The following is a 72089-nucleotide window of genomic DNA, read 5'->3' as shown; positions in this document are numbered from 1 at the left end:
TAGGTGAAGAAGTACTTCCTATTTTCTGTCCTAAATCTCCCACCAATGAGTTTCTCCGAATGGCCAGTTCGGGATTCTATTATTTGCATATGTAAATGGAATTAGACTAAGCAGTTCAATAGGGTTCTATTTTTAAAGCTCTTTAGGTCCACTGCCTTCCCCCTTCTCCAACCAAAATTTCAGGGATTCCTCTGTCTCCCTTCTGCTTACTCTTTTGTCTACCTTTTATTTGTTCTCTTTTGACATGACTGTGTTGGTGACTGTAGCATTGTGATTCCATTTCCTGCAGTCACTCTAGCTTGAAGCCACATTGAATATCTAGCATGGAACCATGTTTAACCCTTCCTTTGGTCAGCTTGTGCTTTGGGCTTTGGTCAGCCCAGTGCCAATGTGCTGTGCTAGTCCAAGATATTTTGCCACCTGAGGCACAAAGGACAGGAAAGTGTCCTTGCCCAGGTTACAAGTACAGAAGCTAATCAGACTGATGATGGAACAGTCTACTCTGGTATACCTGAAGGTAGCAGTCTAGTTTACAGGGTGCAGGGCAGGCCACACAGGCCACACAGTTTGTCCTCTAACACATTGCCACCATTCTTATTCCTTACCATCTCCTGCCTAAGATGGCTATCTCATGCTATGTCTTGGTAAGGCTTCTTTAACCTTTATGTAACTATCAAGAAAAAAGCTGGCATTGGAGGGATTCCTAAAGGCTGTGGTGGTGAACCTCAACTCTGGATGTCAAACGTGGCCACCAGGCCCCTTGGGTCTCTCCTCGGGCTGCACCGTCTCTCCCTGGGCCATGCTCCTCACTGCCCTTGCTTCACACCCTTATTTAGCGTTTTGCCTTGCTGGAATGCGTCCTTGAACTCTGATAATGACACTTGCTTCCCTGGATAGAGGATGTGTGTGTGTGTATGTTGAAACTAGCCTAATACAAAAAGCAACATTCATTTTAAAATCAGATGCGCCACCTATTTTGGCCACCACTTGCATGTGGCCCCCATAGGGCAATGTAGCCTTCAGGCAGAAAGAAGTCTTCCTGTCTGGCCTGAATTTGCACCAGAGCAAAGTCAAAAACAACGGCATTGTAAATACCCTCATTGTCTTTCTGGATATGGAGCTCTCTAGCTCTGTTCCTGAAGGGTTTTTTTTTTTTTTTTTTTGGTACTGCTCTCCTGTGCAAGAAGCCAAAGCAATCATCCCTGCGATGAATAAGAGGACTGAAGCTGCAAGGGGAAACCAAAGGTCTGGGTGGAGTGTCAAATTGCACTGCTGCTGTGGTGGTGAACATAGCAATACAGGCTCCAATAAACAAGAGGAATGCTGTGCTGGTAAATGAGAGAGGGAAGTAGGTTATAATTACTTTAAGCACAAAAGGAAGTGAAAGTATTGGTTTTGAAAGCAATTTATGTATGTGTGTGTGTGAAAGAGAGAGAGACAGAGAGAGAGAGAATGCAGTTGTGTCATGATCACAGCAAGGAAAAGAGGGTGAAAGAGGCAGACAGAAGTAGCATGCAGGGGACGGAAGGCCATCAAGTCATGTAAGCCACACTCAGGACCTGCAAAGTGGCTTGAATGGAAACTGGCATTAGAGACAGTAGGGGTTTCATTTATCGAAATAGGAAAGGCAGAAGGTGCCAGCAAAAGAATTTTTGTTGTTTGTTTGTAGAAGGGGAGGAGGAGAGCAGTCAGCAGGGAAAAGAAAGCATATATTGGAATAGTAACTCAAGTATAACCAGCAATAATCATAGTACTGCTGGACACTCACTCAATGCATAGAAGCCTACATCACTGCAGAAAGTAGATGAGTATGTTTAAGCTTATTTCACTGATTGTGTAGAGGGAATAAAACACACCCAGAAGTCAAGCAAATTCCTTATGGAGGATATGGCTTTCAGTGCTTAATGGCTATGCTCTACCTCCACTGTCTGAGGCAGAATGCCTCTGAATATCAGTTGCTGGGAATCACAGATGGGCAGTGGCGTAGCGTGGGTTGTCAGCACCCGGGGCAAGGCAAGTAATTTGTGCCCCCTAACCCGTGGATTTGCGCCCCCTAACCCGTGAATTTGCGCCCCCTAACCCTAACCCCCAGATGTTGCGCCCGGTGTGGCTGGCCCCCCCTGCACCCCCCACGCTACGCCACTGCAGATGGGGAGAGTGTTGTGGTGCCAAGGACCTGCTTGCAGGTTTCCCATAGGCATATGGTTGGCCAGTGTGAGGAACAGGATGCAAGACTAGGTGAGCCTTTGGCCTGATCTAACAGGGCTCTCCTTCAATTCTTTTCCCCTCCCTTTTTTGGGTGGCGGCTTAGTTTTAAAGCAGGTTTATGGAACCTTTAGCCCTCCAGATGCCCCAGAACTACAACTCCCACCATCCCTGGCCATTGAACATGCTTCCTGTTTTTAAATGAGCAAGGTTGCTGAGCTCTTGATTTAGGCGTTTCACTTGCAGCCACAAGACACTTTGCAGCCTCCCAGACATCTTTCTTGGACTGGAATGCAGAGGTGACTTTTGAAAGAGGTAGAAACTGCAACAGGTGGCGCCTGTATGAATTCTGAAATCTGAAACTTAGAAATCCTTCCATCATTGTTTATAACTTTATTTAGAGCTGTGATTAATATCCATTTAACAAGTTGTTTCAGTATTGGCTTTATACAAGTTGCATTTATTTATAAAAGTTGCAGCATTGTGTATAACTATCAGAAAGTTCTCAAATGAGAACTTGGAGCTCGGAAAAGGGGGGAGATTTCAGGGGAGAGGTTTTGAGGAGTTCTTGGGGATGAAAGTGGGCTTGTGTGCTATGAGGTAAGAATGAGGAGAAATCCTGGTTTTTTTGGGGGAAGGAGGCCTTGTTAGTGGTGGCCAGTGCTGCATGTAGTGCTTAAATATGTCTGTCTTGCCAAAACTCTTTAAGGCTATTCTCCCCACCCCCAATGCCCCAGTTGTAATTAGAATACAGTGTTTTTAAGGGGTGGGTTGGTAGCCCACCTGTAGCATCCACCACACCCCTGATTGCCCTGTGATGTTGCTAAGTTCTGCGGCATGCTGGGTAAAAATAAAGGGGGGTGTCAACTAGCAGCCATTAAAAAAGAGGCCACAGAGTAAAACAGTGTTAAAAAGTAATGTGGTTTTTCTTTTCTTTTAAAAAAGACCCCTACTGCCAACACAGTGACATGCCCAGTGTCTTAAAAACAACAATCTTTAAAGAACTCCCTCCCCAAAAATCTCTCACCAAAATGTCCTTCAGTTCAGCACCTACAAATGAGTATTCTTTGTTCAGTACTAAATGGGTATTTTCATCCAGTGCTAAAAGTAAAGCTATTGAATGCATAATAGCAATTTTAGTTAACAATAAATGTTATGTAAATAACCTAAAACTAACAGTCCTATGAAAATTGCAAAACAAATTATGTCAATATTTCAAGACAATAAAATATTCAACAGTTTGGGGACAAAATCGGTATTTTGGGAATGCAAGATAATGTTCCTCTAAACTTTTTTTCCAATTGAAGAACTTTCATTTTTTTCACACTCATTCACAGCTTTTGTTCCTTTTATATGTTACTGCTTTGATACATTCCCTCCACTTGGATGTAACTTCTTTCTCTTGCTGCATGACCCTCATCCAGTCAGGGAGCATGAAGCCACTTGTAGTGTAAATAATAATCACAGTGTTATGTAGGAAAGGATGTTTTGTGTGTGTGACTATATCACTGAAGGCAAACAAAAGTGACTGTGGATGAGTATCACATCTCCTGGATTCCTCTCGAGGCCAGCCAAGGGGGATTCCTGATTGCTGAATGGGAGAACACTTTTGTCACAGTCCCTGAAAAGTTTCTGAAAGGGAACTTCTTGCACCTACAGAAAATGCTCATAAAAAGCAACACACACCCTTTTAGCTCATTCCTGACTTGATGGTGTGTGAAACCTCAGAGATGAATGATCTCCATAGGACCGCTCTTGGAAAGAAGGCAAATTGTAATGTGAGCTGAATGGATTCAGTTTTATGATCCTCTTTGCCATTTTGTGTGACATTTTTTAAACTTAAATTGATAATGGAATCTTGCAGCAGGCATAAAATATGAATTAGCAGAGGTCTGGAGAGAATGCAAACAGAAAGGCAGGCACGGAAAGCCCCTCCGAGAAATTCAAATGAGGTGTGTACTGACACAGTTTGTTGCTGATGTACCATACAATTATCGTCAAGGTAATAAAGCACGACAGAATATTTTCGGGGTACTTTAAAGTCAATGGAACTAATATTGTTGACAGTGGTAGTTCACAGGGCAATAGAAAAGAAGTCACAGTTCCGTCAGCAGGGAATATTTGCTGAGTTGTTTCTTTCAGCTCTTTCTTCTTGTGGGGTTTCTCTTCTAGTCTGTTTTGTTTTTGTTTAGTAATGAGCAGAGTATCTAGTTCTCAAGTTTTTCAAGGTATATTTGAAAGCGTGTGGTAAAATCTCAGAGGCTGAGTTTCTAGTCACTGTCGCAAAGCTTCAGTGGCTACATTATGGGATTCCACTCTAGGCATCCACAGTTAAAGGATATCAGGGGATGGGATAGGAAAAGAATTCTACCCGAGGAGAATTCTGTGGCCTAATTCTGTCCCATTTCTGTTTTGCCTGCACATTTTCAGTGGTTTACAATACATTTATCCTTAAAATATACATTTTCTACACTTTGCACATACTTTTGAGCATATGTTTTGTGCACCAAAATGGCATTGTAAAATCTGGAGAAAGTTTGGGAGGGTTGGCTTGGGTCAGTCCATTGTGAATATTGGCCCAAATGAAGTCTTTCCCCATCCATAAGACCATAAAAGTGTTAAGCTAAATTAGTGGTGGGGAACTGGATCCAGCCAGCAAGCCCCCACTCCTTGCAGGCCAATTTTGATAGGTAAGTGGGACCATTCACCTGCCGATCAAAGGAGGTCACAGCTGATCCATGGTTACAGAAAAATCCTTTGAAGGTGTGCTTTCAGTATCAGTTGATTGGTACTGAGAGGAAACCTTTGATCAGCCTTTATAAGGAGTCCCTTCAGAGTTTGTTTCAAGGGAATGGTTTGAATTAGATACATTCCTTCCAAACGCACCATTTTCCATTCTGCAGATAAATTAGTCCTATGTTTATTTTATAAAATTTATATACTGCTTGATTGTAAAAACAAACATCCAAGTGGTTTAGGAAGGTGTCTTGCGCTACTTCCTTCAGATGGAACATTCTCCCCATCCCTACAGACATCTGCAGGGGAAGAAATGCTCTAGTTGGAGGAAGAGGTTTGAATCCAATACACATACACACAGATATTCTAACACTGTATTCCTGGGTGGCAGACATGAACACCCACACACAAATTAGAGGTCCCATTTCAAGGTGAACATCCCCTTTGAGTTTGATTTGATTTGGTTTCCACACCCCACCTCCACAAACATTTGCAGACAGAAATTGAGGATTTCCCAGTGAAATGATCCTCAGCTGTCCAGGAGAGGCTTCATGGAGTCCCAAATAATTCACACTATGTAACAGCCCAAACACTAACAGCTGCAGCTGACCTCCCCACACTTTGGTGTGTAGCTTGTGTCAGTTCAGAGCAGCCTAGGAGCAGTTGCAATGACCCATGATCTCTGCTTGCAGTCCACAAAGATTGCAGTGGAGATTATGGGGCCATGTGATCTTTGCCTGTGAGAGATACCACACAGTGGTCTCAAGTATTTATAGCTGAATTGTGGAGCTTGCTAGCCCCTTCATCCTTGGCTGCAAAATGACAGCTCCATGCAGCCCAGGTGAGGTGTTCTGGGATTCTCAAAGATTGTAGCTGGAGATTGCATAGCTGGCACACCCCATGATTCCCATCTGCAATCAGTGACCCCAGGATCTCAGCAGCACTTTTGTCAATTGTGGTCAGGGAATGTACGGCAGATGGTGTCTCCTGGAGTAGATGGAGCTGCCTGTTCCATTTGTGTGGTCTCCAGTTGCTCTCTCCTTTCTTGAGGTAAGGATGTGAACTGGAAGGGTGGTAGACGCAGGGAGGAGTCAGCTGCTTCAGTGTTCAAGTGGAATGCTAAAAAATAATAATAATCCCCCTTCATTTTTTAAAGTGTTTGACTTGAACCTTCCACTAATTGACTTCTAGAGTATGTGTGTACATGTATGTGTGTTAAACAGACCTGAAGGGGTTTATTAGGATGCTTTGAATGAATCAAATAAAGCGACATTCAAACAAAAATACATATTAGTAGTGGCCTTACTCTGAGTCAAACCCTTGGTCCATCTACTTCCCTATTGTCTACAATGACTGGAAGTGGTTCTCCAGGATCTTGGCAAAGGTATCTTTCCCATTTCTACCTGGAAATGATAGGGAATGAACTTGGGAACTTCTGTATGCCAAGCAGATGCTCTACCACTGACTTACAAAAGTAAACAACATGGATGAGATGTTTTGACCATATGAATTGGAAAGAAAAACAAACTACCCTGCCGACTGCAATGTCAAAGTCTCAAGAAAAGCTGAGCTAATGTTCACATATTTTTCTTCTTTGCACTTTTGTCAATATACTGCCAGTTCAGATAAGGACAGGGAGTGCAAATTGCTAATCCCTTGTTTTACGAAAGGCCAATGACTTCTTCATCCAAGTGCTGGAACATCATGTATTTTGTTGTCCATAATGCACACACGACTCATTTGTTCATGATCTGGTCATAAACCCTAAACATGAGGGTCAGAAGTGGGCTAAAATATGTGTATCTTTGAAATGTACTGAGGTTTCCAGAACCACCTTCTTCTTCTTCCTCTTCCTCCTTCTTCTTCTTCATTTCACCTGAACAAAAGCTTACAACTGGGCAGCTCCACTTCATACGACTAAGAGACCAATTTCTGGATCTACCCTGCCTAGATGTCAGTAGATCAGGGTTGGAGAACCTCAGAAATGAAGGCCAAATCTAATCTTCCAGGCCTTTCATCTAGCCTTCGGACAGTGACCTGGCATTGGGGGAAGGGGGGGGGCTGGTGCAGCCACAGCGGGCTGCCTCTGTGCCTAGCCCCCCACATGCCCTGAGTGCCATGTGTCCACCCCAGATGGCAGTAGTATACGCTCCACCGCTGCCTTTGGAACCCTCCCCTGTCTGCAGTCCCCACTGCCCCTGCTTCACACTGTCAGGTCTTCCTCCTCCCTAAAATGAAGTCAAGGGTCACAGATCCATGGGGTCTATGGGGCTGCAGATTGCTCACCCCTCCTTCAGATACCAGGCGAAACCAGCCACATTATCCAGCACCTTTGGCATGGATTTAATTATGTGACTCTTTGTGATATTGTGCTTATAACACACTGCTTTTATGCTTGGTTCTAGCTTGATTTATTTTGTATTTTGTTCTTGTATTCTTGAAATTGTGTATGTAAGCTACCCTGGAGACTTGCTGATGGAAAGATGGGGGTCTATTTTTAACAATTTATTACAACTCACCCTTGTGACAGCAGCATCATAGCTGATGGAAATGTGAGAAAAATGAATCCCTGAGCAAGCAGAGATTCATTGCAATCCATTGTCCAGATAAAAATGTCCTATGTGCAGACAATTCATGGGGGACAGGATGGTTTCATACAATGGAAGACAAGTACAACCAAGGGACGGAGAGGCACCAGGTTGATCTTGACCTTTCTGAACATTAATGGGCAACTCAAAATGTCAAATTAAATCACAGGAGTCTTTTCAGTTGACTTCAGCAGTCATTAATAGAGGACCTACCATCAGTGGCCATTATCCATGATGCCAAGGGACAGGATGGCTGCAACTCGACTCATTTCATAAGTGAGCATCATAATATATTCAGTTTGACCCATATGTTCCCCATATTTAGTTGTTATTTCAGTAGTTCTTTGCATGCATGACTATGATCTCCAACAGAGGCGAATGGCCCTGGTATTTAGGGAGAACAGCTAGGAGTCTGTTTTCACTCTTTCCCAGCATCTGCTATCTGAGGTGGTTGCTTCACTTTGCCTAATGGTAGGGTGGCCCTGACCTGATGCGGTTGGAGCAACAGGAGAGCAGTCAACCAATGGCTTCAACTTAGTCCCTTTGGCAAATGCGTCGAAAAAGAACTGAGTGACATGTAGGGTCAACACAAGGTGCACCTCAGTTGTGCCGAAAGTAAACAAAGCAAATATATGGCTCAGAAAGAGCAATGCAGCCAATAGAATATTCACTTCTACATTCCTAAGGCTGTCATATAAAAGGAGATATGGAGAGGTAACTTAAAGGTAGAAGAGGGATCACATAGCTTGAAGGGAACATCAGGGAATTGAAAGGTAGCATGAAGTCTTGGGACTTGGGAGCCAAAGTGCCATTTGAGATTTGGGGGAGAGCTGGAAGGATTGCTTTTCACACATACCCCAAGAGAGGTAGGGCTTGTTGGGCTGGAAGAGATAGAACAGGGGAATTCATCCTCTGAGGTAAGTTCTCTTGGAATATACTTCAGAAGGGTGAAATAAGGAAATGCTTCATGCAACCCTCCCTCTGGGACATCTTTTGTTTTTTAGAATATGTACCTGAAACCAACCAACTAGACAAAGAAAGTAGAAATTTCCAGATAGCTTGATTGGTGAGGCAAAGACTGGGTTTTATGAGCACATCTCTTCATGTTCACAGAATCACAGTATTGTTGAATTGGAAGGGACCCCAAGGATAAGGTATCCTGGTATGTATTATGAAAGTCCCTAACAATATGTAAGCTAAGGAAAACTGTAATGAGTTTAGGTTCTCTGGGCTATCAAGCAGCAGCTTGGTAATCTTGCTGCATTGCAGTAATGGGTTTAATGTTCAATCTCTGATCAAATTAAAAGGAACAAAGATTTCATACCATAAATGAAAAACCAAGTATACTTTTGTTCAGCTTTAAAATAATAAATGTATCCAACTGGGAAAAGGTAAGTCACTTCCATTCCTCTACCTACTTTTTGGCCATACAGCTCCCATAAAGTTCCCAGCGAAGGAATGCAACCCTTGGAATGCAAAGGTTTCCCACCCCTGTTGTAAAGGCAGCTTGGCACGAAATGCAAAAAAGTGACTACAGTGGTACCTCGGGTTACAAACACTTCAGGTTACAAATGCTTCGGGTTACAAACTCTGCTAACCTGGAAGTAGTTGCTATGGGTTGTGAACTTTGAACCAGGATGAGAACGGAAATCACGTTCCGGCGGCGCGGCAGCAGCAGGAGGCCCCATTAGTGAAAGCGTGCCTCAGGTTAAGAACGGTTTCGGGTTAAGAAAGGGCCTCTGGAACGAATTAAATTTGTAACCCGAGGTACCACTGTATTTTAAAATGTATGTCGTGTAGAAAAACAGTGCAAAACTAAAAGGATGCATGGATTTCACACCTCTCAGTTGTTTAACTCAGAGGTCTTGCTAACCATAACTTGAGAGATTTTTGGAAGCTTATTCCCTTATAACTTCAGGACTTATATTTCAAGACTTGGATAGGAAATCACTTGCATCAAGTTCAAGTAATACGATAGTTGCAATGCTGGCACTTTCAACCCTGACATGTTATGTTCTCCTTAGGAGGGAAAAGGCCCATTAAAACATTTCTCCAATTATTAGCATTTTCTGCACTGTCTAGACATTTAGGATGCAGGAACACACTGTTTATATGTCTGCCTTGTCTTGCTAAATGTACACATTTTAAGTAAAAACAGCTCAAGATTTTTCCCTTCTACTACAATATAACCTTTATTCACATTTTCCTCCCAGTAAAGAACCAGACAAATCCCAACAGGCTTAAGACTTAGGTTTGGCTCCAGTTCGATCAGATAGTCCAACTTCTCTGTCTCTTTTCCTGAATTTCGTATGTCCAAAGTTGAATTGTGTCAAGTCCAAGGTTAAACATGATATGCAAATTCATTCCAAATAAGGGCCAAAATAGATCTGACATGAAGATGTGTTGTTGTTGGTGATGGTTGCTGTTGTGGCAGTGTTTTATGCTGGCCGTTGTGGCTGGTTGTTGTGGCTGGTTGCTCTTGTTGCTGCTGCTGTGCCTAATTAACAGCATTTTGGGCGTGTTGCTTGGCTCTTATTTTTAAAGAAAAATTATCATTTCCCTCGTGTAAAGTCATTTTCTTTGTTTGTTTAAAACCATTTCTAGTTCTGAATTAGTTAAAGGTAAAGGACCCCTGGACAGTTAAGTCCAGTAACGGGGTTGCGGCGTCCATCTTGTTCCAGGACAAGAGAGCCACCATTTGTCCACAGACAGCTTTCTGGGTCATGTGGCCAGCATGACTAAACCGCTTCTGGCACAACAGAACACTGTGATGGAAACCAAAGCGCACAGAAACGCCATTTACTTTTCTGCCGCAGCAGTATCTATCTATCTACTTGAACTGGTGTGCTTCCGAACTGCTAGGTTGACAGGAGCAGGGACCGAGCAACGGGAGCTCACCCTGTCATGGGGATTTGAACCGCTGACCTTCTGATAGGCAGGTCCTAGGCTCTGTGGTTTAACCCACAGCGCCACCCGCATCCCAAATGTGTGTAAGAACCATAATTAATAAATAATGCATCCATTCCAATTTGAAAACAAGACTAGGTAATTTGGAGCCTCAAAATCTGGGGGGAAATTTTGGAGAAGAAATTTGAAAACATCCCTCTAGCAACCAGAAAATATTCCCAACTCATTTCGCAACACTGAAGAGAGCGGGGAAGCCTCTGCTTGCATGGATCACTGCACTTGCCTCGACAGCCAGCATACTGCATAACTTTGTGGTCCAAATCACTTTGATCAAACCTTCAAAATGAGACTCCTAAAGAGCTAATTCATATGTCAGTTCAACCTGCAAGGTGCTTTTCTTCTCTCATTACGTTTTGAAATCAAACCTCTCTTACGATCCTTACACAACTTTCATTTCCTTAAGCATCAGCAAGGTTCCACATTTCAAAAGCTCTTCACTCAACTACAAAAGGCAGCACATCATATTTATTTCTTAATCAAATGTGGGGGAAAAATAAAAGCGGCAGGACTCTCACTGAAACCTGTGGATAAAGGAAAGGAAGTTTAAAAAGAAAGAAAGAAAATTATTCATATACTAAATCCCTAGCTTTCCTTTATCTTTGACACAAAGGAAAAACATAACATGGTCAAAAAGATAAAACAATGTTTTTCATGAAACAATCAAGGTGAGAGCTCTGTTGTTGGCATCCGTCTGGCTTAAAAGACAATGGAGTGCATCTTTGGAGGTGAAGTCAAACCGTTGTGTTTGCAGTGACCTCTCTTGGGCACAAGGCTGGGCAGTGTGTATGGAGGTTTTAGGCTGCCCAGATGACAAGACCCCTCCCTCGGGCTGGCTGATTTGTGCTGCAAATGAAAGCAGAGCAATACGTTTGGCACCAGCTTAGCTGCAGGAGTTGTCAGAAGGAGGCACGCAGGGTGGCGCTGTGGTTTAAACCACTGAGCCCCTTGAGCTTGTCAGTCAGAAGGTCGGCAATTCAAATTGCCATGACGGGGTGAGCTCCCGTTGCTCTGTCCCAGCTTGTGACAACCTAGCAGTTCAAAAGCACACTAGTGCAAGTAGATAAATAGATACCGCTGCGGCAGGAAGGTAAAAGGCGTTTCCATGTGCTCTGGCTCCATTGCACTAGAAGCGGTTTAGTCATGCTAGCCACATGACCCGGAAAGCTGTCTGTGGACAAATGCTGGCTCCCTTGGCATGAAAAGCAAGATGAGCACCACAAAACCATTCCACTATCTTGGGGACTCAACTCTGCATTTGTGTAGGGTTTACTTCTTGGCTTTTTCTTCTCCCCAAAATGTCTTGCAAGGCGGGATATTTTTTCTCCCTGGGTTGATGAGCCCCATCTGCCCATCACTTCTTCCTATAACACATGCAGAAACCACCTTCTTGAGCACTGGATCCACTGTTGGTCTGTCTGCTCAATCCACTGGAGCCTGTCTTCTCTGAGGGATTGCGATTCATCTGTGTGGAGTTCATATGGAGCCCCCGGTCGTCTCACGGACTATTGACCTGTACACCACTAATCCGCTGCCACCAACCAGGTGCTCCCCAGTTAGTCTCAGTCAGGTTCTTAAGTTAACAATGAAGACTGTAGTTTACTGCAGACACAAATAAACTTTAATGCATTCGAAATGCTTTTACCCTTTACCCTCTTAGTCCTATTTTATTCTGTCTCTAACTCTTCTATCTCCCCTCACACAAGAACCAACTGCACTAACTGTCTCTCTATTTCCATCTGTCTGCCAACTGCTTTCCCAACTCCCTTTTCCAAACCAACCAACCAACCTCCGGGCTAAGCCCTTTTATAAACAGGTAGGCTCTGCCTCTGGCTTTTCTATTGGTCTGCCTATTAACTCTTTCTTTCCCCCTGTACAGACATTTTCAAAAGAATGGGCAAACGCCACAATCTGCTACCCTCACCTGGTGTAGTCAGAACCATTCCCAGGGTGTGGTCGCTGTCGCATGCTGACAGCCTCTAAAAGCCACAGGTGAGAGCTGAATGCAGGGTGGGGAAAAAGTTGGATGAACTAGATGAAGATATCTGAGGCAGCCCTGTTTAGGGAAGCTTTTAATGTTTGATGCATTACTGTATTTTAATATTTTGTTGGAAGCCGCCCAGTGTGGCTGGGGAAGCCCAGCCAGATGGGCAGGGTATAAATAATAAATTATTATTATTATTATTATTATTACTACTCCAGAAGGGGCCTGACATGTCCCCCGTCAGAGGTACTACCCCTCCCCTAGCTCCCCATACACCCCAATGAGAGCCTCTGAGCTTATAAAATTCATTGTTCTACTCTTCGAATCCAAAAAGGTGTTTGAGAAGGAAGTGCCCCCTCCTAAAAAAATAAATAAAATGGAGGTAGGGGGATTCCTTAACAGTTTTCTGGGAGATCTAAATCATATTCTCAGTTTTGCATACATAACATGTAGAGAATATTTTTATCTGCTTAGATGTGAAATACTAACAGATGGGGAAAGTGACATGCAAAGAGAGCAAATAATTAGGAAAGATGGATGGTGGTATTTCAAAAACCCCAGCTTCAGCATTGTTGGAGATTTTCTAATGGCTCTGAAAGAAAATTCTAGGTTCTCCCTCACATTCTTAATAACACGTTTGTGACAATACGTCTTGTTTTGATGGTTCTGCCCACCAACCATGATATATCAAAACAATTTACAATTATTATCTCATGCATTTTCCCAACATTTATGACTCACTCTCTTCCAATACTTCAGGTCTAAAATAGATCTTGACTTCGCTTTCTGATGTTTTTTGGCTTGAATCATCTAGTTCCAAAAAGTATATTTCAGGCAATGGACCTGTGGCTAATTTCAGAAGAGCCATACTCTCCTGTAACCTAAATGGCTGTACCTGGAAGACTTTGGCCCCAATTCTTAAATGTGTTAGAAGGCAGGGGAAATCCTGCCTATGATCATGACCTGACATTCTGAGGAGGTGACTATATCAGTTTTTGTTTCTCTCATTTTTTTCAGTCTTCAGTTCCCCACATTTCTACATCAGTTTGGAAGTTATTTTCCCCCTTCCTTCCTTTACAAAAAAAAATACTACATAAAAATGCATTCAATTTTTCTAACATTTTTGCAAAGCAAGTTCCCTAATACAATGCATTTTACGTGTTATTTTTGCTAATTCATGCATTTGTATTCACCCTTCACCTTTGCATGTGCATCTTTCTACACATCCCTTGGCAGGCAAACTGCATTTCAAAATTCAGAGAAGTAAAAATGTTGAAAGGTGGCTGTGTGTTGATTCATATATTGCTTTGGAAAGTGGGAATTAAGTGGTGCGGCAATAAAACTGCTAGCACAATTGCAAAGCTAAGCAGGGTCCACTGTGGTTTCAAATTGGATGGGTAACGGTGTTTTGAGATCCTTGCATTGCAGGGGGTTGGACTAGATGACCCTCAGAGTCCCTTCCAACCCTATGATTCTATGAACTGTGAACAGAATTGAAATTGTCCTCCAAATGGGGCTTAAACTGGAAACCCAGGGGTCTGGGGCAGTAAGATTTTTTTAAAAAATATTTTTTATTAACTGACCAATCAAATCAAATTAAATCACATCACATAAGTTCTGAATTACAAAGCCGAATTTTAAATTTTGTTGGGGGGACCCATATTTCAAGATCCGAATTGCTACTGCATTAATGTCCAAATCAGACCAAATCAGTCCAAACAGAGTTCATAATTCTATCCAGTCTTATCTTGCTGTTTCCACATCACATCTTGTTCATATATTTTCTCTTTTTTCTTTATGATCTCTTCTGATAGTCTCCTTAAGCCGATAAACACTAATATTAATCTTGTGTGAATTTTTCCGTTCTTCCAATCCTCAAATTGAGATGGTTTTCATATATCATCACCTTCATAGATAACATCGCTCTTTCCATCATTATCTCACAAAACTGTTGCTCTTGAGTCCCTCTGAGGAGTTTCACCCACAGTATAAAAGCAGCTCTATTTCTCTATTTCTCCTCCCAGACTCAAAACCTCCGACAGAACTTCCCAATATGGCGACGGCAATTTTAACTGCGTCATTCCAGAGCTCTTGTACATTCCGCGCTCTTCTTAAAACATGCTTTAGTTCGAAAGTTTTTCTCCACACAGTCTTAAATCCACAGCTTACCGTATTTTTCACCCCATAAGACGCACCGGCCCATAAGACGCACCTAGTTTTTTTGGGGGGAAATAAAGGGAAAAAAATTTATTTCCCCCCCAGGTGCGCTGCGCTACACCAGGAGCTTGGGGCGTGCGGAGCTCAGCGCGCCCCAAGCTTCTGCGTGCCGGTAAGGTATCCGCTAGCGTGGGAGAGCCGGGCGCCTCTCCCAGGGCTAGCGGACCCCTGCGCTAATCCAGAAGCTTGGGGCGAGCTGAGGTCAGTGCGCCCCAAGCTTCTGCGTGCCAGCAAGCAGTCCGCTAGCCCTGGGAGAGCCGCGGGGCTCTCCCAGGGCTAGCGGATCGCTGCGCTACACCAGGAGCTTGGAGCGTGCTGAGCTCAACGCGCCCCAAGCTTCTAGGTGCGCGCAAGCAGTCCGCTGCCGCCCCAAGCCTTGCACACCCGGCGGGACCTCCTGCCGGGTGCGTGAGGCTTGCAGACACTCGCCCGAAGCAGGGGGAGCCCTCCCGAGGGCTCCCGTGTTTCGGGCGACAGACTGCCGCCCCAAGCCTCGCGCACCCGGCGGGACCTCCTGCCAGGTGCGCGAGGCTTGCAGACACTCGCCCGAAGCAGGGGGAGCCCTCCCGAGCGTTCCCGCTGCTTGGGGAGAGATCCGCGAAGCCTGGACGTGCTGAGGTCAGCACGTGCAGGCTTCGGGATGCCGGCAACTCTCCCCAAGCAGCGGGAACCTTCCCGCTGCTTGGGGAGAGATCCGCGAAGCCTGGAGAGCGAGAGGGGTCGGTGCGCACGGACCCTCTTGCTCTCCAGGCTTCAGCGAAAGCCTGCATTCGCCCCATAAGACGCACCCACATTTCCCCTTCATTTTTGGAGGGGAAAAAGTGCGTCTTATAGGGCGAAAAATACGGTAAGTCCTTAAAACGACATTTATGACTCGTGAGGGGAGGGGATTCTTGTTTGATCACACAAGGAAAGAAAGGAAAGTCCCCCCCCATCAGTCATTTGCCATACCGTATCTTGGCGTATCTTCTCATGATTTATTCTTGTCTTGTTTTATCAGAGATCTCTTCTGTCAGCAGTCTTTACTCCCCCTTCTTCGTTGAAATATGTGCAATTAGCTTCATCCAAATTGTTTCTTTTGAAGTTCTTGCAGCTAGTGGCGCGGATCAGGGACGGCGTCCAGGTGCTGGACGGTGCTGGAATCCCACAGGAGGGCTTTGTGCCTAGTGCCCCCACCCCCACAAATTTGGGGGTGGTGTAGGGCACAGCAGGCAAGGGCAGTCCCCCCCCATCCTGGGGTGGGTAAGGAGGCTAATTACCCCCATCATAGCCTCCAAATTACCTCGTGTGGGTTGGAGAGATGTTATTGTCAGCCATCTTCCAATGCACCCCCTAGTGGCCCCCCGGGGCAATAAGATTTTAGAGCTGCTCTGCCCACCCACAGATTGGCCATTGGATAGCTTTGATCAAGAGGGACTATAAAGTAGGGTTGGGAAATCTGTGGCCCTCCAGCTGTTGTTGGAATATAACTCCCATCATCTTTAACCATTGACCAGACCTTGTGAAACTGTCTCTAGATGTGAGGGTTCATCCACATTTCCACTTGTCTGAGCAATTTTCTGCTTGTCTTGTGCTTTCTAGGCACAGGTCTGATCTGAGCAGTTTTGCCTTCCCCCAGAAAACCCACTCTTTAGTGCTAAATCATGCAGGCACTCCACCACGATCTTGTCAAGCATCTTGCCCCAAAGTGGAATAAATTCAACTGGGCAGTACTTGTTAAATTCTGTTGGGTCCAGGGTGCCCCCCCCCCAGAGTGGCTGCAATATCAAGGGGGCAGGCACCGCCCCGTTCACCACACTTTGAACACACAGAGTCATATCCCCAGCTAGCCTTTATCGGGCATGAAGGGCAAGGGTCAACAGAGCATGCTGTTGGGCATATACTTGCAAGCACCTTGTCCATGCCACCAGGCTGCAAAAATGGAATCTGATCCCACAAAGCAGAAAGCTCACTCGGAGCTGCTTGAACTAGTTCACAATGGAGACAAACAGTTTTGTCTCAAAAGTGCCCAGTAAGCAATTCAGAGAGGTTTTCTGAGTTGTCCCAGACCCTATCCAACCAATATAGGTGCCAACAGCTTATTGATCACTTTGAAGAGCTCTGCTGGGTGGTTACTCAAGGGTGCCCCCCCTCGCTGCTTTCATGACAATTCAGTAGGCACGGTTATGTGCTGTAACATGCGTCAAATCATCTTTGTTGGGGTTTTTACTCAGTGGGCTAGTTTCCACACACAGAAAGACATACCCCCCCGTCCCCCTTCCAAGTGAGAAAGAGGCATTATCAGAGTTCAATGACACATTACAGCTGTGCAAAAAGCCACAAGAAAAGCAGGAAGGGTGAGGGATGTTACTTGGGCAGGTGCATGGCCTTGGGAGAATCCGGAAGGCCATGTAAGAGAAGCCAGGGGTGCTACATTTGGCCTTCAGCCCTGAAGTTCCCCGCTCCTGTTTTAGACTAAGATGAAACAGCAACAGATTTGAAATCTGCCAAAAGAAGACGACAAAAATATGTGTGGTGGGGAGAGGAGATGGGAGTCGTGTCAGCTGTGCACTGTGCCAGGTGTTGACTTCATTAGCATTGCAAATCCCACAGTCGGATACACAGGAGATATTCTTTTCAGGAGAAGTTTAGATGGAAATGTAATTAGAACCTGTAAAGTAAGTGCTAGGAAGTGCCGTCTTGTAAGGTTGCATATTAATATGAGGCTGAGTCAAAACTGTTCTTACCATTTCGTGCTCTTTCATATATATATATATATATATAAATGTCATCAGTGTTTTTATCTCCCTCCCCTTGCCTTGAAATTATGGTAATTTCTGTTTGACTGTTTTAAACACTGCAGGTCTGAGAACCTGCAGTGAAATTTCACTAGAAAATGCAGCACTTGGTGGGTACTGCGTCTTTTTGTGTGTGTCAAGAACAGCAAGTACAGCAAACTTTTTAAAGTCCTGAAATCTTCTGGAAAATAGTAATGAGATGACATGGCAAAGCATTCTGGGAATTATACATTTGTGGTGAGCACCATTCAGAATGAAGCTTAGCGCCAAGATCGCACCACGAATCTTTCCCCTAACATATGCATTTTTGTAAACAGTGTTTGGTTTCCGAAATTCTTTGTCAAATTTGGATAAGTGCCAATTTTGTTTTGCGTATTATTTTGGAAATTGTGCATTTGAGAGATTTGGGTTTAAATGAGACCTGTATCAAATTTCTCCTCCAGCCCTAGTCTGGACAAACTGGTTGAAGTGCTCCACTTCAGAATTGTGGCTCTTGAGATTCTTCCTCATGCCTTGGTTGTGGCTCACATGCAAAACACACAATTCACAAGCAGAAGGTTCCAAGATCAAGCTCTAGCTCAAAGGATCGGGCAGCACTCCTGGGAAAGACCAGTGTCACAAATCCAGGAGATTTTCTGCCAGTCAGGATAGACAGTATTGGACTGGATGTTTCAGTGATCTCATTCATACTTTGGGGTAAAATTTCATCACCTACTTAAATTTCTAAATGAAATCAGTAGAACTTAAACATGCTTAGCACTGGCTGGATTTTATCCATCATCTACCCATCTATTTATCTACCCTCTAGGCCAAAAAAAAAAAAAAAAAAAAGCACAGTAAAGAAAGGCTGAGTCATAATAATAAGCTGCATCTCCATTAGAGACTTTTTTGTGATCAAATTAGAGGGAAAGTGTTAAGTGCAAGGGAAGCAGGGAGGTGTTCACTTGGGAATAGCTTGGTTAATATACGGGGCTGCTTTAAACCCACTGCAAGTGTAATTTACGCTTTGACCTTTCTTCCCGCCTTTGCCAGCCAGGTTGCCTAAGCATTCCAGTAAGACCTGACAGATTAATCATCTGCTTCGGACCACAGCCCACTAGAGACATAATATGCTGAGCCTGCTGTGTTTGACAGACCACAGCTCCAGTGCTATGCTTGAGGGCAGCTTGGCAGCCACTTCCTGCTAGGAATGGAGATGGTGTGCAAAGGGATGTTGCTTAAACACCATACATTATTGCCTTCCCTGTTTAACCAACTTCCTTTCAAGGGAATAGGATCCAGCTGAAAACACAAGACCCTTGGGTCTGACCTGTTCACAAGAAAATTCTATGGGGCGGGGGCTTTGTGCATCTTCAAGCAGATATGATATTCAAATTAAAAAACATGGTTGTTGGTTTTAAAATCTACTTCTGCAATATAATTAAAATGATGTATCACACCCCAACAGTGCCCACCACCAATTCCCCTTTTTATTTTTTTTATAACACTTGGCACTGAGTGACTAGGCAGCAGCCATCTTGATTTCCTACTATGATCCCTAAGGGCTGCCTTTTGAAGCCCTGGGCTGTCCTCTGTTGAAAAGAACTCTTGAGCAATAGGCAGCCTTATATAGGAATATCAGGTCTGTCTCAATTGTAAGCTCCGCTTTTATTAAAAGGTGCCTCTTCAAGTAAAGGGCCCTGATCCACTCCAGCAATCTTTTGCTCCAATGGAATGGGGGTGATTCTGGATGCCCTGGGAATTCTGCTATAGAGTCTGCTGAACTGTTCAGCAGTGGAATGGGCTGCTTTGGAAGGTGGTGGACTATCCTTGGTGGGAGGTTTTTAAGCAGAGGTTGGATCTGACAGGGATTCTTTAGCTGTGAATCCTGCATTGCAGGGGATTAGATGAGGTACCTTTGGGGGTACCTTCCAGTTCTACAATGCTACATTCTATGAGTCAGAATGTGGCAGTGCAATAGTATTGAGTAAGAGTAGGCTGGCCCTATGTACAATCCCCCTTTTGCAGGGGCTGGGAATATCACACTCAGGGGCCAAATGCAGTTCTCCAGACATCCCTATCTGACCCTTAGGACTTGGCCACTTTCCAAAGTTAGAGATACAGATCGGATTGTTGTGACCAGTGTACATGCCTATCAGGTACTCCTTTTGAAAACTGAGAAATTCACTCGAGTCCACAGAGGAGATGTCTGGAAACGGTTTAGCCATTTTTGCTCCTGCTGTCGGAAACTCATCTCTTACTCTGGTGTCCCTTGAGACTTCTCCGTTAGGACAGTTCTACAAATAAATCCACTTCCCTGCTTATGGCTCTTTCTATTCTCCTTCACAACTGTCCAGAATATCAGGTGCTGAATAAACAGAGGTTGACTAAAAGATCAATGAAGCTTCATCTGGCAAAACTCCAGACTGTACAACCGTGTCACTCTGAAGAACTTTATTTAAAAACACAACGTGAAGGGCATACATATGAGTCCAAGTTCCTGGAACACCCGACTTTCATGCAAAAAAATAAAAGCTTCTACAAAGGGAGAACATTTTTGTATAAAGATTTCTGGCGTTTTGTCAATAGATTACAGCTAACAGTAGGCTGATGCCCACTATCTGATTTGGAATGGGGGTACTTATTCCAGTTACCTTGGAGAGCATCTTACATTGGATGCCCTAAATTAATTCAGGTTAAAACTGAACCCATTTTGAATCAGTTCTATTGAATTCACAGTGACATATTTGGGAATGTGATGGGGCCTGGAAGCATGGCTGAAGCATGTGCCTCTAACACTTTGCATTCCTTATCAGAGGTGGGGCATCAGGGTCCTATCTGGCCAGGATGAGTGCAAGGTGAAGTTTAATGAAGGCCTAAGATGTGGCTGCTATGTGTGAACAATGTATCTGATGAGGAATGATATGCTGTGTCTGAACCCTGGGAAGGCAAGATTCCTTGTGGGTGGGTGGCTTTTGTACTGAGAAGCTAAGGATGGGGTTGCACTCATACTGAAGGAGCAGGTACATTGTTTGGAGGTACTCTTTGTGCCAACCTTGTCACTTGAGGCTCAGGTGACCTCTGTAGCTATGGATGCCTATTTTCAGCTTTGTCATTGGCCTCATCCAGCAGGGCTGTTCTAATGTTCTTATGCAAGTCCTTAGGTTTCTCAATTGTTTTGGATATTGCTAAGCATGTGCAGTATATCAGAAGCATCCAAGGGTCAAGGGAATTACAGCCCCCATAATCCCCAAGGTATAGCAACATATAAGACCATTGTGAGTGAAACATGATGAGTTCCTGGCCTCTGCAATTGCCTCCTGATGACATTTCAGGTTCTATAGTTTTGTCATAGAAGCAGAAATAGGTCTGAATAAGCTGCCCTCCCCCCAAAAAAACCCTCAGTGGGTGAATCTATAGGGCCCCTGATTTGAGCCTAGGGTTCCTACCTGTCAAGATAAGCCAGTCACTCAGGGCTGAGCCTTGGCCATAGGTGCATGAAAAGGCAGAGTACGAGGAGGATGTCCAGTTTTGAAGCAGAGGTTGCTCACACATCTCTCATTGACTTCTGAATTGGGAAGGTGGATTAAGGAGTACAAGATGTTAACCAGGAGATTCATGTCTTAATTGTCAGAAGTAGCCAAAGCCACTATGTCTCCCATTCTATGACTACAACAATGCAGTGTTTCATCCAGGAGATTATCTTGGCAAAGGAGGGTTCACAGAAGGTAGGAAAGAAGGTTTGGGAAGGAACTGGTGAGACAGCCATAATAAATATGTCAAATTCTTCCAAGGTACAGGCAGGATCTCCAGGGCCAGCTGGCAAGTCTAAAGGAGCAGAGGCAGATGCAGGGGAATGCAACCGGTTTGGCAGCACTGGGCATGGAGCCTTAGGAGCGCTGCAGGGGGAAACCACGATTATTATTTAGAATGTGGCATGAGATGTGGGGGCACTGAATTTTGGCATCACACGGGAAACTGCTGAAATTTGAGACTCCAAGATCCACCACTGAAAAGAGGCAGAATGTCAGCACATTGTATTGCAAGCACTCTTTCAGGGAGTAGGTGTTTTCCTAACGAAGATCTATCATTTAATGCTAAGGTATTATACCACTCTGATATTATACCACTGTACAGGAGAGATTAAAATGCTGAGGCTATTTCTCTTGCCCTGTATTGCAGTTTTCTCATTTTACTAGTTTTTCTTCACCACACACACACACACACCGACCATATTCTTTTGGGACATTTGATTGGCATGGTTCCTTTAAGTAGAACAAATCAATATGAGCTCAGCCCTGGGATGTACAGAATGCTGATAAGGAATTAGTAGGAAAGGCCAGGTAAGGTTTGGTTTAAACTGTAAAAAAAAAAAAAAAACTTTCCTAGAATCCTGCTAATTAGCAGTGGTGGAGTAATGGTCCTTTATAGTGACTTTAAGGATTTAGAATAACATGCTTAATCTGGAAAGGCACATTAAATGAAATGAAATGAAACGAAATGATGAAACTCAAAAAGCTGAACTGCAATTATGTTTTCCAGTTTCAAATTGCAAGTTAAAAACAACAACACAGTTTTGGTGTTATGAAACAAAGACCTTCTTTATTTTGATTCTGTTTGACTTGTCCTGGCTGCTATTACGCAACATGTTTTCCTTTGGGTTTGTTCTTTTCCCTTTCTGGATTAGCTCATAGTTGACTGCAGTCAAGCAGGGATCATAGATGGTAAGACAATTAAGTAGCCAATTAAATGTGTGTGTGTGTGTATGGTGATGTCATTGAAGGCACATGAAAGCAGTTGTAAGTGAGGACAATGCTTCCTGAATCAGTCCCATGGGAGATACAGCCAATGGGATGGGAGTGACACATGACCAATTAGATTACCAAGAATGGATTGTGTCAATTGAGAACATGAGTTTGTAAATTGATGTCGACATTCCTCAAGAAAGGATAGTGTTTGTTTGGTCCCCCCAAAAGGGGGCACTACACTGTCAAAATCACTCACTTGACAAGTTAGGGATGCTTTCTTTGGTACTGCTCATGATCCTTTGGCTTAGATCATAATAACAGTATTGATTTACTAAAAACAACAACAACAACAACAACCCATGAACATGACATGGTTTGGGGCCAGCTTTATGAAAATCTAAGATTTGATTCACAACATCAGGAGGTTATACCCCAAAATGGGTGGAGGCAGAGCCAAAGGATGTTGGCACCACCCCTTTTTACTTTTTTATCCCATCCCATCCCATCCTCTCTCTCCCTCTCCCTTTCCCCCATTTCCTCTCTTTCTGCCATCCATTTCCCCCCATGTTACCATCTGCAGAAAAGTAAGCTAAAGGCTACATATGGACTATAGCATTGAGTCCTTTCAATTAAATTTCATAGGTCTCCGCTTCTCATTTCCAATTTGCAAAATACAGCTAATTGAAAATATGAATGTGAATGTTTTGCAGAAACACCTTATCTCATTTAGTAATACTGTGTCTCAGTTACAGATAGGTAGCCGTGTTGGTCTGCCATAGTCAAAATAAAAAAATTCCTTCCAGTAGCACCTTAAAGACCAACTAAGTTAGTTCTTGGTATGAGCTTTCGTGTGCATGCACACTTCTTCAGATACACTGAAACAGAAGTATATACACTGTGTCTCAGTGTATACGTGAGCTTCCTTGCACACTAGCAAGCTTTGTTCATTGTACAGTCAAACTGCAAATAATGTTGAGCTGAGATACACGACAAAAGCTCCATAGAACTACAATCATGGTTCTCCCTTTTTTTAAATCAAGACTTTGCTAGCAGTCCACATGATTTATAAAGCTCTGTAAGTCTTCCTTGCTGTTGACATACATGCATACATTGCATTGCCCATTCTGTTTTAATACCTAAGCCTCTGGGACAAAGGCTGAATGAAAAAAGCTTGTCAAATACCAAAGGAAAAGGCAGTATTTCAACAGAAATTGAATATGGCAATCTTGAAGTGCAGCATGGATCAACAGACTGGTATATTTGTGCTCTAGAAAAGATGTTTAGTTAAAGGGGTATAACATATTTCAAAAAGTAAAAACAAGGACACCCCCAAAATTATTGAGTCCCCCCAAAACACACACACCAAAAAACACAATTTTTCAATTGACTTGCCTAAGATCCAGTCTTTTGGAAATCCCCCCTGGACGTCAATTCCGCCTTTGAAAACCGGTAAAGTCCAGGAAAATCCAGATGTACGGCAGCCCCAGGTATGACCCAGTCAATGCATATGGAGAGTTGCTTTAGAAGAAAATTTCCACGTGATGTGTCTCTCGGACATTTTTCAGGAATTCCATGTTTTAAATATATACATAGATTTATTGATTACTACTGTATTAGTGGTACTCAGGTACTTAAAGCCGACTGCCACATTCCACAAGTCTGGTCTAAGACATTTTGCTCCCTGAGGTGGAATTGCCCCATCAGTTCAAGCCTCACAACTCAAGGTACATAAACAGCTGTGTCTGGTGCAGAAAATCACACAACTGCCTCTCCATTTCCCTAGCAGTAAAAATCTAACAGTAATAAATAAAGGAAGAGACCATTTGCTACCCTTTCAGGAAACCCAAAACTCCTTTTTGGGGGGCAGCTGTCTTACTCTGCCTAATGAAAAAGCTGGCCCTGCCATGTCAATCACATTCATACATGGATCTTTATATTCTTTCCTGTGAGAATGGTCCATTCAGTCTACAGATTCAGAAAGCAAAAACAAAACCCTGATCTGCCAGGCCTGGAACCACCATCATTTCAGGGTGAAGGTGGATGCCTGAACAATTCCGTCCTCTCCTTCACCATATCAAAGTTCATGGCACATTAAAAGCTAATAACCCGGGGAAAAGCTTTGGTTAGAAAATTTATCAGTGCAAAACTGTGTGCAAATGGCCTCTCTGGTATGGGGTGTGGTTGTGAGATTGCTTGTTATTGTTACTGCACAGCTGATAGACGGAGTAAGAAATATATATATATATTTAAACAATACAACAGAAGCAGCTTAAAACTCTTCTGTGGAACAGGTCTGCTTGCTTATGAACCACAAATCAAAGGGAAGCTTGGATGTACTGGGGCTGCAGGAGGCTCAAAAAGCTGCTTAGTTTGCTGTGGCTTCAAAAATGGTGGTCTTGTCAAGTATCTGATAGGCCACAACAGATGACTGATGGATAAGGTCTGGTTTGGTGCACTGCAAGTTTGTAGACCTGGCCCATGGCTGGAGATATGCTACAGAAAGGAAGATATCAGCTAACATTTGGATTTATTGTACATCTGAATAATACAGATTCGCATATTTCTTTTGGGGAAATAACTTAATCCTTCAGTGGCTCCACACCTCTGACTCTGAAATGCACAGTACAATCCAAGCAGGTTTTCTCAGCAGCAAGTACCACTGAGCTCTATGAAGTTTACTCCTTAGAAACTGCACTTCCTCTGCTCAATGGGTTGACAGTGGTCTTATTCTTTAGAAGGAGTTATATATTTTTCTACTTGGGTCAGATGACTTGGCCTCGGAGGACAGCTGCTTATGGTTGCTAAATCCCAGATGGATTTTTAATCATCGTTATGGTGCAGTGTTGTATGGATAGTGAGAGCCCATTATGAAATAGCTTTAGGAGTCAATAGGCTGTTTCCATTCTGGAGAATTTCATTAAATGTAGTTTGTAGCTATTTGGATTATATTATACTAAACATTTAAAGTAGCCTCACTCTCACTGGCTTCAGAGTAGTCTAGAGAGCCACTTATCCGTATCATAATTGAATGTTTTCAAATCAATATAAATTTTCAGAGTCTTTCCTGATCAGCCTACAACTTCATAATAATTTTATTTATAATAATATATTTATGGTAAAATTATAGTGAGCTAATAATAACTTTTTTAAAAAATGCTAGTAAGAAGCTAAATTTATTTCTGGTGGAAGCTAATTTCAATTCCCGAAAAATAAGTGAGGTCAATTTGGAAATGATTAAAACTTGTGCTTTCAGAAGCCTTTTCTTAGTCTGATGAATGGCTTGCCAAGGCTAAAAAAAATCTATCTCATGCAGTTTCATAAAAATATAGAAGAACAGTGGTCTTTCCTGAAGTGACATAGGACAGGAGTAACCCAAAGCATAGGAGTAACAGTGTTCTCTATACATTATTGACTACAACTTTCATAATTCCTGATCATTTCCCATGCTGGCAGGGGCTGCTGAGAGCTGTTGTCCAACCACACAGAGAGCACCATGTTGACTACTCCTGACTTAGGAAGAATCCAGTACCAGGTGCAGAGTCAAGCCCAGTTCTACCGTTGTCACTCCTGCTATGGACATAGTGAACATCCATCAGACCAGAGGGAGACTAGCTCTCCATTTCCTATCATTGCAAGGTACTTGTCCTCATCATAACAGCCAATGCAGCATAGAACTAAGACTGTCAGACCAAGACCAGAGTTCAAATCTCTCCTCAACCATGAAGTTCACTTCATCAGTTTGCCTGCTCCAGAAAAAAAAAGGGCTTAGAAAAAGCTTGCTCATTTCATCTAGAAATAGAGGGTTGTATCCAACTAAGTTTTATTCTACATAGACCTGCTGGAATTAATGTATCTAAATTAGCCATAGCCATTAATTTGAATGGGTCCACTCTGAGTAGAACTTAGTTAGCTACCACCCACAGTTTTCATTGGCTGTGTTGCCAGCCCCAATGCATTTTTTGGTGCAGCAAATGAGAAATGCACAACACAGTAGCCCTCTTTCAGTGTTCAACAGCATCCTGGAGAGCTCATATTGTGTCATGGCATGGGTGCATCATGTGCCGCCCGCAAGCCCATCTCTCCTCTCCTGTCCTTGGTGCGTTCAAAGCAAAGACCTGACTGCATTGCAGCTGAACCCTTCCCACAATCAGCTGCACAGTGCAATCAGTGTTCCCAATCAGTGCTCTGCCTTGAGCAGAATATGGTTAGAATATTCCTGCTGGCTTTTTCATGGAATGCATGAAGGTTGAGAGAGGAGAAAATGAGGCCAGTGTATGCAAGGATGTTGAGAGTGGGGGCTTATGAATATATACCCCTTTCCTAGTTTGACCCCCTCTCCCCATCTTCTGAAGGACTGAAAAGGGTTAGTGGTATCCTTACATACGTTTATGTTAATGCCACCGAGGATGAGAGGATGGAGACTTGATAGCAGCTCCACTTCTTTGGAACTGCCTTCCTAGAGAATCCCAGTTCCAATCCCTAAATTGGAAAGTTTCTGGAAACTCTGCCATATGTTCTGGTTTAGAAAGACCCTTTGAAATATTCTGGACATTTTAGAATTTGCACGAATGTAGCCATTTATATGTTCTGTCCCACGGGGCATTAGAATAAGCAGGATTCATTGGATACTTAGGGGGTAGTCGCTTTAAGATTCTGTTTAAGGCTTATTCTACCTTTGCTTTCTGGTTTTGACATCCTGGTGCAATTCCATTAAGCCTTGGAGTTTGTTTGTTAAGAATGCAACAGTAAAGCTGGGAAAAAACACACAAAACTTTCCAAGTCTCTCAGTGTAAAGAGCCTCGAGAGAACCAAACACATAGTCCCAGAATCCTACATGGAGACAAAGCGAATTTCACATAAAAACATGCTATTCAAAAATGTTGATTGCAAGCTCAGTGTAATTAGTGTGGCTTGAGTATCCATTGCTAATTGTTCTCAGCCATCATGAAGTCTGGGCATTCATGAACAGCCACTGCATTCAGTTTTAATTACTGAGTGAGTTGTTATCATAAACATCCCTCGGTGATTACTAAACCCCAGCAACGGAAGCCTGTTTTAAGAAGATTTAGGCACACACATACACACACATTGTTGAACATTCTGGGTTAAATGCCATTAAAAAACCCAGAGTAGGCCTCTTGCTGAAAGCTGCTCATTAGGAAATATATCATCCCGTCTATAGGAGAAATAACTTTGCAATTTTCCTCCCACACGTGTTAAGAGTCTATCCTGAGCAGCGCAAAAATATTGTCATGCAAGGGAAAATCGTAGCATTACTTTAAACAACAAAAAAATACAAATACAAAAAAACCTACCTAGGCTTTGATTTTTAATCTGGCTGTTTGTGAATGTGTAGGCTGGCCTAGCATGGGGGTCGCAGAGCCATTTAAATTTCATGAGGAAGAAACTGAAAGCCATTTGGCTGGAGGGGCATTATCCTGCCTGAATTGAGTATACATGAATATCTCATTTCAGGCAAAGCAAGGCCTGGGATTTTATTTGTTAGTAAGACAGGGCTAGGGCTTCTGACAACACAGGGGGTGGCAGCTTGCCATTTTTAAAAATACATGAAATGGTGCCTTTGTTCTGTGGTACGCAGTACTAAAATAGAGACAACAGTCAAATCCCTAACCCACCACCCACCTCAGTTGCCGTATAAATATAGCATGAATTCTGGTTAGTTGGATGTTGTTATCTGAGACTGCAATCTGTTTGAACTCCGAACAGGGTTGTAAGTCCAATGGACCTGATTGATGAGTGACAGGCATGTCCCTTAAAAAACAGCCATGTGAAGTGGAGATAGTGGAACTAAGAAATGAATTGTGGTGATCCAGGGAAGGCTGTCAGGTCTCCATGCCAGATCACATCCTTCGCAAGTCAGATCAGGGACTCCCCAAGCTTCTGAGTCGCTAGTGATATAAGAGAATGCTGACAGAAACAGGAGTGTAAATTACCAATCTTCACTTACTCACCCCATATTTGGAACGGAAAATCCATCTATTGAATACAATTAATATTTGTGGTGCTTGTTTTTTTTAGTCTGCAGATGATTCATAATCATGACTCCCCCTCCATTTGGATTGTGCTTTCTTTGCATTGGAATAAATGGTGTGAAACAATTGTGTAATTGTGTAAAATTATGCAGACAGTGAAGCAAATAATGCAGGGGTTTTTTTGCCAGAAGCTGAACTGCAATGTTGCGAAAACAGGACTGCACGGGACGAAAACAGGACTGAATGAAGATCAATGCCTTCTTACATCCCTGCAGGTTGCACTGTGGCCTTGGCTGTCCAACGAAGTGAAGGGTAAATGGGAAGGGGCTTGATAGAGGAATACAAAATTTTACACAGCATGGAGAGAGTGTATAAAGAGAAGTTTCCCTACTTAATGAAGGGTCCTGAAATGAAGCTGAAAGGTGGGAGATAAAGGACAGGAAACAAGGAACCACATAGAAAAGTATGGAATTTGCTACCAGAAGATGTAGTGATGCCCATCAGTCAGATGACTTTTCAAAGGGTCTAGACAATTTCATGGAGAACAAGGCTATCAGTGGTTCCTAGTTATAAAGGCTAAATGCTTTCTTCAGGATCAGGGGAAGCATGGTTCTAAATACAAGTTGCTGGGGAACATATATGGGAGAATGCTCATGGGCAGCTAGTGGGTCTACCATCTGGTTCGCTTCTGTGGAAACTATTAATGCTCTTCATAAGTTCTTCCTTGGACTTGGGGTAGTGGCTTACACTGGTGAAGAAAAAAATGCATAAGAAAACAAAAACTTTCAACATGCTGAAGTTTCTTTCAATAGCAATGAGATGTGTTATTTTTTTCCCTTGAGCAGAGCAGCCAGCTTGGTTTCTGTGGAACAGCTCTGTTAGTCTCCACCGAGTAGAATTGTGATTGACAGAATTAAAAGAGAAAAGGCTGTTTCATATTTTCCCTACAGGCGCATATAAAACATGCTAAAACCTCCCTCAGCTGGCACCACACCAAACATTAATCTCAATTTACTGTGAGTTTAGCTCCCGTCTCATCCGTGGCATCTGTGCCAGGCATGGCTGGGAATTGGAGTAACACCTGATTTACCATGTTCAGAACTGTCCTGGACTTGGAAGGGATTAAATTGTGCCACTGAAGCGCATCATAGCACGATAAACAAAATGTGTATGGATAAATATAGTGAATTAAACTGGAATCTCAGTCACCATGCCTGCCCATTGCTGGTAGAATCCTTGTGTCCCCTTTTCACCATCCTCTTCATCCTTAATTCAATGCCCTCCTGCTGTTTATATTGGCCAAAGCAGACTGTCTCTATGAAAGAGACCAATACTTTAACAGCTATGAAACGGAGACAGCTCACCAAGCCCATGGCAGTTGCCATCTTGCCTTGCCGAAAGCCCAACCTTCGTAATGTATGTTTTAAAAACTGCTGATTTTATTTATCATTTGGGGGGAGGGAATAGGCTTGTTTGTTTATTTTACTAGTAAAGTTAATTTACATTTTGCATAAACTGCTTAGAAGTGGTGTAAAAAGCCTGTTAAATAAAGAGAAATCCTGACATCAGTTTTGTCTCCTCTTTGACACCCAGGGCCTGAAACTTTTAAACTTTGGGTGAAAAGGGTGAGATGTTTCAAAAGTAGTAGTCATCTCCACTTTTGAGATGTTAGGTATTATGCGGATCCAGTTTAGAAATGCTCAAGATCATCTTGCGGAAGCCAAGCCAGTCAGACTCGAAATGCAGCCTCTTTTTCTAATGCAGATGCCTCTTTTGTCTGAGCAAGCCTTCCTCTGATGCATGAATGAGCCACCTGAACTTTCACCTCCTCCAGGTAATGTATTGCTTTTCAAACTCAATCACATTTGATTACCCTTCAAGGGTTTGGCTTCTGGCTCTGCCTGCTCTTCCGCAAGACCTGGAGCCACACAGCGAAACGGGATGCGCTCTCTCTCTCTCTCTTTCTTTTTTTTCTTTTTTTGAATGGCATCTGCTTTTATAGCTGAGTAGTAATCATAAATGAATATCAGCCAAGCAGTCTTTTCTTATCTATATTTATTGCTGAATTGGTTGGTAAATAATAGGCTTTTGCCTTAGTTCATTGCTTTTTGAAATGAAGCCTCTTTAGTAAAGATTGTTAAGTAATTGCTGCTGCAGCTATTCAAAGTGTGTTGGGGGGAATAAAAGGAAAATGAAATTTCCAATAGCTAGAATTCATATATTAGTGCAAGTGTAAATATGCTGTAAATTGAGGTTTGTTTGAACTTTTTCACACAATATTGGGGGGAGGAGAAGATGGATGTATTTACACAAGAAATATTGATATTGTGATTATTAATGGGTTATTTAAGCAGGGCAACTGTGCTCCAAGAATAGCATACACCAGCTTTAATCTCAAATAAATTTCCCTCCAATTTTTGCAAATTTTGATGTCATGTATTGTCTAGTTAGAAAGCATTCAAGCAAGCAGAGACTGACTATTCTCTGTGTAATTTATATCTAACTTTGATGTCTTATATTCTATAAGCAGCCTACAGAACTACTTGTTTGTAGCCAGGATGGAAATATTTCAAGTAAATAGGTCGACATCTATCAGATAATGGAAGTACTTATAACTTTATGCCAGTGAGCACCATGCTCACAAGTACCCAACTGATAATATGCAGTTCAACTAAAGGGCGAATATCAACAGCTCCCAAATTATTCTCTGGTTCAGATTTCTATCCAAACTGGAGAAAAATTCTCCTCCAATCTGTGCTCTTTGCCATCTCTTTAAGCCATGTTTTCTTCAGGAACTATTTGCTGCCTTGTGGTGCTGGAGAGGAAAGAGGAGAACTTCTGCACTTCCCTTCAACCACAGCTAGGACAACTAGAGGCAGCACTCAGGCAGTTGTGACAAGCCGTAGTGATGGGAAGGACTGATGAGTAGAGAGAAATTAGAATCAAACCTGAAGCCAACTTGAAAAAGTTGGGTTTACACTTAGCTACCGAGCTGCTTTTAGAATATTCCTGAAATGTGTCTGTTGTGGTGGTGGAATAGTCTCTTGCCTAAGTGTTATTTTCACATACAAGACACCAGTGGGACAATTCAAGATTCAGGATGAAATGTCATTGTTTAATACTATGGGAATTATGCAAATATTTACTTTAATAGCTATGAAACTTTGGTGCCATTGCTAATGAAGGACAGTTTTCCAGCCACTCCTAGTCAAATAGAGCCGAGTGGAGAATTTATTGAAAACATTTCCAACTTTGCTTATCTTAAGTAATGAGAACAGAAAGGGACTCCACATTCTTGTGCACAAAGAGAAATCACAGATGCTTGGTAAAGAATGTCATATAAACACAGCACTTAAGGTCCATTTCCCCGTGATGTCCTCTGTATATTTTTTATCCACCCCATAGTTTCTATTCAGTGTCTATTCTGTTGCACTAATTTCCTGATGTGTACCAACACATTCCCCACTATCTTGCAGCCAGTTGCAAATGGCATGAAAATCCCCGTTTTTTTCATTCAAATCTTAAATTTTGAAATTTCCAGTTGGGTATAGATGTAGAATGTTTGAAGTAAGGAGCAAACTTGTTTCCTCCTGCTCTGGAGGGTAGGGCTTGAACCAATGACTTTCTTGTTACAAGAAAGGAGATTCTAACAAAACATCAGGAAGAACTTTCTGACAGTAAGAGCTGTTTGACAGTGGAATGGACTCCCTTGGGAGGTTGTAGACTCTTCTTCATTGGAGGTTTCTAAACAGAGGTTGGATGGCCTGTCATGGATGCTTTAGCTGAGATTCCTGTGTTGCAGGGGGTTTGTCTAGGTGATCCTTGGGGTCCGTTCCAATTCTATGATTCATTAATTCTAACAGGTGCCCACAGTCAAAGCAAACAGGCGCCACTGTATTCAGCTCTGGTCAGACCTCACCTGGAGTACTGTGTCCAGTTCTGGGCACCACAGTTCAAGAAGGACACTGACAAACTGGAACGTGTCCAGAGGAGGGCAACCAAAATGGTGAAAGGCCTGGAAACGATGCCTTATGAGGAACGGCTAAGGGAGCTGGGCATGTTTAGCCTGGAGAAGAGGAGGTTAAGGGGTGATATGATAGCCATGTTCAAATATATAAAAGGATGTCACATAGAGGAGGGAGAAAGGTTGTTTTCTGCTGCTCCAGAGAAGCGGACACAGAGCAATGGATCCAAACTACAAGAAAGAAGATTCCACCTAAACATTAGGAAGAACTTCCTGACAGTAATAGCTGTTCGACAGTGGAATTTGCTGCCAAGGAGTGTGGTGGAGTCTCCTTCTTCGGAGGACTTTAAGCAGAGGCTTGACAACCATATGTCAGGAGTGCTCTGATGGTGTTTCCTGCTTGGCAGGGGGTTGGACTCGATGGCCCTTGTGGTCTATTCCAACTCTATGATTCTATGATTCTAGGGTTTACCCCTTGTTTGACAGCCAACAACCTGCCCATGAATCTTAGGGTGAAGGGTGGATAATAATAACAATTGTAACAACAATTACAATCACTGTAATAATAATGATAACAACAATAACAATCACCATCTATTTGGTAATAACATTCACAAAGAAAAATCTAGAGGTGAAATTTAGGAAGCAAATTAATTTTGCAGATCTAGCTTGAACATTATTTCTAGAACTCAGTTTAGCCTATCCCCCCCTTCCTACTCTTTTCCATAAGTTCTTCCAACCAGTTCCTCCCCTGTTCTTTTTCTTCACAGTCACTGCATATCGATATTCCGATCCAAGCTTCTCACAGTAGGATCCAATTGACATGGTTATTTACAGCAGATTTCCACTTGTAAACACACAGAATTTAATTGTCTTTCGTGTTTTGGAGGCTGCTTTCATAGCAGCCCTGTTAAATCTCACAGCACAATTTCTCTGATGACACAAATGTGAGTACAATTTGCTCTAAATTTTGGAGATGATGGGGAGCTTCTTCTATAATTTGAACTCCCAGGAGATATTGATGTTATCCAAGTTTCTCTGTATGGGGTCAAGGGGAGGGAGATCCTTTGTATCACCCCCATATTGATTCATTAAGATTTTTTTTTAAAAAAGCTACAGTTGCTGTGTGTTTTTTTTAAAAGAGTATTGGCTGAAGTGGTGATTTGGCTTTCCATTCAGCCATAAAAGGGGAAATCTGTCAGGATAGTTTGGATGTAAAATATCTGTTTTCTGTGTTCATGAGACAGATGGGAAATGTGATCCCCAGCACTAACCTTGCAGGTGGTACTAAGTAGCCAGCTGCCACCTCCTCTGCCTCTGCTCTTTTGGCTTGGACATTATTTTCTCAGTTCAAGGAAGGACAAACTTGGCTTGTGATTACTAAAGTGACCATAGGCCAATTGTATTTCACAAGGCCCAGTCTAGACAAATAGCTCATCATGTTGGTAAAATGTTTCTGGACAATACCAATTTGGACTGAAAGCAGAAAATCATGATCAGACGTTCTCTCTTTCTCTCTTTTTAAAACCCTACAGATGGAAAACCAAAAAGGTCTAGGTTACTTTTATCTTCTAGTACCTTCTAGATTCTAATATTTAGGAATATTCAAACATGCAATCTCCTCTGCAGTCTGAAGCAACACAAGGTTAACAACAGAGGCGGATGGCCACACCGACTCGGCCCCGGACACATTGACCAGATACTTGGAAGCTGTGGCTGGATGGTTTCATGGGAGCCTATTGAAACTAAATCCTTCGAAGACAGAGGTCCTCTGGCTGGGTCGGGATGGTGTGGGGATGAGGGACCAACTCCCTTCTCTTGCGGGGGTGCAATTACTGCCATTGCCTTCCGTTAAGAGTTTGGGTGTAATCCTTGACGCCTCCCTTTCCTAGGAGGCGCAGGTTACAGCAACAGCCAAGGCGACATTTTTCCACCTTCACCGCAGTTGGTCCCTTACCTTTCTCACCCTGATTTGGCCACAGTGATCCATGCGACGGTCACCTCCAGGCTTGACTACTGTAATTCGCTCTATGCGGAGCTGCCCTTGAAGCTGTCCCAGAAACTCCAGAGGGTGCAGAATGCTGCACTGAGGCTCATCACAGGGTCTCTGCCATGGGAGCATATTCACCCAGTGCTTTTCCAGCTGCACTTGCTCCCGGTGGAGTACAGGGTCAGATTTAAGGTGCTGGTTTTGACCTTTAAAGTCCTTCACGGCCTAGGACCCTCGTACCTATGGGACCGCCTCTCCCGGTATGCCCCACGGAGGACCTTAAGGTCCATAAATAGCAACACCCTAGAGGTCCCATAGAAGTGCAGCTGGAAGGGCAACATTATGCAGACCCCATATACTATATGCACTTGATCTGAGCATATGTCCCATACGTACTGAATGGAACTTTCTTCTATGCACAGGATTGTTTTGCAAGATCGGTTTCAAAAATGCACTCCGTCATGCTTAATTCACTGAGTGGATTTTTTAATTTATGGCATTTATATCACACCCTTCTCCTCTCCCCAGAAAAAGGGTAAAGGTGGCATATATGGCTCTCCCACTCTATTATCCTCAGAACAACCCTGTGAGGTCGGATAGGTTGAGAGTTAATAATTGGTCCAAGATTGGTCAGTGAACGTCATGACTAAATAGGGATTTGAACCTTGGTTTCACAGGCCTTAGTCTGGCACACTAACCATTTTGCAACACTGGCATGATAAGCCTCACATCCCAATTTTCAGATACATATGCAACAGGTAGAATATACTATTTCAGAACATGTTGAGCTTTTGGGTGATGTGTTACTTTTCAGAGTAGTAGAAATGAGTGCTTCAAGTATATGTTTGCATAGGTGGTGGGAGCACCATAACGCACACAAAAGCATAGACTTTCACATGGTAATTGAGCATCCAATGCAGTCATAGATATGTGTTCCTTTCCTTTAAGTAAAATCAATGCTGTAAAATGCTACCTCTCCCTAGCATTTGTGTGTTTCCTTTAGATAGTGCTGTGAAGTCTATTGACCACATCTGAGCAGGAATATGTTTTCTCCTCATAATTCTCTGTTCTGTAACCATTGATCCAAAATGCATGCCATAATAATGGGTTTTTAGAATCTGTTTCCATGGAAATCTTTGTAATGCTAGCAACACTGGTAAATGAGCTCACTGTGGTAACTAGATTCTGCACAGTGTACAATGGGGGTGGGGGACCTGTGGCCCTCCATAAACTGCTGGACCCCAGTACCCAGCAGCCCCATCCACTTTACCCTGTCGCCAGAAATTATGAGAGTTATAGTCCCACAACATCTGGAGAGCCACAGGCTCCCTATTACTGATGCATAAAGACAGGAAAATTATTGTTGAATGTTTTGCACGTGGAAGCAGCTTCATGGAAGAATTCAAATAAATTGAGGAGGAGAAAGAAATACAATTAGCAGGTATTTTTGTTTCAGAAAATGTATTAAAATGTACAAATATGCATCTTTTTAATGCAATTGTTTCCTCAGCTAATGTCTCTTTCCTGAATTAGTCAAGAATAACCTGCTTAAAGTAAAAAGCAACATTTCCAGTTGCGTGTCGAGGTCCCCAAGCCACCCCTCAAATAACTCACAACACACACATAATTTTTGTTTAAGGTTTTTGGCATAATTTTGGCCACAACTTTATTGAAATACATAAATGTGAGTGGTTGCTTAGGCATTGGTTAAGACTATCTGTCCCCCCGCCTGGGGACAGAACTGACTTCCGGCCACCACCAAAAGCCAGTAAGGGAAAAACAATATTGGGGAGAAATGGAGCTGAGTCACAGACCCTCACCTCTCCCCGCATGCTCCCCAGGGCTTGCCGGCCCTAGCCCCATTCCAGGGATTTGGATGAAAAGATGGCAAGCCCCTGGATTCCTTTAATGGAATTTCCCTTTCCGCAGCAACCTTGGAGGGGCAGGCCCAGTCAATCCTAACCCCTCCTCCAACCAATTGATAACCAATGCCTAACCGCAACCTTACAAGTTGTGACGATTTGTTACGCAGTAGGCAAAAACCAAATGGCATAGCCAATTGGCCAGATGGACAAAATTCCTACCAGGCACCTGCCGCAATGGCAGACGACCCCATGACAGGCATAGCAAGGACAACGCAAACCCATTAAATTTGGGCGGGTTGGTGGGTGTTCCGTAGCTCACAGCGAAAGAGAACACTCAGGCTGCGAGCACAGGATTTAAAACATCCGATCCCTCCCACCAAATTGCAACATAGAATTTACCCCAGCAACCCAGCCAGCCAATAGGAATCCTGCCTGGCAACAGAGGGGTGGCCTGGTAAACCCCACTGCAACAGGTGCTCTCCATGAAGGAGAACACGCTTTATGCCCACACCACTGCCCCCCAATGGAGAGAGCTGGAAATGTTGATTGTGTGTATGTCTGTGTTTGCTGTATGTTCATGAGAGAAAGAGAGAGAGAAAGATTGTGTAACTGCATATAAATTGGCCCCTGCTGGCATGTGACCCTTGGAAGGGTGGTTGACCATGGGCTGGAAAGAGTATATAATTTCTATATGTGACAGTGCAATACTGGAAGTAATTATCTACAAACATACACACCTCAGCACAACCACTGTTACTTATGCACTCTGCATCCATCTGCAATTAACAGTGATTTTTTAAAAAAATAAAAAAACTTCCTCAGTAAACAACTGGAATGAGCCTTAAAGTACCCAATCTACTCTGCACTGCAATGTAGCTCTTCATCACACTCCCATTATTTTCCTCCTACTTGTGCTTTACTGCTCTCTTACCACCTCCGTTTTATAACCCCACTTTAATGAGTCATTATTAAACTTTTCCCAGCCTAAACCCAACTTTTAAAAAATGACTCCTTGCAGGCAGACAGTCTATAGCATCCCCTGGTGAGTGACTTGCAGGCTCTGGAGTTCATAATTATGGGAATGACAAAGAAAACATATAAACACTTTTTATAGGAATCCTCTAGTGGCTGTGGCCTGGCATGTAAAACGTCAGCAGACTTTATACCTTTAGGGATTATTTGCAGGGGTGGGAAGTTGTTGTTCCTCTAACTTTTTATTCTGCTTAAAAAATGAAAAACAAAAACAAAACCTCACTGTGTTAAGCTTGAAAATATGGATCATATTGATGTGGGGGACTTTTGCAAATTGTATGTGACTTCCCCCCACCTCATCTGCTCCTGAAGATTCCAGCCAGGAGAAAGGACATTAAAACATGAATGTGTACATAAAATATCCACTTAAATCAAAGCAGCATAACAAGTATTCATCACCACATTTTGCTGATGCACAAGTTAGTGTTACCTGTAGTTTTACAAAGCAGTGAATTCTTTGCTAAAGAATCTTATACGAACTTGGACGTGCTGGATAAGCAATTCAAGAGCTGAACTGTTAGATGATCTAAAACAAAGATCTTTGCAAGGTTTTTTTTTTGCAGGTTAATTAAGATAAGCATGATAAGATTTGCAGCCTAGAAGTGTATTAATTGAGAGCTTAAAATTTTGTGTGTGTGTGTGAGAGAGAGAGAGATGGGGGTGGAGGGAGGGAGAGAGAGAGAGAGAGAGAAAAAGGGGGGAAACACCCTATCCAAGTTTTTGGGATTTGCTTTCAGCATAGGTGATGGGATGGTATACGGTAGGAAGAAGTGATTTTAAGGAACATGTATTTGCTTTTTCAAATTTATAACTCACCTTCCCCCCCCCCCGCCCCAAGTCGCTCATGGAAATAAAATTGCATTTTAAAAAGTGCAAAAGAACTTTGTCTCCAGATTAGTTTACATGTTACTTTGCTTTTTTTTTTTAAAAAAAAATATTAATAAATAAATCATGCAACATAGGGACACAGGAAGCTGCCTTATTGTGAGTCAGATCATTGGTCCATCTAGCTCAATATTGTCTGACTGGCAGTGGCTATGCAGCAATTGAGCCAGCATTCTCTCCAAGCCCTACCTGGAGATGCCATGGATTGAACCTTGGGGTTTCTGCATGCAAAGTAGATGAGACTATTTATCCAGCTACCAGTGGCTCTCTAATGTCATGTCCCTTGCATCCAAGTCCCAGCATTGCTTCAAATAGAATTCAAATCTGGAAGAATTACGGGTCCCCCTCTCTGGAAGGAACCTTCACCATCCCCTTTTACACTATCCTAGTCTGAGGATGTAGCTGTCCCATGGTCCTCTGATTCTGGGGGAGAACTTACTTGTAGCTTCTTCTGCTCCACAGCCATGCAGGAGCATACGACTGCAGGATCCGCCATAGGCCCTTTAAAGATGGTAGTGAGTCCCGGGGAGGTTGAGTAACTGGAAGGTCAAGCTCTACCTGAGGCACCAAACTTTTTTTTTTTGTTTTTAAATAAAATTTTTAAAATTGATTTTCAATATATTATAAACATATATTTCTACAGCTCAGCTAATAGGATGCTTTGGAGCTGTCTAGGGTCCTGATTGCAGCTCATCAGAATCTGCTGTAGGGAACTGTAATAAATGTAGGGGTTACTCGTGCGCAAGTTGGTGCCACTCCTGGCTAGTTTGCCTTGTTAAACCTTTTCTGTCTGGACAGCCCTACACTTCGTGGCTGTTCAGTCGCTGGCAGAATCCGTCAGTGGGCGTTTCTTAAACCTTTTCCAGCATAAAAGTTGTTTGACTCCAAGTCTCCTCCTACTCTCCCTGTGCGGAAGTCTTCTGCGCAGGGAGGGCGTGGGTAGTAGAGGACCCGTGCTCTCCTTGCTGCTCTCCGGCGAGGAGTCCTGGAGCCCCCTCGCCGATTCCCCCATCTGCCCCCCTTTATCCCTGGTGTTACGCTGATTTCCTTCCCCAGCTGGTGAGCCGCCTCTCCCCCTGCTGGGCCCTACTCCAGCATCGTTTGAGAGCCTCGCCTCCGCCTCTGGCTCCGATGTCAGTTCCCTGACAGGAACCCATTTGTCTTGGCCAGAACTTAACATGACATACGTGGACTAACCTGACTGGACCTGAGTTTCCCCTACTCAATTGACCTCTTTCGTTGAATAACCCAAGCCCCAATAAAACAAGCAATGGTCTAAGTCAGAAGTCTGTCACATCACTTGCTACTGAGAAGTTTTGAACACAGAACTTTCTTTATGCTATACCACAAAGACACTCCCAAAGAATAATGAATAGTTTGACCCTTAGTGGGGGAGCGAGTGTGAGAGAGATGGCACTACCAACATTACAAAATACAGTTTCCGTAAAGAATAGATTTGTCATGCCCAACTTGGCATGACCAGTTTCCCAAGAGACATTTTAAAAAAGAACAACATTTGATTTAAGAATGTGTGCATCTATTTAGAACCTAAGCTAACATGACATAACCTTTTAAACCCCCCCCCCGGCCAGTTTAGTCCATCCTACATTCCCAAAGAGGAGTTTTAAGCAAGAAGAGGCAATTTGAAAGAGTAACTTAAATCAAATGGTTTTCTTCTTCTATAACAGTGATTGTGTTGTTACTGCAATGCTTTTCTGAAATGAGAGAAAATGGGACTATTTGAGCCCCCTTCAAAATGAGAGGTTTACAAAGAGTGAGACACCTAATTAATGCTCCACTTTGTAAAAGTTTGCATTGTTCACTGTCAGCTCTCAATAATTTATTTAAAGTAAAAGGCTAATCTAATTGGCAGTAATGAGCCAGTAAAACTTATATTGGATTACTGGCAACAGAAGCCCACAAGAGCTCCCTGGGCAGTTTAAATCAGTAATATTCTAGTCACAAAACTTCATTGTTTCAGCTCAGATCACTGGCACTGCCTCTGAGCTTGCCTAGGGTAGTAAGCCTGATTGATTCCATTGCCTTCATGTCACTTCTGATGGCTATTTGCCTCTGCAGCACTTTTAACTAGCAAGACACCGGTGCTGAAATATTTACCAATTGCTTCTTCGACTGGAACATCCACCACTAGCCCTCTCTGCAGAAATAGTTTTAGGAACTGCATTAAAAACAATGGAAAAGAACGAATTGCATAAATTCCAGTACACCAGACAACACATGAACCACTATACATATTTATTATTTACTAATTCGCATAGCGCTTCCTACCCAAATAGGCCTCTAAACGGTTTGCAAGTATAAAGTCACAGCAGCAGTGAAATATGAACTTCTGTAGCTAAAATACACAATTGTATAAGGAAACATTTATGTATGAGTATCTATAGGCAAAATGTGCAATGAAACAATAGAGTTATTAAAACAGGAGACTCGGGTGGAGAGATAAAGATCTCCCACAAGTGCCTGATGCACCTTCTGGTTTTGCAGTCCCAGCAACAGACATAGCAAAACAGAAGTCTGGTGAGCTGTGTCTCCTTCCCCTCCATCCAGCTGTACCAAATGTTTTAAATGAGCTCATGTTAAGGCCATTCATGTTAGCGCTGGACTGGATATTTTTTCCCCGCGCTTGTAGATGAGATGATGAAAATTCTCCCCCAATATCGTCTTTTCGGGAGGGGTGGATTCGAAAAGATGGTAAAGGATTGTTTTGACTTCTTAAAAAGAAAGGAGGAGGCTACAATCCTGACCCCACTAAACTGGAGGTAAGCAGTGGCGGAGCTTCATGCTCTGGCACCTGGGGCGGAGAGCAGGCAGGGGCGGGGCTGGCGCATGGCCCAAGGGTGGGGTGCACCACCCAAAGGGGCGTGGTGCATGTCCTGGGGGTGGGGCACCCAGTGCGGGGTGGGGGGCAGCTGCAATGGAACCCCACCGGGATCGTGCTGCTGGGGGTGGTGTGCTCCCCCCGCCCCCTCTTCCTCCGCCAGTGGGGGTAAGCCCCTTAGAATTAAGATCTATTTATCCACAGACATGGCTAGGATTAGAGCTGTGGCTCCAAAGTCGTCCTGTGATTTCACTACTGGTTGGAGGTTGTGGAGTAGCATATATGAGTGGGCTGCTGCTGCTGCTGTGATATACCTATAACACTAACGTAACATGAAACACAAGCCAACAGCTACTCCTACTTTCATTTCAAAAGGGTTTGCATAAATCCCAGGAACTGGCCTTACTGAACCATATAGATGTGGCATTATCGCCGGATGGCATCCATGGTTTCTAAGGCTCCATTGCTGCAGTAGTTTGCATTAGCCAACCCTCACAGTTATTTGTTAGCACAGAGGCTATAGGAAAGGGGTGGTGCAAGCCGTGCCTTTTCTTGTCTTTGCACAGTAAGGACAAAGGAAAACTGGCAAGAGTGCTTAAATGTATTTGCATTCTATATATAGCCTACAATCTATATCTCCTGGTGCTCTCATCACATTGGGGTGTCATTGTTGCTTATGAGGTTGTGCTCATGGATGGTGTATACAAAGTCAATCTTCGTGTCCAGATAAATAATGCAGTAGAGAGTTCGTAAGGCTCTATAGTTTCAAACTGAAGATAGGGCACTGAATTTTGAACCACCATGCCCCCACATTGGGGGGAAAACCCGTTTCTGAGTGTAGAAACTACAGCAGGTCATGGAGGAAAAGGAGCCTAGAACCTTCTCCCAGTCAGGCTACCTCTGTGTGGTTTTGATGTGGAAGAACATTTAATTATGCAGTCCTACAACCTGAAATGGTATAGTCCCAAGGATGTTTGTATTATGCAACTGAGCATAATATAGATTGGCTGTTAATGACACAAAACCCAGAAGTACTCAGTCATATATGCCATAAATCCAGTACTTTAAATTTTATCTTTAAAATTACATTGCATCCTAAACTCCTAATGTTAGTATATTAGCAGAGAGATTTCCATTATACTTCTTTTTTGTACTATTTTAACTGCTGTAGAGTTCTACAGCAGCTGTACACAAAGAGTCGTCTGCTATGAGCTGAAATGTGTCCTGGGTTCATTTCTCTTACCTCTGGCAAGAACTTGCTAAGTTGCCTTTGGCAAGGCACTATTTCTCAGCTTCTGACTTCCACCTGTAGAATAAGATAGTAATAATGACCTACATCATAGAGTTGTTGAAAGGCAGTCCTGCCCCCCATCAGCCAGGCAAGATGGCTCATCAGGGACTCTGTAAACTTTGTATGTCTGCGTGCACATTTGCACTCTTCCTGTGTAAAACTCATATGCTAATAGCAGACACATTAACGAAACGTGGATAGTTATGTTGCCAAAATGATATCATCTACACACAAATGAAAGATAATCACAAACTTGGGGGATTTGACAAAGTACAAACATTCTTTGCTGGTGGGGAAGGGGTGGACCAAAACTGAGCCCAGTGAGAACTGAACATGCACATTTGGCAAAGAACGGTTTTGGAGTGGTGGTGGTAAACTAGGGAGGAATGGATTGGAGTATCCTGAAAGAAGGCATGGCTGGCTGGCAGACACATGGAAACAAAGCACTCTGTATTGCAGCATCTTTTCCTCAGTGCCACCTATATCCCTTAAGTTGCAAGTATTTTTTAATCAGCAGTTCAACTTGTCATATGAATAACACTCCTGTGAGTCTCCCTAAGTGTAGAAAGCCAGCGTGGCATAGTGGTTAGTGTGTCAGACTAGGACTTGGGAGACCTGGGTTCAAATCCTCAGCCATGAAGCTCATTGAATTACTTGTGGCCAGTTAGTGACTCAACCTATCCTACCTCAAAGCGTTGTTGTGGGGTCAAACAATGAGGGGTAGACACATGTAAGCCACCTTGAACTCCTTGGAGAAAAATTGGGATAGAAATGTAACAAATAGATTCATAATGATTAAATAGGTTGTATTGACTTTAGCCTTGACTTCTGTCTGTAGAACTTGAAAAAACTGGTAGATATTTTTTGCACAGAATAGTGTTTAAAAGACTACATGGCTCAGATTTAAAGGGGGAAGAAATAAAAGCTTTTAAAGGCTTTTAAAATTGTGTGTGTGTGTCAAAGGATTGCAATAGACAGTAAAATAATGCAGCAAATAGAGATTTTTGACCCCATAGGAGTTTTGAAATAGGCTTGTTTGAGGAACATTTTAATCTGAGTAATTTTGAGCTTTGGTTCAAGACTTGTACTTTCTTGTAATCAGAGTTTTCTTTTTCAGTCAGAAGTGGTTTTATGCTATGAAAAGTATCAACCTAAAAAGATGTACGAATAAAAAAAATATCATTGTCACAATAATGAGACTTATTATGAATTCTAATTTTTCACTTGTTCTATTTTCAGCATAACTCTTCCCTCTGTCTCTGGACAGCTAACCTTGTTCCTAGCAGTAACCTTTATCAGATAAGCTAAGAATGACACATGTACTCTGTAAACACAGCAGACAAAATACCAAACCCACCATTATTCTGATAGATCTGTGTTTATCCTGGAGAGAATAGAAGCTTGACGTGATTGACACTTTTTTAAAATTACAGTGGCAACTTTCTCTTCCAGGCATTCTCATTGATAAGTACCACCTCCTCTTTGCTGGAAACTTATTGGGGGGAATTCAAAGGGAATTGGGGGAAGGGTTGGCCTGGTCCAACAAGCTGCTAAGGAAAAACAGCAGTTCAATTGGTTCCCCTGTGTATCTCCTCAAGCTTGATCCCAGTCCCAGAGCTCATGAATCAGCAACAGTAGCCCTTGGCATTGCGGCTTGAGTACTCCTCTATTCCACAACAACTCTGCTGTGTTTAAGCTAACTAAGGTGAGAATTTTTAAAAAAGATATCAGTCATGAAGACCAAGAATCACAGAAGTGTAGAGTTGCAAGGGACCCCAAGGGTCATCAGATTTTCTAAAGCAGTTAGAGCTGCTGCAGATGATGTGGACTACAACTCCCATCAGCTCTGATGATTGACCATGCTGTCTGGGCTTAGGAATGTGGGTGGTGGATTCAATTTACTTCACTTGTAAAGGTTAACATATCTAATTTTCACTTCGTGAGACAATGCACAGACATCCTTCAAAATTTGCACTTTGCCAAATTTTGCAATTCAGTTGGCCATCCAAGCAGTGCTTAAAAAGAAAAAAGGGTATAAAATGCACATAGTGGTGAAAATAACATACTAAAATGCATTCTATTGTAGGAAAGTACTTTGCAAAAATGTGTATGTTACTGGGAATTGCATATAAAAATGTTGACAGAAGAAATTCACATAAAATGCTGCTAAATTGTCAAGAGGACTGGTTTGTTTGTTAAAGCTAACTGGTGTGAGAATATAGGTAACTGAATATTCGAAAAATGTGGACTCAGACAAACTGAAATTGAGAAATTCATCCAACCCTGGCTGGACTTTATGGGAGTTCAGCAACATGTGGAGGGCACTTCATTAACTACCATATTCTAAAGGATGATTGAAACATGCAAAAATAGCATTTCCCTCAGACTTTCCCCAGACTCTACCTAGGCAGGGGGGTGGGCCGGGGAATAACATATCTGAGGCCAAACCCACCATTGAGGATAAATGAAGGTTTCTCTCCTTACCCATAGCGTGAGTCAGTTTGATTTAAAGAGTTGTGGGGAGTAAAAGAGCTTGTTTTACATACTCTTCTAAATTTTAATTGCAAATGCGTTTATTTCTGCAATTGATTTTGCAGTCTTCTGTACAACTGTTTATGGGAGTGCGACTAACCTTACAATAATATATTAAATTATTTCTAGTTTCTCACTGGATTGCCTATAAAAAAGAAAAGAAAAATGAATTAGCCAATAATGTTTTGCAAGCACATTTCTTAATAGATTATAATTACCCTATTTGTTCACTTGGATGTATTGAAACAAACTTGTGGAAATGGAAATTTAAGGCTAGGTAAAGTGGATGGATGTACTCTTGGTCCATTTCTTCAGCATTTTCCTGGGTTGGTAAGAGGGGAGATGTCAGGGCTGTGAGGAAGGCACAGGTCAGAGGGAAGATTGAGACTCAAAGTACAACCAACTTTTTCATTTAAAAAAGTCATATCACAACAGAGTTCAAATAGACTAAACCTCGCAGGCAGGTGTAAGCTACAGAGGGAAGGAGGGACCCCCCTCTGGGCATGTCTGGTTCATTGCTTAGCAATGTGCAATGCTCTTCGTGTTCTCAGTGTGAGGGGAGGAGAGCTCACTCTAGAGCAGCCTTTCTCAACCTGTGGGTCCCCAGATGTTGTTGGACGACAACTCCCATCACCCCTAGCTAGCAAGGCCAGAGCTCAGGGATGATGGGAGTTGTAGTCCAACAACATCTGGGGACCCACAGGTTGAGAATTCCTGCTCTAGAGTGACCAGCCCATTGCTGTGAAACTGAAATAGTCCCTGGCTCCTCTCTGTCCTCTCTTTCAGAGTCTGTGCTCACAATGAGACCCTCAGCAACCCCACTGTCCTTGAATGGCTTTCTTCTTCTGACTCCCCATGCTCACTCATGCTTCCTGCTTCTACCACCTCCCAGCTTGTTCCCTCCTCCTACTGGTCTCCAGCATCCTACTACCACTCTCCTGGGTCTAAGTCTTCTTTCTCTGAGTCGTGCCTGGAGGGTGCTTGGACAGGCCACTGTTTCTCACCCAGCCAGTCCCTGAAAGGAGAAGGTTGGAATGGATCACCATAGGCCAAACTTTCCTAACCTGGTGTTTTGGACTACAACCCCCATCATACCTGATCATTGGCCACGTTGGCTGGTGGCGATGGGTCCAAAAATCTGAAAGTTTGTTCTTAGATTACAGCATATGGTTTGTCTGGAGGAGATGATGGGTTGAGCCAAACCGTGACATAACCCTGGTTGGTGCAGCAGCTGAAGGACTGTGGGAGGGACTCAGCAGCCTCTCTGGGAACTCACATAGTCATGCTAAACCATAGTTTGTGCAAACTGAGTCTCACCGTCTCTGACTGCATAGCCCATGAAGGGTTGCCTCTGCAATCCTACTCCTAATCCAGAACACATCTGTCATCTTAGGTTCTGTCTCCTGCTATCATGTCACGACTGTTGCCATGGGGCCCGTGGCAGGTTTTCCCTTAATGTGGCCTTCAAGAGATAAAAGGTTGCTCAAAGGTTTATAAGAAAGAGCCACACTCATTCAGATTAAAGAACTAAGTAGAAGTATACAGAGCTATGCAAAATAATAAAAATAAAAATAAAATAAACAAACTTTTGAATGGAATAATTAAATGTTCTCTGGGAAGGTCTAACTGATATTCTAAGAGCAACTCATCACTTCTCACTTTAATGGACCAAACTGCAGGTATAATTTATAAAAAATTTAATGGATCTAATGGAAGCTATTTCATTATTTCAACGAGCTCCTAAAATATTGTTGATGAGTAGATGTCATGTTGCTACATAAAGCTGGCGTTCAAAAAGCAACATACTGCTTTGCAGGAAAGGATAGATTTATTTCACATTGTTTTATGTGTTTTATAGCAGTTTCCGGGAGAAAATAAACTTGGTATCAATTTGGGCTTTTTTTTTTTTTAACAGAATGACCCCAGTCATTTTTACAGTGCACTAATAAAGTGAGGCTGCATTAGGCAGAGAGCCACTGACCCACACGTTTCAGTTCCTGGCTAAAGTATCGCCTCGGCAGCCTTCCAAAGCATAAATGTAGGTGCCAGTTGCAGCAGTGAGGTGCCAAATCAACCAACCAACTCATGCCCTAAATTGCATGAGAATCTGAGTACCTTAAAGGGAGAGCAGGGCCCCTTTGTCATACAAGGTGGACATTTACACATCATCAAGAGAGAGGGCAATAATTTGCCTAAAATTTGCATATTCTCATATACAGATGTAAGCTTAGAAATTGCAGCTACAATTTTGTTAGAAATATAAAACATCTTGTCATACTGGAGAAGACTGTGGCCCCCTGACCTTTGTGCCTGCTATGTTTGCTGTCCAGTTGCTAGCTGTTGGTGGGAAAATTCAAAGCAAATGCTCTCCTTTCTGAGAGTTGCTTATCTTTAAATTGGACTTGGAGCAGACAATACTTCAAATAGAGGGCTCTGTCAAATAGATCTTTGTCCTCTGACCCCATCAAACAAAACACTGCTCTTTGTAACATGGGATTCACAGCCACCCAATTTCTGCATGTTCAATCTGATGTATTCCGGTCAATAGCCAGTGTGTGTAGTGGTTAGAGAAGATGTAGGGAACCTTTGACCCTACAGGTGTTCCTGAGCTACAGCTCCCAACACCCCATGCCCATTGGCCATTGGCCATGCATGCTGGGGCTGATGGGAGACATAGTCCAACAACGTTTGGTGGGCCAACAGTTCCCAACTCCTAGGTGTGAGGGTCAGACTAGGATCTGGGACACCAGGGTTCAAATCCCCACTCAGCCATGAAGCTAACTGAGTGACTTTGGGCTACTCTGTCTAACCTGCCTCACAGAGTTGTTGCAAGAATTTTAGAAGAACAAGCGAGGTCCCTGCAGTCTGTAGTTGAGCAAATATTGTGCCCATTTTCAAAAAGGTGGTGGTGGGGAGAGAAGACTCAGGTAACAACTGACCACTCAGCTTGATGTCGATGCCAGGTAATGTCCCAGAACAGATAATTAAATGGTTGATCTATGAGCAGTTAGAAAGACATGCTTTGCCTAGATGACCTTCAGGATTCCACCCAACTCTACATTTCTATGAGTCTATTGTTGTATATACAGCTATCATACTCCACCCCCTTGCTAATGTCACTGTCAGATGGCAATCCAACCTCCATTTAAAAGCTATCAGTGAAGAAGTCTCTACTACCTTCCGAGACAGCTTATTCCACCGTAGAACATATCTTACCATCTAAAAGTTCTAATGTTTAGTCAGAACCTCCTTTCTTGTCATTTGAATTCATTGGTTCAGGTCCTACACTCTTGGAGCAGGAAAAGAACAGCTTGATCCATCTTCCACATGACAGCCCTTCAGATCTTTGAAGGGGGCTAGCATATCACCTCTCAGTCTTCTCTACTCCAGGCTAAACATATCCTACTCCCTTGACTGTTGCTCATAAGGCATGGTTTCCAAACCCTTGATCATCTTGGTTGCCCTCCTCTGCACATGTTCCAGTTTGTCAATATCCTTCTTAAACTGTAATGCTCAGAACTGGACACATTGTTCCAAGTGTGGTCTGACCAAGGCACTCTAGAGTGGTGGTATTACTTCCACTGATCTGTACACTATACTTCTGTTGATACGACCAAGAATAGTATTACCGTTTTCTTCCTGCTGCATTATGCTGTTGACTCATGTTAAGTTTGTGGTCTACTAAGACTCCTAGATCCTTTTCACATGTACTGTCAAGCCAGGTGCTTCTTTCACATATCATTTTAACCCTGACAGAACATCGCCAGAGTCCTATTGTTTCAGTATTTTATTGCTGATGCAGTCTTCAAATCTCCAGCTTTTTTTTCTTTGTCTCTGTCCCCCAACCACTGCGCTCAAATTCTAAGCACACTCCTGAATGTCATATATGCCTCTTTGATTAAGGTGTACAGCTGGCCAAGTCTATCAAATAGAGGATTATGGCGTATGTGAAGTCTCAATTGTAATAGAATCATAAACTACAGAGGAAACCCTTAACATAGCCTCATATACGGCTTATAAATTTTGCAGCACCCTATCAAAAGGAGAACAAGAAGGAAAAGCAGGCTAGGAACACACACACACACACACACACACACACACACACACAGCTGGTGCTCTGCTTTCTCTGCGTATTGGAAGCCCAAAACCTCTCTCCTGAAAAGTTATGAACAGAAGAGGGTATGTATTTCCATATGTGATTGACTTCCAATCTGGCAAATACATACCAGGTGTGCATGGAGGAATGCAATAAAAAAGGCAACTATATAAACTTAGGCACCATCTGCGCTATGCATTTAAAGCGGTATGATTGTACAGGCACGGCTTCCTCCCAAAGAAGCCTGGGAATTGGAGTTAAAGGTGCTGACAGTTGTTGGGAGACCCCTATTGTCCTAACAAAGCTACAATTCCCACTCTGGGAATTGCAAATCGTATAAAGCCAGGAATGAGGAAGCTTTGGCCCCTCAGAAGCAGCTAGACTCCAATTCCCATCAGTCCCAGCCAGCATGGCCAATGATCAGGAATTGTAATTCAGCAACATCTGAAGACTCACAGGTTCTCATCCCTGTAAACTTTGATGTAAACTTTTCTGACTTGTAACATATTAATTGGTTGATTAAAATGCACGGCAGACATCTAGTGCATATTGGAGAAAGCAGAGCTGGTGTCGTACGTGGCGCCATCTAAGTTGAGTAGACTATGCCACCTCCCCCTGCTCTCCACGACTTTCTCCTCCTCCCTGACACTTCTACTTTCCCTCTTCATCCTCCTCTTCAACCACTGCTTCTTTTATTCCCTGCCCCTGTAACAAGTTTTTTTTTTTAAAGTAACTTGCTGCCACCACAGGGAAGTGAGGATGGCACATGGGATTCTCTTGGTGACCAATCCCATAATAGATCACACCCTTTCCTCAGAGTGAAGGAGAAAAGAGGGAGCAGCAAGAAGAAGAAGAGTAGGGGGTGAGTGATAGAAGTAATGATAAGGTGGATGGGTTGTCCAGCGGCTAGTTCTAGAGGCAAGCAATCTTCTGCCCCCCACAGTTCACCACCTGAGCCATCTGACTTACATGGCCAGCCCTTTCCTGAGCTACACTGAGCCATTTGACTCAGTGTAACTGAAGAAAGGGCTGCTGGTTATGTAAGGAGGGACCTCAGCTCAGTTGTTGACAATAAAACCTGAGTGTATAAGGTCCGAAAGGAACCTTGGGCACAGGGAAAGACTCCAGTTGCAAACCCTGGAGAGAGGCACTGTAGGCAATAGGGCGCTAGAATTACCAATGGTCTCACCCAGCACAGGGCAGCTTCCATTAGTAATTTATTTACAAAAGTAAGGGTGGAGAAGCTCACGCCTGAGGGCCAAATGCGATCCCCAAGCTTCTCTTTCTGGCCCTTGGGACTCTCCTTGCACACCCTCTCACCAGCCACACCCGCATTGGCCCTGATTCACACGCTTCTTTGCTGCTTTTGTTTGGCTGGGATGTGTCATTGAACTATGATAATGCCTCTTGCTTGCCTAGATAGAGCGCAGAGAGGGGTGTGTGTCTAGAACCTACCCTACTGTGCAGTGGCAAAACATACATTGGTTGCTCCAGCCACTGTTACCTCTGGATGCTGGTATATTTGGCCCTCAGGTGGTTGCACAGAAGGAAATGTGACCCTGGGACCCCAGCACTATAAGGCAAACTGCAAATGATCGATTCTGGATTGTGTTTTCTGCACTAATCACAATGGCCAAGGGGCAGGGCAAGAGATGAGCAAGATCAAAATGCAACATAGAGTACCTTGTTAACCATAACAGGAAGGGAAAGAAACCTTGAGTTTGCTCTGTGGCTTTAATGAATGCACTGATGCGTCATGTTCCATCGCATTAGTAGACTTTGACAAAAGACACAGATGCACACAAAAAGGAAGTTTGTAACCTTCAAGGTTGTGCCAAAGAATTAACAGAAAGAGAAGACAATGGAGGGAAAGTCAGTAAATGATTCACTATGGAGACCATTTAAAGCACAACACTTATGAATACATGGAAAGCTACCAAGGTGCAAGACCTTGAACATGATACCCCATAAAATTAATTAAAAATAAAATAGGTCCTCCTAACTTTCTCCTTTCCAAAAAAAAAAAGAAAGAAAGAAAAGAAAAGAAAGAAAGACGACAGAGAGTTGTGCCCGAGAAGTTTGCCATTAAATCAAATATCCTGAGGTAATCCTGAAAGCATAGCATTAAACTGAACTCAAGTTATTTGATATTGGAAACCTGGAGAGGAGCCAAAATGGAGGCTTAAACTCCATTTTCCTTGGCTTTAGAATACACACAGGCAGCATTGGAATTATTTCGTAGGCATGAGCTGCTGTCTTCAAGAGAACGCTGAGCCCATGTGAATCATTTAGCCGTCTGCAATATTTATTGTTTGCACTGACACTTGGATGCTAGTAAAAAAAAATTTTTAGAACTGTTAAAAATAAAGAGGTAGCTCTAGTAACTTGATATGCATAGTTTTTGCACTTATGTTCTCAAATAGGCATAGTTTACTACAGAGAAAGGGTGTGGCTCAATGGTAAAGCATCTACTTTGCATACAGAAGGTCCCAGGTTCAGTTTTCAGTGACATATCCCGGTGTGAAACCCTGGGGGGCTGCTGCGGGTCAATCTAGACAACACTGAGCTATAGGGACCAATTGGCTAACTTGGTATAAGGCAGATTCCTATGTTCCACAGGTGGCTGGTGTCCACTGAGGCTGGTAAGACAGAAGATAATGAAGTCAACAGGAAGTGAATCCAGAGTGATTGATAGGCAGAACCAAACAATTCTGTTTCTTTCTCTCCATACACCTGCCTAATTGCAACTTTGAGACTTAAGGAGGAGGGATCTGACAGCCGGTGTCACCACCTGGACTGGATGTAAGTAACAAGGCATGGGCTGGGGGTTGGCTGAGGGAAGACTGATGTTGGTGGGGAAGCACCCCACTTGCCCTAATGGATCAGTGATCACTGCTATCATAGCTGGCAACTTTTCCCTTTTCTTGCGAGGAATCCTATTCGGAATAAGGGAATTTCCCTTTAAAAAAGGGGAACGTTGACAGCTATGACTGCTATGTTCCTACCTACTCTAGCTGTAATCTTGACAGCTGTTGTTTTTCTCTTTTGTACTCTCTACACACCCACCATTTCAGAAGGAAAGGTAATGACCTAACACATCCAATGTTAAAAATGGAATTAGCAATCACAATGTGTGTTTTGTTTTTTTTTGTTTTTATAATATATTTATTGCATATTTTAAACAAAAAACAAACCAACAAACATATACAATACCATCACCATACGACAAAACAAAAAGAAACAGAGAAAATTTAGAAAGTAAGCATAGAATATAAAGAAAAAAGTACATCTAAAATCAAATTATCCATAAATCATATTTTCATAATCTTTGGACTTCCCCACATCACCCTTTCCTGCATTCTCCATTATATAATTATAAGCAGCAATTTATTACCTTGTTTCGAATCTTATTTTGTAGTTCTCGAATATTATGTCCCCAATGTGTGTTTTGGTTCCTTATTTTTAGTGGGGTAGAATTTGCCCTTTTTATTCTTGGCGGATGAATACCCTTATTATTGTGTTTTATTCTGTGTTGTGGATTTTCTATTTGAATGATCTGTAAGTTGCTTTGAGATTTTTGTAAAAAGCAATAGGCAAATATAATAAATAATATTAAAAATAATAATGGGTTTCAATGTATTGTATGTGACCTTGAATGGACATTTGAGCCTAGAGAAGCAAAAATAAAATTTGAATGTAAATAAGTTACAGTGTAAAAGGTAAAGGTATCCCTGCCCGTACGGGCCAGTAGTGTCCGACTCTAGGGTTGTGCGCCCATCTCACTTAAGAGGCCAGGGAACAGCACTGTCCGCAGACACTTCTGGGTCACGTGGCCAGCGTGACAAACTGCATCTGGCGAGCCAGTGCAGCACACGGAAATGCCGTTTACCTTCCCGCTAGTAAGCGGTCCCTATTTATCTACTTGCACCCGGGGATGCTTTCAAACTGCTATGTTGGCAGGCGCTGGGACCGAGCAACGGGAGCACACCCTGTTGCGCGGATTCGAAATTACAATGAGGAAACATCTAATTTTCTTGCAAAATTGAACACCTCATCCTGGGAATTATTTAAGTATTCCTTTTCATTTTCTTCCAGGCATTCTATGTGGAAGGATGCAAAACATGTGGATGGGTGTGCCTACAAGAGGGCTGGCATTGAAGATTCTGTGTGGAAAATGTCTGTGGGCAAAAAGTGGGGGTTCAGAAAAGAAGCAGGGCCTTGAGTATGTTACAATAATAAATAAATCCCCAAATGAGAGGTGGGAGTACATCTTATGCAACAATGAAGCAAAATAAAAGGAAAGGTTTTCAAATCAAAGCCAGAAGATTGTTTGCACTGAAAGTTCACACGGCCCTAAAGATCATCATCAACTTGTAAAACAACATGCCCTGCTAAACTTTATTTTGCAGCTTATCTGAAAAACAGCATGATTCACACTGCGAAGTGCACCATGAACAAATTTTCTTTCCTTAGAGAGCTCCGTGCATCATTCGTACCCCTGCAGTTTTTTCTATTCTCACCTCCAGATGACTTTTCTTTCCACTTTGCTTCCAATAGCATTTATCTCTTTCTCTCTCCCCTCTATTTTTTATTTTTATTTTATAAAATCTCATAAAGTACATGTGTCAAACCATCCAGCTTTAAGAAATCCTTCAATTAAAATGCACAGAAGCACAGCAATGAGAAGCTGGTCAAAATGGAATGGAGGGCTGAAGTGAGAAGCAGCGGTTGAGAAAAATGTATGGTTGGTGATACAGTGAATGGGCTTAATTGAAATGCTACATGTTGCTAATGAGACAAATCTAATCCTGAAAGTATTTTCTTCCATTAAACATCACTTGAAAATAATTAGGAAGCTCTAATCAATGAGATGGCCAAGCACAGTGTCTGGAAAGTAAATTGCTTTTATGCTGCTGGAGTTATATGCCAGTTAAAAGTGGATAGGCAGCAGAGGAGGGGTCTAATTTGGTGCCAGATTCAGGTTTTGGGGAACACTTGGGCAAGATGATATCAGTGAGTGGGTCTTCCTTGTTGTCTGTTGACTTGCCTGCTTTCTCTCAGCACAGTCTACCTGGTCAACGGGAGAAGGAAAGGCAAACAGAGGCACAGCCAGTTGGAAGTGATTGCGTTTTTAATGGTTTTGATTATTTCTCTTTTGTGAGTTTTCAAAAACCGCTTCTCCATTGATTAGTGCTTCTGTTTCTGATTGTAATGGCTTACGTTGTGATCATGGGCCAGTTCAGTTCCCACCCTCATCGAGCCTTTCATTCCTCCTGGCTTGTATATCCCCCTCTCTTACATGCATAAAGGATGGTTTTGTATCAGGGAAAATGCAGGAACTTGCAGTTTCAAGTAAATATGGACACAAAAATGTGTTCATGTTAGGGGGGATGCATTGAAAAATGCACAAAAATGTGTACTTAAGAGGAAAAGTATTCAAAATGTATATACTACAGAAAAAGAAAGTAAACCTTGTTTCGATACTATCTATGCCTTAGGAGGGAAATGCCCACAATCACACAAAACAACACACATCTTGAAAGTTGCCAGTATTACACCCCTGCTTCCCATGTTGGCACCTAGTAGCATGGAATAAGCATAATCTTTAGAGACCTAGCCAAAGTTTTAATGAAATCTTTGCTAGGACTGGAAACCATTCTTTGGAAGGCTGAAGAGGAATGTCAGGCTGGGGTGTTTGTGATAAATACAGCCCTCTAAACCTCTCTGTAAGGCTCTTGGGATTCTCCCCATACCACGTCCCTCTGCAGCCCTCTTTTATTGCTTTTCCCTGGCTGGAATATGTCCTTGAACTATGTAGCGCCTCTTGCAGCTGAAGTGATGTGCCTGTAGAAACGTCTGGCTTTCACGTGACCTACTCTACAAAGAGTCAAGTCTGTTGCTCCTCCCAGTTTTTCCTCTGGCCCCACCCACCACAGGCACGCAGCCCCTGGGAGTTTGCCCATGACAAATGTGGCCCTCAGGATGAAAAACTCTCCTAACACAATTGGCAGGCTATGTTATCTCTGTCTTTGAGGCCACAAGGAGCGGGGCCATCCAGTGACAGCTGGACATGCTTTAATACTGCTATAAAAGTCTCTGCTTGGAGTAAAATCTTTCTAGCCTTCTGGTCCAAATTGCTGAAGAGCAATTTCCACTGTGCTGTGCATTTCTCCATCGATTTATCATCCCCTTTAGAATCTTTACCTATCTTGGAACGTTCCTCCATGCAGGCTCTTTTATAACTCACAATAATGTGTTTATGTCATTTACAATGTGAGAAAAGTTTCAGTTAGAATAGTTTAAGAGTGCTGTTGTGAGATGAATGGAGGTTTACGAACAACATGCTACCTATTGTAGAATTTTCTGTCACCTACCCCAGACAAAATTTACAGGCAAGTATAGAACTTCTTCTGGAAGAAGCACTGTGGAACACAAACAACCTTAACTCGAGATTTATAGATTTATTGAATATTTTCTGTCCCAAACTTCCTCCAGTCTGGAGCACAGGACAATGAACACCAAGAATAATAAAACCACAATATGTCAGTAAAACAACACGAAAACCACAAAATCAAATCAAATAGGATAGGCAGCAACCATTGTATCTGTAATCCCCCCGCCCCACCCCCCAGAAAAAAAAAATTGCTTCATGGATCAATTGCCTGGCCAAATAAAAATCTCTTTAGCCTTTTCATAAATATTGCTACAGTGGGGGCAGACTGAAAATCACTTGGAAGGGTGTGAGCAGTTGTGGGTCAAACACCAAGAATTTACTATCTCATGCCATCACCCTCCTAGTCAGGGGTGCCCCATGCCATATAATCAATCACAAGATGTGGTGCGTGGACACCATTTGAATGGCAATGCCCAGAAACCTTTTGGGGGGGGGGATCAGCCTCCTCAAATATTTTATGGGGCAGCTGAAGGGACCTCAGCCAATAGGAGTTGGCTCCTATGCTTCTAGTCTCTGTTATGACCAGGGCAATGCACGAGACCTCTTCTGCTTAATGTATTGCACAGGTCAGTCAGTGGTGGAAGAAGATGCTCTCTCATATATTTGTCTGAATTAATCCATAACCTTTTATTCATCTGTGCCTTGCTTTCGGGTGAGTTGGTTGGGAAACCTAACTAAGGAGGGATTGCAATCCAGAAGAAGATGTTAAACTATATTAAAAAAATGTATTGGCTGTATATTTCATGTTGCAGATGAGTTAGTGTAATCCTGTATAAGAGTTTGACATCATTTCAAATGCATGAAAATGGCTTCATTTAAGAATCACCACCATGAATTTTACGCATGCTACTTGATTCCCAGATAGCATTTATAGCAGTGTTTGTTTAATCTGTAAAAAGGCTTCAGGCAAAGTAGACTAATATTTTGCTACCCTTTTGGAAATCATGATGCTCTGTCACTTGTTTCCATGATTGGCTAGTCTGAGACAAACGAATGCCCCAAATTAATGTGAATTACAGTGATGGATACTGTCAGCAAGAAAATTAATTTTGAAATTTTCACGTGGAGTCACAACTCTAATATTATGCTTGTTCCAGTGCTTTTGTTTAATTTTCTGCACCTCCTTTCCATTCCTTGGCCAGAATCTAAAGATTTGCACCTGAGAGCTTCACATTCCTTAAGGCATTTTTTTTTAAAAAAATACTTTTTATCATTTAAAGTTTCCAGTGCCATATTAAAAATGACATTTAGAACTCTATTTTAATGTATGCCATGCAGCTTGGAGAGCTGCTTTTTGGAGAAACCAAACTCTAAATCTTCCTAGGGGGAATAAATTCATTTCTTTGGTATAGAATTTGGTATAGAATTCATTTCTTTGGATCTTGACTATTACGTTCTTCAAAGTCCCAACCGGCTCACCATACTTCCTGCCTTTCTTTTGCAAACTAGGACTTATTCCCACCGTGTTATTATTATTATTTTTTGAACACCTATATTCACTGTACCAGGGTGGGGGACCTTATTCAGCCTGAGGGCCACATTGCCTTTTGGGCAGGGGCCACATGTGGGTAGGCAAAAGGGCAAAAGTGGGCACAGCAATGAATGTGAATTTTACCTTTGTACAATAAACTAGTTTCTACACACACACACACACAGAGAGAGAGAGAGAGAGAGAGAGAGAGAGAGAGAGAAGTTGAGTTTTCTATCAGGAAAGCTTCCATTCCAACAAGGTAAACAAAGGAGACTGCAAAACAAACTTAGTGAGGGATGGGACGTGGGTGTGGCCCAGGGGAGAGTCTTGAGGGCCAGACAGAAATGACTCCAGGCTGAGGTTTCCCATCCTTACACTATACCCATTTTGTTTAATCTTTCCTCATGTAGTCTGCCTTCTAGGATGAAAGTATTATCACAGCTGTCTGTGGATGTGTGTCACACCACTAGATATAGATATCCACACCACGTGGATATAGATATCCACGGTTATAGGTGGATGAATCGGTTTATTTCTAGTCGCTGTCATTTCCATATTTGTTCACCGATCCCATCCTTGTTTCTGCATTAATGTGTGTTTTTTTAAATAAATAAAATAAAAAATTCCACTTGAAAAATTCCATTTAAATACATATGTGTTAAATTTTTTAGAATATGTTATCTCAATGATCAAGTTTGCAATAATAAACTAGATGCAGGGAGATGATAAAGAAAGACGATGATAAATGGAGGTCAGTTGGAATATGTATGAAGAGAACTTGGAACAGCGAAGGGTGGGCTGGCTCATCTGCTTCTGCAATGCTTTAAAGCAGAGAGGGGAAACCTGTGCTCCTCCAGTTGTAAGTGGACCCCAGTTCCCACCACACTCAGCCAGAGTGGCCAATGGTGAAGGATGATGACAGCTGGAGTCCAGCAACATCTGGAGGGTACCATATGTTCCTCATCCCTGGGGTTCAGGGAGATAATGAAAATGCTGGTTTTCAGGTGCCTGAAAATATGAAGTACTTGCTATTTATTGTTTGTTTATTGTGTATATATAGTCTCTTTTCTGTGATATTTATGTGTGTGTGTGTATATATATAGATAGATATAGATATAGATATAGATATAGATATAGATATAGATATAGATATAGATATAGATATAGATATAGATATAGATATAGATACTTATTTCAAACTTGTAGCATATATCAGGAATGGCATTGATGATACAAAATTAAATGCTGTTATGTATTAAAAATATAATAAAATAAATTATAAACGTAAGTATTGCGTATCAAAATGCTCATGTCCAAATGTACCAGCTCACAAGAAGATGACTAAAATGTATTTTGATACTGTTTTATTGATCCTTTCGTATTTTGCCCCACTAGCCGTCATAATTTTCCAAGCTGTTAAAGTTAAAAATATGCTTAAGAAGACTAAGAAAACATCAACACACACACACACACACACACACACACACACAATTGTTTTATTTATTTCCCCCCAAAATTATGATCTTTAATTTTAAACAACAGCATCTCTCCTCAAGTTGGTTAAAAATGTGGCCACATTATATTATATTATTTCATTAATATATTATTATAATGCCTGCTAGTTTTCTATGTCAATCACAGTATGCTGGATTTCAACATGGCAACTCCCTGCCTATAACCCTAAAGTGGTACAGTCAATGAAAATGGTCTCATGAGATTCTGTTCTCAATATGACTCTTGCTTTAACAGTTGTTAACTGAAAACGGGAAGTATTCCAATAAAACAAAAATACAAAAACACACCCCTGACCAGTAAATAACATAACACTTTTTTTTGCTCCTATTCCTGATTGTTTTGAACTGAAAAAATGCTTTAGAAATCATATTTCTGTTGTACTCCATGAAAGAAGAATGGCTTCAGTACACAGTAATTTTCATAGAAAGGGTTTGTCAGAAATTATTGTAAATAGCAGTCATTTAAAGCTCTGAATTCAAGTTTTAAGAAGAAGAAAATGTACAATAAACAGCTCTCTTACCACACAAGCCATCTTTTAAAAGCAAGTGGGGTTGGGAATTTGGATTGTGGCTTTATAGAGCAATTCTTATATGCACTGAAACACTTCTGGGCCCATTAGATCTCTGACAGTGTCTGGAATCCACACACTCCATTTCAAACAGAGAATGCTATTGTTTTAGTGCAATTAGCAGCAGCACTTACTAGAGACGGCAACATGCTGGAAAATTAATTGAGAATTTAACCTTCAGATGAAAAATATTCAGTCCGTTAGATTTCGTTGTAATCAGCTTAAGCAGTCGTACATGAATTGAGGAATACAATGCCGGGTTTAGCTATTTCTCTTCTGATTAATGCAACAATGTATTTTGTCTTCTTCTTTTTTTTGCATAGCCCATTTAATGAATATTATGCAGAAGATATATCTATTATCTCTCCAAATGGCAATGTACTAATGATTCTTGTTTCCATTTGCTAAGTGGATGGTTAGCATGATTAACAGTGGAGATCTTTTTTTGGTTCTGAAAGCTGACAGCCACCATGTATGCAGAATGGGAACCTGTCACGGGCACCAATTCTCAACGTTCATTGGCAAATCTGCCCATTTCAATTTCTCATTTTCCCAATCTTAAATTTGGTTTGCCACATTTCCTCATCAGTTTGCACTTTCTTCTTTTAAGTACTCATGAAAATTAATCACAATTTTAGGGCAAATTTCTCTATATCCCTTTATATGCAGTTTTTTCTAATTGCTTTCCCCCCCAGCAAATAAATTTCCCCACATATAATGCATTTTGTATGTTAGCTTCACAAATATGTGCATTTCTAGTATGTGTGTTATCCTAGTAGATGCATTTTTGAACACAATACTTGACTGGAGAACCACATTGCAAACTTTAGAGAGATGCACATTTTGAAGGATGGTTGCCATCAGGTTTGCATATTGTTTTGGAAAGTGTTACGGTTTGGTTTTCCTTAATACATGTTCACATCAAAAGTGCAAATTAGATCAGCTTGCCTTTCAATGCAAACTGAATCAAAATTCTGCCCCATCCCTGTCGGCTAGTGAATCTTTCTCATTGCAAACCTATATGAAGGGACATGGACCTTATGCCAAGGGGATACTATGAGGTTTGTGTTTCCAGATTCTTTAATTATACATACCATTTAGCTGCAAACCAAATTCTCTTGACGTTTTATTTTCCTTTGTCTGAATCATTGCCAAAAGATATCTTCTTTGATGTGTGCTGGCCAAACTGATTTTCTTTTTGCCAGAGCAATTTCTGCCACAGTTCTTCCTTTGTTATGTAATCTCATCCAGTAGAGCAGAAAACCCAGATTTCAACATTAAATAAAGCTCCTTTAATTACATTTTTCCAATCAACCTAAGCAGAATCCATTACATGCAAATGCATAGTGCAAACAAAAGCCATTCAGATTATTTTTTTGGATGAGGGTGGGGGTTGCTATTCAGTGGGATGTGGATAGCTGCAACATGAAAAAAAAATGGTGTGGGGAAGGGAAGGAGGCAGATGAAAACCCAAAAACTAAGCATAGTACAACATACAATTATTCATATTTGAAAGAAGATGATATGGGCACAGTGATAGCTTTGTATACTCACACAATTGCAATGCCATATAATGGTAGCTGTACCATTTTCAGATGGACATGTGATTTCAGTTGGTTTTGCATGCACACACATGTGCAGCATGATTTGGAGAGGGAGAGGCAATTATGTTCCACCTTTCCTGCCACAAACAAGTACTCCTTACTTGAGGAGTCAGCTCAATGGCAGTTTCAATCCCTGGTATCTCCAAGTAAGACTGCGAGTTGCTGCCAGTCATTGTGTACAATACTGAGCTAGAAGGACCAATGGTCTGACTCAGTGTAAGGTAGCTTCTCTCTCTCTCTCTCTCTCTCTCTCTCTCTCTCTCTCTCTCTCACACACACACACACACACACACACACCTCTTATTGGGAAGGGCCATAGCTCAGTGGTAGAACATCTGCTCTTCATGTATAGCGTAAGATCTCAGTAGTCTGCCTTGCTTAGTCTAATTAGGCTCAATGGAGGTCTGCTGTGGTTCTTAATGTCCAATGCTTTCTGTGTAACCAATAAAACCTATAGCCTCCATCCATAAGTATGCTTATTGCCTTCAAATCCGAAAGAACCACGGCCTTTGGCAACCAAAACCTTTGGCAGGATAAGCTGGAATTTGATTTGTATTCTTCAGAGAATGAGGGTGAGAACTCTGGAGCAGAAGGGCTCATAGGCCCAGCTCCCAAAAGCACTTCCACCAGAAGAGCCTGTGGTGCCAGTGTCCTTCCACCCTGTGGTTGTAGTGCCACAGACACAGAGGACTACATCACAGAGGCCCCTTTGAGACCACAATCTCCCCTGCTCTGTCAAAGAAGAAGAATGATGGAGCAAGCTGGCAAGCCACCTTCCGTGACAGTGGGGCTAGCAAGATGGATGTTGAAGCTGCTGCTATATATGACTCAGGGTCAGTTTGATGATTGCTGAAGTAACATCAGAGCTATCACCTCATGTGGCCAAGCTTTACCTTGTAACTTCTCTTACCTGAGATCAGTGCTCTTCTTACAATAACTGAGGGCTGCATCCCCTTCTGGGCAATTGTCTCAGTGCCACATGCCAATGATGAGTAGAGCTAAAGGCAAAAGTGGGCCTTATGAATGTGAATTTTACAGTTGTACAGCAGAATAACTTCTACCTTCTCACTCCCCACCCCATCCCTATCCTCCATCCAGACAAGCAAGAAGCATTATCAGAATTCAACGACATTCCTGCCAGCCAAAAACAAACTACCTTGGGCTAGTTTGACAAAATGGCCTTGGGGAGGGCTGCCATACATCTGGAATCTTCTGGATATATCCAGGATTTGTCTGTTGGAAATAGCACCCAGGCTGAATTTCCAAAAATTGGTAAAAAAATGTCCAGGAAAACCAGGGCATATGACAACCCATGTCAGAAGTGTTGATTCTTTTGTGGTGGATTTCCTTAAAAAATAAATAAATCATTTTTTTGAAATATGGCAACCCTTGTGAGAATTTCAAGGACCAGGTAAAAGTCATGAAGGGTTAAGATTCCCTACCCCTGCTGTAAAAAAATTAAGTTGCATCCTAATTTCACCCAATACACAATGTATATATCTTCCTTCATGAGTAATTATCATTATTAATTTAGTCAACATATGGTGTAAATTTAGAGCTTTTCTGAAAAATAATGTATGGTGATGAAAATGTAGACTATGTTGTTGCACTATTTTGATTTGTTTTCTCTCTTTTTTACAATCGTTCTATCAAAGAGGGAATAATTAGAAAGCGCATCAACATGCAGGATAAAAAAATGTTAAATGATTAACACTGTTCCATGCTTCTGGTCCCCTCTCTACTCTCCTTCTTTCTTTCCAAATGAAAGAGAGCTGTCACTCTCCTCTCTTGCAAGAGTGGTTGTTAACTATATGAAAATTGTCTCAAGCAGTAGGTCAATTAATTACAGCATTTTAAAGCTTCCCTTGTAGAGCAGCAATTAATTTAACAGCATTTCACTAGATTTCTTCCTCTAGACTTAACAGTTTTTTTAAAAAACCACTGTAACTCTAGGCAGATAGTGTGGCTTTATTGTATGTGACAGCTTTCCCCAAAGATCATATTTTTATTCTTTAATAAATATTGGGACTGGGTTTCTTTTTAATTATCTGTGACACTGCTTTATTATTAATAGAATGAAAACAGAGGAATGCAGAGTATACAAGCAGAAATGGGATGAGCAACCTGTTATGTCTGGTTCTGAGAGCTCTGGGACAAAGTCAGCATGATGCTGGCAGATTCGTTTGTTTAAATACTTTCATTCTCACATCCCTGGAAATGTGAAACTGTAAATAGGTTGAACTATGAGCCATGACTTTATTAATGACAGTGCCTGATCCGCAACATTCTTAATTAGTTAAAGCCCATCTCCCTTGACAAAGTGCAGGTATTATTGATACCAAGGTGAGAGCTAGAATATTGCATTACCTGCTGCTCACTTTATGTGGGTGACTGACCACCCTATCCTAGGAGTAGTTGGTGGAGTGGCACAGGTGTTCTTCACCCACTTTCTCAATACTGAACATTGTTGCCAATTCCTGAGAGGTATGAGGAGTTCTGTGTTGTGTGCGCATGGCAACAAAGCCAACCTGACTTTCCTTCCACTGCACGCACGCCATGCTGAGCTCCCCACTCCTATCCCTCTCAAGAACTGGCAGTGACACATAGAACTGGGAAGATAAGTAAGTCTAGGAGTCAAGAAGGTCATCAAAGCCCAAGGGAGGTGGCATTCCCTAGCCCAGATTCCCTTGAACCAGTAAGCTCCCTCTCCAGTACCCTGATGCTTCATGATGCTCACCAAAGTCAGTCATATCTCTCATTCCCTGGAATCCACTTTGAATCTGGACATTTGTGATCTATCATAAAAGTCTTAAGGCTGGTGTGATGGCCTGGGATTCCGAGTCTGAGAGCGATCCGGAGGAATCCCAGCCGGCACAGGAGTCCCCGCCTCCAGGGCCAGCTGAACTGGGACAAGGCCTAGATGCTGAGGAAACTCAAGAGCAGGCACCAGGTGAAACCATTCTGGCCCCAGAGGTGCTGGATGACTCAGTGGCCACAGGTGAGCCTCCTCCAGGGCCCAGTAACCCTTCGGCCTCTCCTGATCTGCAGAGGCTTAGGGCAGAGAGGCGAAGGGAACTGGTTGCCCCCAGGAGGAGTGCTCGCCTTAAGGCCAGAGGAGGCAGGGCTCCTGGGGGTCGGGACCGCCCCTGACCTTAGAAGAGGATAAAAGCCCAGTCAGGCCGGCCCCAGGTTGCGGGAGCAACGTCGTTGTTGGCTTCGGACCTTCTTGTGTTCTTGATCTCTGCTCGGCCTCCTGTTCCTGACTATCCAGTACTCCTGTTCCCTGCTCGGCTTCCTGTTCCTGACTATCCAGTACACCTGTTCCCTGCTCGGCCTCCTGTTCCCGTCCATCCGGTGTTCCTGCTACCTACTCAGCCTTCTGTTCCAGCGTTCCTGTTCCCCGCCCAGCTCTCTGCATCGGACCTCGCCCCTCTTCGTGTGGACTCTGCTACACTCACGGTACCTTACCCCCGGGACCAGCACAGCTGGATAAAACCAAGTGGTGCACCCAATCAATGAAATAACGCAGAGCATGCAAAACAAGTTCCTTCCCCAAGCCCAATTTAGGAATGGGAACCAACACATCCCTATTCCAAGGGCAGGCAACATAGTACCCTCCTGGTGTTGTTTGAGTCCAAATCCCACCATCCTTTAGGGTGTAGTCCATCATTTTCACGAGAGAAGCACATTGGCTACCTCTCTCCAACTCAGATCAACAATAAACTAGTTAGTCTTGCATTGCCCAAAGTTGAGTGTGTGAGTGCGGTGCTGTCACACCTGGAACTTTCAGCTGATTGACAATCCATCCTCTTATTTCCAATGGCATTTCCCCCCATCCAAAACCGATCTACAAAAACCTTTTGGCTCAGTGCTATCTGAGTGGAGAAACAGATGCCTATCACTAATTTGATACCTGATTATTGATTTTCTGGAAAATACACATGGGATTTGGATTACAGCAGAACATGTTGTTGTACATTTGTTTTGTGTGTACAGTTCTTCCCTGGTGTTTTCCTTATATGGAGAGTTAAGTGTAAAAGGTTTCAGTTTTGCAGACACAATGTCTCTGGTGGCTTTTTAACATCTGAATCTCTTTGGCACTTTAAGACCCCTATTTTGTGTTGGGGCACTTCAGAGAGACCCCAGTTCATTTCATACTATCACATTTAGCCGGAAGCAGCTCCACTTTGGTTATAGATTTGGAATTCATCTCAATCTTTTATACAGCCCTAGTAGGTACAAATTATTTGACCTCTGAAGTAATAGAATCTAGTTTTATCTTATTATGGGATGCTGATATGCAGGGTCGCTTATCATTTTATTTTTGACAAAGGTAGGGCACCAAATATTGGCTCAGTGTGCCTAACTGATCTGAGAGGTAGCTCTTCTGATGTCAATAGGATTACACCAAGAACAACTTTACCCCAGTGACCTTAATCAAAATGAAGAAGAAGAAAGTGGTCAGGAGAGAGAGGGCAGGGGGAGAGGAAGAAGAAGAGGAAGAGAGAAAGAGAGAGAGCTTAGTCGCTGTATAATAAGATCTTTATAAAGTATTATAGGATTTAGGCCTTTCAGGAGAGGGTGGAGGGAAGTGTATGTATGGAAGATATTGATATATAGGTACACACACACTTTTTAATCGGGTACCTCATGACTGTTGGGGGCATAAAGCATTATATTTAATGAAAACGATTTTCATAGTTATCCCAGGCTACTGCTTAGTCTAAGGGGAATGAAATATGTCACACAAATGGAGATTAGGATATGATTTGCTATGGAGGCGTCAGAGGCTTCTGCTTTAGGTAAGTCTCCTTTGCTCCCTTTCCTTTATTCTAGGATTCAGTTGCAGCAAAACCCCAAACAAAAGAAATCACCTTTATTAGGCTCCTCCAGTGATGAGCACTGCTTTGCCCTCCTCCTTTGATTTAATAGGCAGCTTCTGATGCATGATTGCCATCAGTTCCCCTGACTGTGCAACGTTCCAGAATTGTGATGACATGTTGTCTTTGAGAAGGAGAAAGAAAGAAAGATTAGTATCAAGTAACTCATTCCAGTTCCAGAGTTCGTGGTCGTTTAATCAGCATCTTTGAAGATTCAGATCTTGCTTAGTGGTGGCGAAGGGGTAGCCTGAGATCAACAAAGGCATGTTAATTGTTCTCTTTTTTTCTGACTGCATGTGTACAAGCTTCTCCACTTTCTGGATCTTATTAATACAAGGGTCACAACATAGCTGCTGTCAGTTTTCTTTGTCCTGTGCCTATAGAATTTATAACACAAGCAAGGTTTCTTTTGCCTCCCTTGTGGCCACTGTCAGGAGAGCAGAAATGGCAGCGTTAGGAATTGCTGATAACTCTTTCACAAGGATATTGTGTGTTATCAAACCACACATAATAAGTGTACCTCTGCCCCTCCCTTTTCTATAGCAAATACAGTTTTTCTTTCATCCAGAAATTCTATCACCCTTTTGAATGTTCACAATTTCTTTTCTTTGCAGGATCTAAACAGAGATCCTGGGCACAGCCAGACAAAAGCCAAGTCTAATCAAGGGCATTAATATATAATTTTAAAGGCCGAACCTTTGCTTTGTGCCTCTGAATCTGCTGGGAATTGCAAGTGGGGAGAAGGATGTTCCACACAAATCCTGCTTGCAGGCTTCCCATTGGCATCTGGTTACCTACTCCTAGAACTTCCTGTTCAGCCTCTGGCCTGATTCCACCGGGGCTGATGCTCTTATATTTGTACATTTCAGGGTTTGTTTTTCTCTGGCAGGGTGGGCAACTAGTGGGCGTTCCTTCTTCACAGGGAACTCTGGTATCAACAAATATGAGCAGAGATAGCCACTCTTGAGACCACAGAGGGATGGTAAATGTTGCATAATACAACTGACTCAATAGAGGTTCCAATGAGTGTTCACTGGTGTTAGCATGTTATGAATGACCACCACACAATATTAAATTTGTCTTTTTTTGGCAAGGTCCCTAACCAATCAGTTGTGATATGCTAGACATTCCAGAATTGCTGCATCCCATTTTCTGTTGCGCTAGCCCTTCATTGTAAATCCCTTTGATTTCCAATAACTTGCTATTTGTCCAGGCAGATGCATTATGTGACCCATGACAGCAGCAAAATAATCAGACTGTACAACCAAATCAGGCCAAACCTTTATTGACAGCAGCAGGCAGGGCAAGGGTTGGCATGGCATTTGGTCCAAGGATCAGTTCATCATTCCACAAGCCCCATGTTGACAGAATGGATCGACTGGGTTTGGATCACTCCAAACCTGTATGACAGGAGCTGGCCAGTGTTGAACCTTGCTGTGGTACAAGCCAAGCAAGCAAGGTCTCACTGGGGAACCAGGGTGCAAATTCCAACCAGGCAGATACCGAACCCACGCTTGGGTTTGCCATGGTCAATCCATATCTCAAGTCCCTTATGGGCCCCCCTATACTATGTTGATTGTGCCCAAAACCAATTCTACCCTCATACAAACAATTTTCTTCTGCCTAACAAAGGAAAGCCATAATTTCACTGAGGGAAAGGCAAAACCCACCAACCTGCAAACCAAGTGCCAATCAGGTTGGGGGGGGGAATCATTTTCAGCCCTGTCAACCAGTGACCTAAAATTGCTCAGTGAAGGCTCTAACCCGAGGGTGGATCAGCAGAAAGCTCTCAAAGCAAAATGGATGTGAGTTCCAGGGGAAACAGCCTTATATAGGCTTCTCTTCTCCTCTGCAGCATGGGTTCATGGGACAGCTTTTCCCCATGATCCCATCACACAGTGAAGCCTTGCCCAGTATTTTTCTGTAATCAGTGGGCCACAGCACCGGTTATTGGTCACAGAATGGGTTTTCTAGCCTGGCTGCTGCCAGCAACAGAGCTGTTAGTAGTTTGTTGCAAAATACTACTGTTTGATGCATTGTTTCTCAAAGCAGCTTCACACTGACAGCCATTGCTAATTCATTTCTAGCCAAGGTGTAAAAATATTTGCATAGGGTAAAGACATCCCTGCCCTGTCAATGTCTCCTGGTGTAAACACAAAGAGAAATAAATCTGACACTTACTGAGCATAAACAGAGAGGAGGGAAAGCACTGTAAAACACACTGAGATGGGGGGGGGGACAACTTCACTGAGCTCTACCACCGGTAATGTGTACACACCCTAGGTGTCTTATTATTTCCTACTCAGTGGCCTAGAAAGGAGGCAAAACTATCAAGCAAGCACAGGGACATAGCTCTCAAGTATCTGCACCACCACAGCTTCTTTCTGTAAGGAGAGGACAGGCCCAGGCTGCCCCCATCAATTAGTCCACAATCTGTGCTGGGGGAAAAAAACAAAGATAAAGCAAATCATTCTGGCCAGATCAGCTATGATTAATGGAATCTGACTGGAAGCTTGCAAAAGGCTGAAGCATGATAGTTTCAAAGGAGAAGACAATGGAATAACTTATTCTTTCTGCAGATGCAAATAATTGGGAGGTGGGGGTTGTCCTTCTTTATATCATGCACCTTTGGGAGATTCCCTTTGGTTCTTTGAGTGGCTTTTGTAAAAAAATAAATGTGTTAATCAGTAATGACACTTGATCATTATTTCAAAATGCAGAAGGAGATAATAATACGGAAGCTGAGGAATAGGGCAAAGGAGAGAGAAAAGAATATTAAGTGAAAGGAGTGGGGAGGTTTTTGTTTACTGCCATGCAGCTGGAATTACCCTTATTTTGGAGCTTTGAGAAGTGCAATTATTCCGCTGACAATGGTAGGAACAAAATTTCCTTTATACGCCAGGCATCATTTTGTGTCATTTATTATTCTAATCAGCACCTGCTGTACATTATTTAGCCTTGCTGCTCAGCAGTCAGATTTCTAAAAGATGTTCCGTACTCTAGAAATGTGCCATAAAAGTTGGAGACTGTGTGGAGGTCCCAGAAGCATGAACTGAGAACATAGGAAGCTGACTGATGCCAAGTCAGACAATTGATGATCTAGCTGGCAGCTGCTCTCCAAGGTTTCAGTAGGGCTGGCCGAAGACATTTTGCTGCTTGAGGCAAAGGACAAGATGGTACCAGCACCAGCAGCCCATTGCATATACATAAGCTAAGTGGGTTGGCAGTTAAATCTTGTTACTTAAATGGTCAGGGCCAGCCTAAGACATTTTGTCACCTGAGGCGGTTGGTGCACCTGGCCTCATGGGTGGGCCGGGGCTGTGAATTGTGGTGGAATGGCATCCTCTAGTGCAATGTAAGCCAGCAGGCTACTCAAGACGGTGTTTAACCAACATGTATTGGAAATCATTCTGATCTCCAGCGGAGGGAAATGGCTAGAGGGTTCAGAAGGAAGGGTTGAATGGTTGTTGCCCCCAGTGTCTACCACCTGAGATTGTTTCCTCACTCTGCCTAATGGTATTGCCGGTCCTGGGTTTCAGGCAGGAGTGTCCCCAGCTCTACCTGAAGATGCCAGAGATTGAACCTGGGACTTTCCTGTACCAAACATATGTTCTCCCTCCGAGCTATGTCTTTTTCCCGATTGCATTGAATTGCATTGAATCTCATTTGGTCACAGGCAACATTTGTCCTGCAGCAGAAACTAAAAGGCCACACACACACACACACACACACACACACACACACATGTAAGATGGACAAATCTGTCCATGTTTGCTTTTTCCAGGTGCTCTTTCTGGCCCTCTCAGCTCTCCACAGGCCATAACCTGCAGCAAGGTTATGCATTCACATGCTCACATCTTCTTTCAGTGTTTTTGCCTGGCTGAAATGTGTCCTTAAACTCTGATAATGCCTCATGATGGTCTGGATGGAGGACAAAGAAAGGTGTAGGAGAGTGAGTGTGTAGAAACTGGTTTGTTGTTTAGTCGTTTAGTCCTGTCCGACTCTTTGTGACCCATGGACCAGAGCTCGCCAGGCACTCCTGTCGCTCACTGCCTCCCACAGTTTGGTCAAAGAAACTAGCCTACAGTAAAAGAAGATTCGCATTCATTGCCCCACCCACTTTTGCTTCTGGCCTGCGTACCACAGGCAGGTGGCCCCCTACCTGGAAGTAAGGATGGAATTTTTTATTTGTTCCCTCTGTTTATCATTTTTCCCAACTTCAATTTACTTTCCTACATTTGTTCAGCAATTTGAGGGTTGTTTTTTTAATGCTCGTGAAAATTATTCAGCATTTTAGTGCAAATTTATCAATTTATCATAATACAATGCATTTTTGCATGTTATTTTCACTAGTACAGCGGTACCTCGGGTTAAGTACTTAATTCGTTCCGGAGGTCTGTTCTTAACCTGAAACTGTTCTTAACCTGAAGCACCACTTTAGCTAATGGGGCCTCCTGCTGCCGCGGCACCGCCAGAGCACGATTTCTGTTCTTATCCTGAAGCAAAGTTCTTAACCTGAAGCACTATTTCTAGGTTAGCAGAGTCTGTAACCTGAAGCGTATGTAACCTGAAGCGTATGTAACCCAAGGTACCACGGTATATTCAATTTGGGGCACATTTTCCCTCTAATATATACATTTTTGTAAGCATGGTTTGGTTAGAGAACTGCACTGGATAAGTGTGAATTTTGAAGGATGACTGTGTTTTGGTTCTCATATCCCCCCCACCTCCCAAATGCAGATTTGATAGGTTCACCTTTGAATGCAAATTTAATTGAATTACTCCTCTATCCCAATTTGGAAGCATGTTCAACAAAGTTCCACAGGGCTTGTTTCCAAGAAAGTGTGCCTAGGACTGCAGCCCAAATGTCCTTTTGTTAAAGTCTCAGTGTAGCTTCCAAGATAGCATTTATGGGGCAGGGAGAAAGAGGGCCAAAGAGCCAGTCTGGAAACCCACTTACCAAATATGCAAGGCATTTGGATGGTCTACTCCCTTCCGTCACCAGAGGCCTGTCTCAAAGGGGCTGGGCAGGCATTTTTATAGCTACATGATAATGACTCATGCGAACATTATTTATGGCATGTTGTGCATGAAGAGCACACCACTGACATCCTTGGTTGTTGGTGGTTATTGCAGAATGCAGTAAATCATTCGCATTTTTTACGTTATGAATTGTAAAAACGATCATACATTTATAGATATCTCAGGGCAAGATGGTAAATATCATAGTTTCCCCCATGAATTTATAGCAAAGTATGGGGGGGGGATACCTACTTGCGCAGCTCGGAAGGGGGGGAAAGCAACTTGCAATATTAACAGCCATGCTTTTGCGTTCAATTTGCATGCAGTGCTGCCACCGACATCAAGGGCAATGTGTGGACCTCGGGAGGAAATTCTTGGGAACAGGGATAGGAATATGCATGAGGATTTGGGTAACAGAAGCTGCAAATGCCTTTAAAGGGTTTTCTGCTTTTGAGAACTGGTTTTTAGTTAACATTATTTACATAAAACATCAAGAGAAATTAAAACTGGCCATCCTTTTCTTTGCAAAACATGAAGGCAGGCCAGCACATCTTGTGACCCACTAAGCAGAGTGTTGTCCGCTGGCCATGTTTGATGACCACAGAGACTTGATAAAGCTGGGTTTGTTTGTTTTCAAGCACAAAAGCAACAGTCCCCAGCAGGCTAGAATATGTAGCTAGTGGGCTGCATTTGGCCAAGATAAGTGTCTGCCTGCACAGGAAAAAGTCTTAAGAAGACACTGAAAAGATACTAATATGAAAGCCAGATGGGTCTCTTGGAACAGGGAGTTCTGGAGGCTGAGGACCATCAGAAAGAAGAGAATCTCTCATGTTCCAGCCAGATTTTCTGGTTTCAGAAGAGAGAGGATGCTTATAATTTTTAAGAAAATAATTCAGTTTGTCAAGCGTAGTACTGAAGTGAGCTCAGAAAGGGTGGCCATGTTTTCTACTTTACAGAGGGCACGCCTCTGTTTGGAGGATTATCCTGATCTAAACTGAAAGAAGAATAACATTCTGAAGGGAGAGCAGGGACCTTGAAGTTGTCCATCAAAAGTTAGGACCTAGACAGTAGACTGAGCCAAAGCACACAGGTTGTGTGGTGAGAGGCTTCTCCACTCGGGTAAGGCAGGTTGTATTTTCATTTAAATTATAGTCATTATTTCTAAATCTGCATCTACACACATAAATTAGCATACACATGTTTTATGCAAACCTGTCTCTTCTTTTGTTGTTGATAGTATGTAAGTGGCCACTCTAAATCCAGAAGGATTTTCTCATAACGAAGAGAAAGATAGAGTGCCGAAACTGACATTCCACTCCAGGGATTCTTAAATTCGAAAGATGGTGGAGGTTAGCTCAGTGTCACTCTTCTGACCCAAATCAATTCATATTCTAGGAGGACTCTGTGCCTCATGGGAAAGCTCACATTTCCACTGACAATTCCAGGAGGCCCCATTCAGATTTTGCAAAGCACTGCTGTAGGTATTATGTCTGGAATCAGAAGCACAGAGCTCCCCCCCCATCATCTGGTGTTAAAGCATTTTTAGCTCAGAAGTGAAAATAAGCCCTGCTGCTAAGCTTTTTAAAACTCTATTATTCTTAGCTTATTCAGATGTCTTTTTTTAAAATCCTTAGAATTTCAAAGTGAACAGAGGCAAATGAAAACAATTAAGATTGCTGAGGGTTTAATATAATTTTGCTTCATAGTTCATTTTGGGCTGCTGGTAGTGCATGAGAGAAGGTCACTGGCATTGTCCTTGGAAAGATGCTGTTGAAAATGTACTCATAGGAAGTCCAGAGAGTTCAGACATATTCCATTTTGCTGGTGCTAGCCTGCCTTTTGATCCTGAAGAATCCTCACTAAAAAAAATAAGATTAAATATAAATAAAA

The 72089-nt window shown here is 42.6% G+C and overlaps 1 long non-coding RNA gene across 1 annotated transcript; it reads left to right on the top strand.

Moving 5' to 3' along the window:
- Positions 1–12136: 12136 nt before the first annotated feature.
- On the top strand, positions 12137–54090 carry LOC309537511. Its single transcript, XR_014221939.1, has 5 exons — positions 12137–12485; positions 25652–25834; positions 29956–30025; positions 51305–51487; positions 52781–54090. It is a non-coding gene; the product is annotated as an uncharacterized lncRNA (long non-coding RNA).
- The last annotated feature ends 17999 nt before the right edge of the window (positions 54091–72089 follow it).

This window comes from Podarcis vaucheri, assembly GCF_965113315.1.
Source record: "Podarcis vaucheri genome assembly, chromosome: 7".
In the NCBI taxonomy this organism is placed as follows: Eukaryota; Metazoa; Chordata; class Lepidosauria; order Squamata; family Lacertidae; genus Podarcis; species Podarcis vaucheri.
This window is presented reverse-complemented; position numbering and strand designations above follow the sequence as displayed.